This window comes from Corvus brachyrhynchos, unplaced genomic scaffold (assembly GCF_000691975.1).
Source record: "Corvus brachyrhynchos isolate BGI_N302 unplaced genomic scaffold, ASM69197v1 scaffold42, whole genome shotgun sequence".
NCBI classification, from domain to species: Eukaryota; Metazoa; Chordata; class Aves; order Passeriformes; family Corvidae; genus Corvus; species Corvus brachyrhynchos.
Window position 1 is genome coordinate 1,767,195 of NW_008237242.1, and position 55,960 is coordinate 1,823,154.

The 55,960-nt window shown below is 40.0% G+C and overlaps 1 long non-coding RNA gene across 1 annotated transcript; it reads right to left on the minus strand.

Annotated features, from left to right (window-relative positions):
• Positions 1 to 10,595: 10,595 nt before the first annotated feature.
• Positions 10,596 to 26,661, minus strand: LOC108445665. The gene is made up of 2 exons (XR_001860617.1): positions 25,915 to 26,661; positions 10,596 to 13,592 (listed from the first exon to the last, which is right to left on the minus strand). It is a non-coding gene; the product is annotated as an uncharacterized LOC108445665 (long non-coding RNA).
• Positions 26,662 to 55,960: the final 29,299 nt, after the last annotated feature.

Consider the following 55,960-nt stretch of genomic DNA (forward strand, 5'->3'; position numbering starts at 1 on the left):
ACATCCACATAGGCATCTAGTGAACAGGGGAAAAGGCTTACAGGAAGCAACCTGCTGATCACAGAGCACTTGTTCTAGCCAAAAGGAAATTCCTGTTGTTTCATTTGTTTTCTCAGTTTTGCTTTCCTACACAGCTCTGTAGCTGAGATTTTGTTGTCTTTTGACTTTTGTGTACTAACAGGCAGCAATTCCACCATGCCTTCTTCCAGACCCCTGGCCTAACAGGCAGTCTTCCCTCTCATGCCTGTAATTAGCAAAACTGATGCCAAGAAGACTCTGAATGTTTCAACCTGTAAGATGTAGAATATACATACTGTGTGAAGTCACATTTAGATGGAGTCTTTCCTGGCTTTGGAGCTGATGGCATTAACATAAATCTTTTTTTGTTACATGTTGCCCTACCTCCTCAACAGTTCTACTCAAGTGTCACTCAACTGGCATATGTGGCCCTGAAACTCTCTCTTGGATTTAAACACCAGGGAAATTTCTTTCTCTGTAGTCATAAGAGAAAAACAACCGTCATAAATGTACGGACAGGTTTTAAAGGCTTGATTGGGAAGTGGAAGGGCAGGGGTGCTCCAGACGCTCTTTTCCATGACCGCAGGGTGCTCTGGCCACCTCCTTAGGCTAGAGGGCACTGTCCACTCTGATTTTGAAGCATGGACATCCTCTAAAAACCAACAGGGAAGCTGTGGAGGCAGGAAGCGCAGAAGCGGGAGTGAAGGTGGTTGTGCAAACAGTAGTGCCTGGGTAGGGAGCGGGAAGTGCAAACTTCAGGTTCTTGCTCCAGGGCATGCTTTTTTTTCCATTGTATTTGGGTGCAGAAATCGTGCGTTTTTCACACAGAACAGTGAGGCTTTCTCAGACAGTTGGGAAGAAACTTTTATTTGCCTGTGTGACAGTCACACTATGATTCACGCTGTCCCTTATTACAGGCAGCGACCTTGACAACTGTCTTGTGCAATCCTACCACTTTCCCGGACTTCACTGGAACACAACCCTTTGTGTTGATCTATTTCAGAATGGTTTCCCTCCTCCCACTGGCAGAAGAGAAAGCCTGGACAGAAAGACTTGCTGAAATTCCCACTTTTTCAACAGTTTAACACAAGCTGTGCCATTAACATGTTTTCCTTTGGCGTCCAAGTGGTAAAAGCTTCTCCCTAGCCTCCCCACATCCAGAGGAGGCAGGAGTTTCAGTAGCCATGGGTATGTGCCAACCAAAGCTTCGTAGCAGTGAGAAAAGGTGACTCTCGGTAATTAAGGGCTGGTTATTCTGTTTCCAGCTGGGAGTACAGAGCAGCACTGTCCTGCAGTGATAGCAGAGCAAGTTTCTCTCCGTGCCCACAGCCCCAGAGAGGGGCTCTGGTATTAAGAGATAAGCTTATATGGTCCACAGATGACAGTGGTTGCATAAATCATTGCTTTTTTTGGCAAGAAGTGGTTGCCAGAGAGACTGCAGGCTGCTGTTACTGCACATGGATGTGAAGTCTCTTCTGGTAGTGCAACTGGCTCTGACTCCAGAAAGAGGGAGTGTACCAAGGGCTTCGGGGGGAATTTGTACCAGTTTGCCTGTGGGATGGGTTCTCACAGCTGGTAAGAAGTACACCAATAACTCTGCTTCCAAAGGGAGCTACTCAGCACAGTCTCAGATTGACCCAGAAACAAGCATTTCATTTTTAGAAGAGAAAATCGGGGGGCAGTTACCTTAAACACTAAAAAATGTTAGTTTTGCTAACTACCACAGCTCTGCAAATACTGCCTATTTCTCTCCTTGTTTTGCTTATATGGTGGTTTTTCCCTTTTTTGTTCTCCCTTCCCTTCTCCTTTGCTCTTTTGTTTAATTATTCTGAAGCTGGTTAAAGGCTACTCTAGGACTTTCTTATGAAGGACTATAGGCTGTGGCTCCAAGAGTCATAGAAATTTACAGGGAGCTACCCCTCATTGCATCCTGCAGCAGTCACTGACCAAATATGATGCTATTCTTACCTTTTGAGATAAACCACAAGCTGCAGAACCAACCCACTAAATAGCCTCCCAGAGATGCCTTAAATTTTCTCATCTAATTGCAGTGCTGTTCAGAGAAATAACTTTCCCAGGAAATTTCTGTACTGGAAACAAATGGGAAGCATGGCACTCTAAAGATTAGAGAGGAAGGGTTATCTTTGTGTTTAGCTAGTCATTTGCACCTTACAGCAGTTTGGAAAGATGAAGCTATGTAACTGTTAAATTTTATTAAGGGACATAAACCAGCTCCATATTTACTAGCATGTATGTTCAATATCAAATCTGTCCAGCAAAGTGAGCACAAATCCCTTGTCTTTGATGTATTCAGGAGCGTATCAGGCCTATGCAAACCTTTGCTGTCAGTTTTAGTGGGAAAAGAACTCTATACCATAAGACCTATACTGTCACAAAACAAAAGATGAATGGAGCAGAGAGGATAACTGTAGTGACATTATCTCTAGAAAGATTGTTACTTTACAACTATGACTCTTTCTTCCCCATAATTTTAGTCCTAAGTGCCAATTAATGATGTTTAAAGGCTGTGTATTAATGCTTGCTTTGGAAACAGATGTAATTAACATGTGATTTGTGATTTTGCAATTTTGCTTTTGAAATTAATGCAACACTGAATAATATTTGCAAGTTTCAAAATAGATCCATTTTGATCTTTCTTGAGGAAGGGTTTTATGCATGAAAACTTCTTTTTTTAGTCAAAAGGGAAACAACATTGGGCATCTTCTGAATAATCTTGATAAATTAGTAATAATTGCTGATCAATCTATATCCAAATTGAAATCAATAACCAAATTGCACATATCACTTCTATTACAAAACTTTTTTTTTTTCCCTGGCTGGTAAACTTTCTGTGTTCTTTCGATTTATTATTATAAAAGTATTCATTTTAATTTTACAAAACTCAGAGAGGCAACAAATACTCTACCAAGGGAGTATATTCTACAATGTTTTAGTTTTACAGTCTATGTTTTTTGTGACCTTCAAAATCTCCTACTTAGGTTTAATAAGTTCTGAAGAATGAACATATAGCATCTAAAATAATCCAAAATTATTTAGATCATGAAGAATCTGTGGCATTCTATGAAGAGAAGAGAATCTCCATTACACTATTTTTACATGACTCCTTCATCCAGCAAAATCCAAGGTCCTGATGGCTTATGAAAAGCAAAAGAAGTTATGCAGATCCAGACTCAGAGAAAACATGTAAAGCTGCCTTAGGCATCAGCAGTCTCTACCTCCCTGATGCTCTTTGGAGTGTGATCCTCTTGACATGATTTTGATGACAAGATCTTGGAATTTCTACAAAGTACATCTTTTGGCACTGATCTCTCAGGTTTTCAAAAGACATATAAAAGACAGCACTATTTGTTTCTCAGTGAAGTCACAGTACTGTCTTGGGGTGTTGGAACACCTTAAGACATTTACCCGTTTTCCCACTGCTTCAGAATAACAGAACTGAAACCAAAATTTGTCCAGGGAATGTGAGTCTATTGGTATTTTGTAAAAAAACCAGCAAAAATAATTTTCTCTACCCCAAAATTTTGTTAGGAGGACTTTTCTGATACATATTTTTGAAGGTCTGCATAGCCGACAAACAAATAAATGAGAAGGAAGAGAAAGTAGCATGGAAATAGGAGATGTCACTGTAGAAGCACTTGCCATGAGCAATGGGAAGTTAGATGAGAGCTCCTGTGAGTGCTGGCTGAAAGAAACAGGGACTTAGGAGCAGTGGAAGAGAATCCAGCTGTTAGAGGCTGATGTACTCAGGCTTACTGGGATCTTTGCAAGTAAACTAGGATGCATCACAAAAGGTCTTGACTCTGTCACTACCTTCTTCTCTGAATATAAATCATCTACAACAGCCTGCATTTTGCTACTTGCTCAAATGAAGTGGGGGACCCAAGCAGAAATATTATCTGTAAGGCTCATACAAAACTAATAGGAATGATAGGATACATGAATCATAGGAATATCCTAGATACAAAGTACAACTCCTGAACATTGAGCAGGTGCTCAATGTCACGTTTTGCTTTCATCCTGAATGGTTACTGCTACCAAAGAGCCGGCAACTGAACTGAAAACTTAAGTACAGTGTCCAGTCTTCACCTATGAATAAGTCTTGTATAAGCTGATTTGAAGAGATTTGGGGGGTTTTCTCTGCTTCATTCAAATGATTTAGAGATGTCAGCATATATGACATGAGAAGTAATTTTCACAGACAGTTTCTGTATTGGAAACTAATGGAAAGCATGGGGTTGTAGTGGTTAAGCTGCAAAGGTGGACGATTACTCACAGGACAATAGCCACAGATTTACAAATCCAATGATTACTGAATTCTGGTATGAAATATTGTTGTGCTTTTGTCACTGAGCTTAGCCAAATAGGCATAATCACTGTAAAGACAAGGAGATGAATTTCCAAAGTGATGGGCATTCACTGCTGATATTTGTTTCTGCAGTCACAAACCAACAGTTTTGAGTTGAGATCCCCCTTCTGAAATAATGTGAAAATACTTACATAGGAAAACCAAGAAAGAAGAAACAGAGAGGGAATAAAAGAGGGGCAAATACACCCAAATGCACCTGTCACCAACTTCTGAATACAACCATTTTCATATTAGAACAAGGAAAATGTATTTTAAAATAACTTTTAACAGTAATTAAATGTCCAGATTCTGTTACGGACACTGTCGAGATACTGAGGTACCTCTGGAAATTTCAGTGCAGAAAGAAATAATTTGTAAGAATGAAATGAGGTGCTTTGGCCAGCATTTTTTTTTTTTTTTCAGCAATAATCCTACTTTTTATGTCTTCTGCTTGTGATCTTTTAAGAAGATATTACCACTGACTTCTCCTGAGTGACGTAATTTGGTCATGATAGACTTGAGCACTCAGCATTCAGTGATCCCATATGAATTTCATTGGAGTTAAGTAAAGGAATTCACTGGTCATTTTCATAGATGAAGGCTTAGAATAAGATCGGAAGTTTTGAATCATTTTATATTTAGTGCCACAAACAGGTGCCAGCTTGAATGTCTGAAAAGCCATGTGGAGATATGCAAAAAAATGCCTTTTAAAGACACTCATATTATATATGAAGATTATCAGCAAGATTAAGATCAAAGGCCTATTAAATTATATTTATGCTATTTATTTCCTTTAAAAAATAGAAGTCTAGAGTGTATTTTGTAAAAGTCTATCAACTCTCATAGAAATTACAATAACATGACCTTGAACTTCTATGGGAGTGAAAAAACTTTTCTGAAGTCCTTGATCTAAAAATCGTGACCTCTTCAAAGTTCATTTGTTTGAGAGATGATGCCTGCAGTAACAGAGGGAACCTCCCGAGGAAGCTTAAGTATATTCAGAAGCTTCCGAATGATTCCAGTAAAAGTCCTTGTACAGAAAGTTCCAGCTCACTTCTTGTTTACTTGGTTAGCTGCTGTAGAGGAGTCACATAGGATTTCCCTAACAAATCACATGTTCTCATATTGCAGCATCCTTGAGCCAAATGCATAGAAAACCTTGGGTAACCTTTTCTTCTTCAATATACACAGGGAGAAATAATCTGTTTTCAACATTTTTGGCCCCTGCATTACATAGACAATGGCCAAGTAATGACCTATTTCAGCATATTTCCTCCTGCACTCTGAGCAGTATCTGTACAATTTTGTTAGTCTTATCCATAACAGACTGGAATTTATAAGTAAGAGGGTCATACACGTAGTTACATAACATGAATGTAGGTTTCCAGTTTTGAGTATTAGTTCGCAGGAAATTACTCTGTTCCAGATACTGTGAGCTATTTTCCTGTGCCTACAGAGAGGCAAACAGAACTGAGGCTGGAAGAGGCTTTGAGAGAGTTTTTGGAAAGTGTGGTTTCCAGTATCTGTTTCTTTCTTAGGCGCTTCAAAGTCACACATGGCCTCGCCCTTGAGCATTTGGCTTTCATAAATAATTCTCTGAGCACTGAGTGCAAGTGCCTTCAGTCAGCATTCTCATTGCAAAAGATGCCTAAAGATAGCCAACACAAAACAAGAACAACACAGATTTCTCCAGATTCTTACCAGAATGTATTAAGTTGAATACTTGTCACAGGAAGGGGAGATCTGAATTCTAACCCCTGCTCCAAGGACTGGGCCCTGAATCCACTCACTATTTCACATAAATTGCCCTTTAAGCAGGACCAGAACGCAGGGTTCCATTAGTCTGTGAAAGTGCTACAATTACTGCATTACTTCTGTCTTTTTCCTGCTTGATGAGACCTGAAGTCTTTCTGCAGAATGACTTGGCTTTCACAGAAGCAGTAAAAAAAGACACTGATTGCCTGTGTCACACACACTGTTTAAGGAATACCTGCCTTGTATATGCAGCTTCCTACCAAATGTGTAGAACACTTTAGGTCACTAGTTCCTTTACAGTCTACACAAAAGAGAGCTGCACTTACACTTCAATGTGCCCATGGCATTGAAAATATAATATGTATTCTGAATAATCATAATAAATATATAATTTCCAGTTTGCACTGTCTTGCTGACTTGTGCAGAAAAATTTATATAGGTTTTCCTGTAACATCTGTGAAAGATCTTCATTCCCCTTGTAAAGAGAAAGGATACACTCATGGCTCAGACAAATAGGAGAGAATGTGATAAGAATTTCTACTGATGTTTAGGGGCACCAGATTTTTCACTACACTGCTTGTTTCTTTTCACTGATGAAATCCTCACTAACTTGTGCTCATACCACATTTAAGACAGAACCCACTTAAACGCAATTTATTCTTTTTAGAAGACTATTATGACAGATTTTTTATTTTCTTCATTTCATGCAGAGCAACTCAGAAAATACTTTATGTTAATGGTGGCTTTCTCACCAGCCTTCATCCACAGAAGGCATTGAAACCATTGACACCACAACATTGATACTGGTAAAATATGTCTTTAAGAACAGCAACCATCCCCTCCAGGATTTCATGTTTTGTTTAAAGGCTTTGTTCAAATCTTTGTCATGGAAAAGCTCACTTTGAATCCAGTGGGCTTTGGATAAGCTCCTTGGGCTCTGAGGCCAGAAAACTTTCTTTGCTGCCATAGATTCATTAACTTGGACAAGTACCTGCAGAGAAGCCATGATACGTTCTCAGTAGGTGACAAAGGTTGCACAAAGAGGAATTTTAGTGATTCATTGATGATAACAGCCTAAATAAACAGTCTGTGGCCATACTAGGGCTCAGGGTTGTCTGGTGCAAGCTAGGCATCTAATTCTTATGAAATAAATAAAATATCTACTCCACCATACTGTATCTTGAAATACAACCAGAAGAAAAGCTCTAAACTATTAAAAAAAATGTGCTGGAAAATATTCCTTCTCTTGAAAGAATACTTTGCAGCCCAGGTCAATAGTTCAGACACTCATTCCCAAGGTGATCTGTGCAAGCTTTTCAGTAGTATACGTCCTTCCCATATTTGTACAGCACTGAAGAGTTAATGTCTTCAGTAACTGTTTCATTTTTGCAAAGCATAAGCTTTGCAGAAACACAGTATTTTGTTTAAAGGATGTATTTAGTTCCCCTAACCAACAGAAATTAAAGGTTTTGGAAATCATGTCAAGCTCGCTGTATAGACTGTGCACAAACTTTGTGGTTGCTTTTGTGTCCTCAGTGACTCACACAAAGTTGTTTTCTTATTCTTAAAATACAGGTTTAGCTTCAACTTCAGTTCAGCTTTTATAGTAACATTTGATGCACTCTGTCTTCAAATCTGGAAGGTATTTGTAAAATAATTTATTTTCTCTTTGTGCTTCTGACTCTTTCCAGAAGGCTCTAGTGTATCTTTTATTTCTGTTTTCAATTGTAGATAAAACTTAGCAGAAATCTGAGTTAAAAATAATTCTGTTATAAAAACACTTACAGGAGGGAAATATCCTTCTCTAGATTTCCAAGCCCAAAGGTGGCACTTTCTTCAATAGTTCAATGAAATAATACGGAATAAAGAGTTTGGCAATTAATAGTGATCAGCTGCATTTTAGTGGACCAGAATAGTTTATATGCTGTTTGAGATACATGGGAAAGCATCCCTAAGCATCCAAAATTTATTCATGCTCTTGAAGTTTAAAACTCCCTCTTTTTCCTGATTTTGGGCATGTGGCATGGTTGCATTAGGAAAACTGCTATGTAACTTCATGGCTCATATTGCTACTGAAGTACCATTTGGCACCAAGCATAATGTTTTAAATGCAAGAACCAGGAACATTATTATTCACTACTGTGTATTTCAGGGCAGCAGTAGGTGCATTTTTAAATACTCAGGCAAAAAGCTAGACTCTCCATAAAATAAGTGGGAAGGACTTTTCCTTCATAATGGCAATTAAATCTGGCTTGAAATCCACAGACTCCTTGGTAATTCTGGGCAGATGAGCTCCAGCACATAACAAATGAGCAGTGAGCTACATCTCAATTTTTGTTATTACTTTCAATCCTGTGTGTCGGGCCAGCTGACCAGTAGAGTGTACATGATAAGCACAGCTCACTTTTGCCTCAGAGGCACTGGGAACTGGACATTCCATGCACCATTTTGGATTTGGGGAATATGTTCAAACTTCTGTTTAAGGTGAAGTAGAACTGCTTTGTTTATTTTGAGACCTAGATGAGTAAACTAAGGAATGATGAAAATGGTGATACGGCTTAGGACCTGGGTTGCTCACCATTTGGCAGACCATCATCGCAATGTACTCATCTGTTACACACCTGTCTCCTATGGCATGTGGGTATGCCTGCAAGGCATAAATCTCTGATGGTGGTCCATTTCATTCCCACATTCTTGCTGCCTCTCCCCCCTTCACGGATTTAGAGAACATAATGACCCATGACTTCTCAGTTTGCCCCAAACTCCTTCTGCTAGGGCACATTTTTTCTGTAGCTGGTCATATGTATTAAGAACACAGTTTTAACTTAGTCTTTCCACTTTGCTTCCTTTGGATTGACCAGCCTCAAGCAATAGCGGAAAGAGCTTTACCCAGATGCTTCTTGATCTGCCTTGTGTCATCTTAACCACACACTTTGACCACTGAAGCTATGGGGATTAAATGACTATTCATGTTCTTTATTGACCCCCCGTTATTCCTAATTAATTTTCTTACCCACACATCCTTGAGCAGTATTTTATTTCTGAAGTGATTTCCTTAATTTGTCTTTTTAGTAAATGACCAAGTGTCACTTCTATGTAAAACAAGATGCATTAAAATTGTCTGGTATATTATAAATTCTGGTCTGACTTAAAAATAAAGTAACACGTGTTCCTAATACATTTACCTCCTCAGATTGGTACTAGTATCAGTATTCTCACTGACATCCTGATGGTCAATGATCTGAGGTACTTTAGCTACCAATGTTCTGGTATTTACAGTTATCAGGTGCTAGACAATCTTGTCTAAAATTTTCTTATCAGAGTTGGCTTTATCTTCATTTATCTTAAGTCAAATTTTTCTTTCTACTTCCTTGAGGTGTCCAATTACCCTTTGTATCTTATTTTCTTTCTTCTGCAAGCACCAAAATTACTAGTGACATCAGAGGACTACGGAAGATCACCTGATTTCTGTTCCTCCAGAGAATTTTATAGTTGTGCCATGACTCCCATGACATCTTAAGAAGACACAACAAAGCCAGTCTTTCTGTGTACTCCCACTCGTTTTTCCAGGAACCACATTTCTATTCATCTGTTTTCTTCTGTGTAAGGGAAAGGTACATACAATGTCACAAATGGGAACTTAAAATGAGCAGGAAGTTTTATGACACTTACACTGCTCATTATGCTGGAGAAAAACTATTTGCAGTCCAACAAAGTCAGTTTGAGTAGTCTTTAAGATATCTTATCCCACCATCCCACAAAGTCCTTTCCATCATCTCTCTGGTTACAACTATTCGGTTCTAAAATTCCCCACATTTTGTTATTTTTTCCTAATGAGAGCTTAAACTGCCTTTTAAATCTCTTTTTAACTTATCTTCCTCAAACAGCTCAGCTATCTTTAACACATCTATACTAAGAAAGTCACTAAAAATTCCCTCCCTCTCTCCCTCTGTCCATAACTGCATTCTTGCTATCACACACAGCTGATCTTGTCTCCATGTGTTATAGCTCTCATTAAATACTCTCACATTTCATGCATTTTCCTCTTGCTTAATTTGTTTTGCCAAATCCTGAAAACCCTGCATGGTCCTCTAGATGCTTGTTTGCCTTATCATGTTTATATCACACTTAGCATGAGAGCAGCTTGGGAGTTCTACACTCACTGTTACATGCCTGTCTCCAGTTACATTCCCATGGGCTCTTTCAATGTTTCTTTGTCCTTACACCTAGAATGCTCCTGAATCATCTTCTTTGGTCTGTCATGATATCTCCTGAAGCCTGTTTTTAATTGCTGCCTATTTCAGCCTGTCTTACAGATACGTCCAGAAAGTTGTGTTATATCTGTAACTTGTCTACTGATTTTTCTTACAATTTTTGTGCTATCACTCTTCTCCTTTGCTTCTTGAGACAAAATATGCAATCTGATTAGTAGGAACCACTTTGACCAATAAATGAATATGCTTGAGAACATTTTTATTTAGAACATTTTTGTGCTATTCAGCTGTATCCTTAACTGTGACAAAAACAATTAATAAACATTAGTTCCCTGTCTTCCACATCTACCTTTACTACTTTCATATTGGAGCCATACAGCAGTGTTTGGTACCACGCTTTGCAATATCCTTGAAGACTCTAATCACAATCAGGCAGAATTAATCTTGTAAGTTGTTAGGGATTTCTTTTCTGGGATCACATTTTTATATTCCCAATGTTTGGGATGCTCCACTAGCTTGAGGTACTGACAGTTTGCTTGTTTTTTCCTTCAAATATTATAAAAATGGAGAATATAATTTCAGAGAATTGATAATATATCAGTGGCAATATAGGGAGACATAATCCTACCCTCCTTTACTTTCTTCCTTCTTCTGACCATTGCTGCTAAAATAAATAGTGATGATCCTCCCTAAGAAGCAGAAGTAATCTTGGATACCTTTCCCTCCATTTGGCACCACTGTGAATGATATCTCGCTTAGAACCACCTGTGAATGATATCTCGCTCTTCATGGCACCACTCACCATGAAGTTTATTTAAATTACACTATCGATTGTATTGTCTGAGAAAACCAGCATGGATTTAAGAAACTTTATTAACAAGGCTATCACGTGCATGTCATTCTATATTTTCTCCACTATAGTTTGGAGTACTCCTGCCCCGGGTAACAATGTTCCTTGCATGCCTGGTTAGGATTTCTACAGCAAAGGATACTTCTTGCAGCTTAGAATGGAACAGTAAGTCTAAGCTTCTAAGGCACCTAATGAATGAAGGCCACACTCCACAGAATTTGAGTACCTCTGTCCTTGCTCCCCTTTGAAAATTACAGCCCAAACACAACACTAAATGCAGCTGTCAGAGATTTTGAGATGTCTTACAGCAAATACATTTTCATGCTCTTTCTGCCAGCACTTATGTCAGAATAAGAGGCATATTGTCTTTTACAGCAGTTATTATTCCAATATTCCTTTTTCATAATAAAATCAATTGAAACTGTTTAGGCAAGAGACTGTATGCTCTCAACATGTCATGTCTAGAAGTCTGTGGGAATTCCTGCAAAGCAAAAAATCACTATGTGGCCTGCTAAGTAAAAAGAGCATGAATGCCTTTCTCTGGATATCTGTCTGTATATCTGTGTCTGACTATGTGTATCTGCAGGGTGGTATTGCCACCGTAGATCTAATTTAACTAATGAAAGGAAACCATGACTTGGAATTTCTCCTCAGAATGCTTTTTATCTCAAATTCCATTGTTTGTATTCCTAGGGCATAGCCGTACTTTCCTGCAGTTGAGATTCCAGGATCACAGCTACAACAGAGTAGGAAGAGAAGCAGCACAAGATAAAATCAGTCTGCTTGTAAAGGATTGATTCGGCAAATTATTAAGCATTTTCTAACTCAAGTGGATATTTAGATTTTTTGTTGAACACAGATGGATTTGAGAATAAAGCATATCTCTATTCTGAAGTGCTCTGTTGAGTCATTATATAAAAACTAATAATGATTCAGTGCAATAGAGAAGACTTTACAAAGTCTGCTACAGAGCACTCTGCAGCCTGAACCAAGTTACAACCCCTAAATTGCACATGGAGAGCTTCTCTATGTGTTTGTCACCCAGGTATCAATTGCAGAAGATATTCAGGTGTCTCCTTGGCTCTGCTTCTTAACTGCCCAGCTGTGAAGAGTTCTGCAAGACTCCTACAGGTAAAAGCAAAGGGAAATGAGGTAAACAGGTGGGCATTGGCAAGAGGGGCAGCAGAAGGAACAGCAGCTGTCTCAAAAAGCCTTTACCTCAGAGGCCAGCATCCTGAAGTACCCAGGGAATATGCTCTGCTCACATTCTGTGCTTTAAAAGCTTTCAAATTTTAAAGGAGAGAAACAAGGGAAATTGAGGAAAATTTGGAAATGGATATGTACTTGGGATGCTTCCTATGCCATTTTAATAGGTGCATTTCTAATGGATTCTTATTGTAAATTATTATTATACAGTAATACAACCACAGGATATACTTGATTGCAAATCTGGTCTCTGTACTTTAAGAATCATTTCTATAGGACAACAGATGAGTAGAGGAAAAGAACAAGACACTGGCATGGAAATTAGGTCTGGGCACAGCTTTACATAATTCCACAGCTGTAAATCTTTGAGAACATCACTGATGGTGAATACTACTACAACGTTCACCATTCTGAATGAGTAACTTCTTCGTCACCTAGATAAAAGTAATAGGCTTTGGTTGAACACCCAGCATCTTTTGCATGTGGCAAACCAAGAACTGGAGGTCCAGCAGCCAAGAGAGAGCCAGGAGGACTGGAGCTTAGGAAAGAGTAAGAGTGTGTGTATTTACAGCACTGGTCACAGCCTCACTGTCCCTCACATTGGCACCATTTAGTGAGATGTGTTTCTATCACATGGTGGGGGAGTCTGTGTGTGTATACCTCCAATTTCTGTGAATCAGCATCTCAGCTGCATCCATTTGTGTCCAGATAAGCTGTTCTCATGAAAGAAAGAAAAAAAGTCTCCATTAATAACTTAATAGCCTGTTAATTAAAACACTCAGCCTGTGACCTGGGATCTCTTCTGGTTCAAATTTGAGAGCAGATCTTTCCTATGTCAAATGGGGCAATTGTCTTCCATTTCTCCTGTAGAAGTTACCTCACTCCATACAAACTTCTGAAATAGTCTTTGGGCAAGAAAAAGAGAACTGCTTCTGTGTCTTGATACTGAGGACACAATTGTGGAGTGCTGTGATTCCTATCCCTCCTCCCAGCAGGTACTTCAGCATTTTATGAGAAGCAGTATTGATTTCAGAGGGCAGTGACTGGAGACCTCAGCTGGGGCAGGGCAGGACCCAATGTAAAAATCTTTCTTCTTTAAATGCTTTGGATGTAGAACCAATTCTTCCATTTACAGGGACTTCTTCTTGCTATCTGATTTTTGAGTGAAGGTCGATAGAGAGGCCTATCGTGGAAATTTCAGAAATGTTAAAGGCAGGAAGTCAAACACAGTGATTTTAAGCAGATAAACAATTACATAGCAACTGATTCTAGAAGCTCCTAGTGGTAACATGGTACTGAAATCTGGGCCCTAAAATATAGGAACTTTATTGCTCTCATAACATTAGGTTCTGTAACTTTAGAGGCTGTGCTGAAACTTTTTTCTTTCCCCTCGTCAGTGAGATTCTGCACTGTCACAATAAGATAATCATTCGTATTTAGACTAAAAACTTACCTGGTGGAGATCCTTATCAAAGCCTCAGTGTGTTCCTAAATGCAATAAAATGATCAACAATGCTTAATGCCTAGTGTGGTAGTTCTGGGCAGGCAGTCTTGACATACTGGTTGCTGAAAGTTGATGGAATGGCAGCTTGCATGTGACTACACTGAAATTGTTTTCTCACATAAAATAAGTAACTAAGTAAGACATATGTAGTGCTTAAGCTGCAAATAGTCTTGTTACACATATATCTTGGTCCAAAGTTTGAAGATAAGATTTTTGAGTAGAACTGTTCTTGTTCCATTCCAAGAAAGCTCATCTGCTTTTTCAAGCCAAAAATGTGATGCTACTTTCCCCTACAATTCTTGCCCCATGTAGCATAGAAATTCTATGATAGCTAATGATGAAGGATTACAGTATAGCTAACTGTAATATAGCTTTTGGAACCATGTAAAAGTAATCATTAGGAACTTGTTGAGCCTTCTTTCCTCCGAAACCTATTATGCTAAATAGTGGGTACTGAAGTACTTTTGAAAGCCATCACTTCAGAATGGGTTATTTGATTAAAATGAACTCAGGAAACGGGTTCATTCACTGTCTAGGTTATATAAATAAGGATAAAGTCTTCATTTTCCTTAGGAGTTTTCACAAGCACTAAATAGGTAAAACAAAAATTATTAGCCTATCTATGCAAATCTTTATCAAGTCAAACATGCTATTGTTAACTACATTTAGCACTTAAAAAGGTAAACACGTAGATGTAGTTATGGTTCTCATCTTGCCTTACAACTGCTCTCAAGATTTATATTTACTGTGGGTATGCTCCTAATGCCTGTATTCACATCAACGACACTTACATGCTTTTAGTAACCTTGTTAAGAACTTCTAGTCACAAAAAAAACATACTTGTGATTCCTTGTGCTTTAGAAATATTCTGAATTAAGTGAATCTACCTTACTAAGCACCTTAGTATTCAAGCACCAAAAATATGTGTAGACATTTTCAGCTTTTAGTCTTCTTTACTGCATTGCCCATAAAGAAATCTTCTAAGGGAGACTGCTTTTTAAAGGCACAAAAGATAATGTAAACCCAAAATGTCATTTGAGAAGTTTAATTGCTTCAGAATAGTGCAATTACATGAACTGAACATAAGAAGAGCTACAGCTAATATTTGTATTATGCTTGACTCAAAAAAAATATTTACTGAAACGGATAGGGCAGGGTGCTGAATTTGATGAGTCTGGAATTAAGGACAGTAAACAGGATAAGCATTCACTCTGAAAGTCCATGCTTTATAGAGAATATCTCTGAAATAACTAAAGGAAAAGAGAAATAGCAAAACAAGGGAGATCGGCCAGTCTCCTTTGTAGGAGTAAACAGGATTAGGTATATATAATGAGATTATAAACTAATTCTGTTTGGCAACACCCACATAAATGAACAAACAAAGGGGAGGGAGATGGACTCTGCACTAACTGTTAATAGCAGCAATGTAGCAGCCATAAGAGTAAGGCTCTCCCCTCCCATGCCCCCTCGTCCCAACTGGAATACTATTCTAGTTGTAGGACTATAATTAAAACTGTAACCAAGCATGGTGTCTGATACCAAGAGTTTTTCTGTCCAGTAGTCAGTGTGTTCAAGCAAGACAACAGGACAAAAAGTGTTCCCATGCTGACCTTTTCCACAAGTCACTGTTCATTTGCTCCTTAATTCTCTGGAAGCATATCATTAAAGATAAAAAAGCCACCAAAACCAGGGTAAATGTGGTTTCTGTCTGTTGCCACAGAAACAGCTCCATAATTAGGAGATTATAACCCATCCTGGTAAAATATTCTCTTTATTAGTGATATTCTACCTGTATCAGAATCAAGCTTGTGATAACCTCTGGAAGAATATATAATCCCACTGTCATTCCTGTTACCAAAGTCTTATCTGATCTCTGTTTTTCCTTTTCCTGTACTGTCACTGGTGGACTCAGAGTTCATAATATTTCCTGTGCTATTTAAAGAACTTTTTGGGCTGGTGCATTATTTTAAGCCTGCCTCTGTATGCTTTAAAATAGCAACAGGAAGCATTTACCCTACACAAATCATAGTTACTCTACAATGCTCACTTCATACAGAGAAACCAGATTTGGCACACTATACATATATATATATTCATTTTCTGCCCACTCTTCAAATATACTTTCCCTATTAGGGAACTGCTTGGGAAGGTCTCTGACTTGGGAAGTGGCATGTGAATCATGCTGAAAAGATTGTATTGTAGAGGATGTGACTGAGAGAATGAGAACTGCAACTTCTGAGAGCAACTGGTGGTGAAAGAAGTGTGCTGTGCCAGGATTGTCGGGGTCCACCACTTGCAGAATTATTTCACCCATATAATCTGAGATCTTCCACTGTGTTTGTTCTGCTTCTGCTCAGGAAGAAAACTACTACATCCTCATATCAAAATGATTTATCCCTAGGTCATTTTCACATGATCTCTTTTTTCCTGTTCAGTCTAAACAAATAGAATGTCAATTTACTTGAAAGTTTTATGAAAGCTATTTTTTCCTATCAAGTAGGCAAAAATACGGCTTATTATTTATCTGATGAATTTGCATGGGAAAGGCTACGGAAAGGATCTAAGGTTCCTTGCAAAATCCAGCAGGTCTCCTTACTGCTATGTATCCTGGATCACAGGCTGCCACTTCTGAGAAAGAGGAGTTACCCAAAAGCACCTACAGCATTTCTTTCAAGGGTGACTGTAGGAGGATATAGACCAGGTATTTAACAAACACACGTGGTATGAACATACCACATTTGAAAGAAAATCTACTTAGCACTTATTCATTGCTGTAGTGAAATTACCCTTCTTTTTTTTTTTTTTTTTTTTTTTTTTTGGGTCTATGGTCTATGATATTTAAAATGACAAGCAAACAATAGGTCAGCTAAACCCAAACCTGGTTGTTGGCAGCTGGGTCCCAGAGATGGAAAGATGCCAAGGTAAGCTGATTGCCGAGTGTGAAAACAAGCATCAGGAACAATGAAACAATTTTTCTCAGCTATTCCTCTTGCGTAGGAGGCATGTGGCTCTACAGACCCCAAATCCTCCTGCAAATGTTAGTGCTGCCATGTGTGTTAATTCCTCAACAGCTTGCAAGGACAGTGGCATCCAAAGATAAGCTGGAAGTGATCTCTTCCCCACTAACATCCTCTTACATATGCAAGGACAGCTTTCTTCCCTTGAGTTTTGACAACCACAAATCCACAGATGACCGCCAGGCTAACATCTACAGAATATCAGAATGGCTAAGGTTGGAAGTGACCTCTAGAGGTCATCTGGTCCAACTTCCCACAAGCAGGTCAGCAGTTGCCTATGACCATGTAGAGTTACATGGACCATGTAGAGTTACATGGACCATGTAAACTATCAGAGTCTTCAAGGCTAGAAACTCCGCCCCCTCTCTAGGGAACCTGTTCCTGTGCTCAGTGAACCTTACAGTAAAAAATGAAAGTGTTTCCTGATGTCCAGAGGGAACCTCCTGTGCTTCAGTTTGTGCTGATTTCCTTTCATCCTGTTACGAGGCACCTCTGGAAAAAGCCTGGCTCCACCCTGTTTACAGATTCCCTACAGGTTTTATACACATTGATGTGATCCCTCCATGAGCCTTCCCTTCTCCATGCTGAACATTCCCAGCTCTATCAGCCTGTCCTAATAGGGGCAATGATCTTACACATTAATCATCTTAGTGGTCCTTCTCTGGACTCTCCAGTAGTTCTGCACAAGGCTCTTTATTTCCAGCAACAGCAAAGAGCACCCTATGGGGTCATTGAAATTCTGTTTTCTACCCCAAACATGCTGAAAGAGGTAGGGTTTATAGAATTCCCTCTTAATTAATTTCTGTAGTGGAAGGGAGGGTTAAAGTGTCTTCCTGATGCAGTGGTCTACTCTCCAGCACTGCAGACAGTAGTGCTTTCCACATGCAGCACCTGCCTCTCATGAAGCCGTGGCAGCTATGAGCAATGACTGCATTGTCCTTCCGGTGTTTTTCAAAACCTCCCAGAATAATCTTCTCCATAACCTTACCAGGCATTGAAGTGAGACTGACAGGCCTGTAGTTTCCATAGTCATCCTTCTTGCCCTTTCAAAAGCTGATTCTCTTGCCTTCCTTTCTGTTTAGGATTAATCCATTCCTGCCTCCTAGCAACCACTTGCCATTACAACTCGAGCCAAGACAGCCTCTAAACATCCGCTGTGTAAGTACCTAATGCAAGTGGAGTTAATGAACTGTTTGTAAGTACTGTTCTCTCTAGCTAGCACAGCCTCAGATCCGCACCACAAATGCCTCTGTCAGCACTCTCAGGATTGAGATCTTGAGATTTTTAGCAAACACAGCAACTGATAACTTGTGCTTGAGTAACTAGGGAAAAATATGCTCTTCCCTTGACATACCAAATCCAGATGGACTTGCTGAGGACCCTATGAATGCCATACAGGACTGCTAAGGTGCTAACAGAAATATGTTCATCCATTTAACCAGAGCACCTGCATTTGGTACTTACACATTCTAGACTCCTTCTATCATCAGGGGAGAGAGATACCTATGGAGAGCAATTTAAATCCAAATCTGAGTTGGTCTTTGGGGCTGTCTCTTTCTCCACTAAATCCACAGTGACTTAAAACAGCTGGACTTCTGACTTGGACATCTCAGCATCTGAAGCTAGGTAAGATGAATCTGGGCGTACCTCAGGAATCCCTGTTTTTCACCTATATCATTATCTCTGTGTATGAATAAGCAAAGGATGTATAACCAGGTTGGCATCATCTGACATTTCTTCTGAGTAATTTGAGGAACTGAACTGCCCTAAGCATCTCTAAGATGTACCTCATAGAATCATAGAACCACAGAACAGTTTGGGTTGGAAAGGACCTTAAAGGTCATATAGTTCCAAGCCCTCTGCCATGGGCAACAATTACGTCATGTTAAACTGTGACCAGTGTAGATGCTACTGAAAAATGAACATTTGCATTAAACCATTTATTTAACTCCTCCTGGGGGATGCCCTCTAACATTCTAGCCAGCTGTGTTTGCAGGAGGCAGGTATCTACTCTGCTTATTTTACTGATGAATAAATTAATTCACCTTGTAACAACTGTCTGCCAAATCAGTTCTTCACACTTTTTCTAGTAACAGAAACTTTAGCAGAAATATTGGTTTAAGAGATTCCTGCCTCTTGTCCCACTACATGGTCCAGAGCTCTTTTGATTATGCTAACACTACTGTCTGTGCGATGACATTATAATGTAGATCAATGAACAACTAATTTTAAAAAGAACCCTTCAAAATCTCTTACACTGAAGATTGTATTTAAGAAAGCACATACCACTGTAATAAATAATGAGGTCGCTGTGTGGAAAAATCTGTTACAATTTTCAGTTGGATTCAGATCAGGTTTACTCATTGGCTTTGGCAAGTGAACACTCAGGTCATGCAGAGAGCACTCCAAGTAACATATTATACAGTAAATTGAATGTGGAATACTCCAGAGAACTCAGACAGGAAAGGTGGGATTCATCTCACTTCATGTTACAACTCTGCAACATGTATCTCTGCTCATTTTCAGATAATGGAGAGAAACAGCCTTTTAAAAAGGTGATTTACAGATGATAAGATGAATTGTGCTCTGCTAAGTGCCTGTTTCTCACCACTGATTGTAAGGAAGTGTGGAGTCACTAGCTTAGTTGTGGAATCTGTATTAGAGACAGCTATGAATTCCTCCCTGCTTTTCCTGGCAGAGCCATGGCACAATCATCTGTGTGTGAGCATAGGCACACACAGGCACATGCCTACATACATACACACAATTAATTCCGAGGTAACATACATGTATGTATGTGTTAGTTCCCATGTATGAGCCCTTTCCCCTCTGGTTTGCTGCCAAAGATTTCTCTTTATAAAGTGACCTTGATATGTGCTACAAATTATGTGCATTCTTCAAAGCTGAGAAGAAAGGCAACAGATCAGGCTTCCTTCTCTTGCCCAAGTCCTCCAACTTCACACCTGCTAACCTGGAGGTTCAACTGCTAGCAACAGTGCTCTCCTTTCACTCAGTTACTGGCACCGGCTAAGCACAAAATCAAGACAGCAACAAGTGTTTTAATTAGCATAAAAGGCAGATAGTCCTTGGATATCCATGCTGCAGTAGTGAATTTAAGCACACCTCCTTGTGAGCTCTATTAAATGATGTAAGGATGTACAAGCTCCAAATGTTCCAAACTCCAGTGTTCTCCCTTTAACTGAGAAGAAATTTTAAGTTAAATAAGTTAGCTAATAACCATGTAGTAACTCAGAGCTTATTTGCTGTGGGTGCTGTGTTTGCTGCGTCTTCTCACACAAACATTCGTATCTCCTTCGCTATACTCTAGTAGTGAACTAGCTACCCTTTCCTACGCCTTGGGAGTTAATCTACCCATTTCAGTCCCATACATTTAAACAGGTTGTGGCAGTGCAGGTGGCTGCAACCACCCTGACCTCAGATAAAGCATTAGAACCCAGTCTTTGGTGGTCAGGGAGCAATGTCTAAAGACTGCGCGGTTAGGGCGAGATCCTATCACCCCTTGGTGCAGTTATTTGCATGTTCTATGTTGATTGGTTAATGTTTTCCCCTCTCTGTTTTATGTATGAAGTTGTAAGTTTCATTTCCCTTAGTTAACTATGTATTAGTTCTAGAGAGGTCTGTACTCCTCGACAGCCCATTGGTTACTTCCCTTGTTCCCTCCTATGTGTTGCTCCCATTGGTTCTCTCAGCTTCAGCCCCGCCTCCTTCCCTCTGTCCCATTGGCTGTATCCCTTATCCCCGCCTTTCCATCCCTCACTATAAAGTCCCTGGACCATTGGTTATTTTCAGCTCTTCGTCCCTAGTCCCTTCACATTAGTGAATCCTTTACGTGGAATCCACACGAGGAGTCCCCTCTCTCCTTATTCGCCTCCGTCTGTGCGCCTGACAACCAGACCAGGAGTAGCTCCCTGGAGTGAGGAACTCACTCACTCTGAACTCGTTTTGTGTGGAAGCCGCCGTGAACCAGAGGGTGCAGCCAGGCCTCTGGGCTTTTTCAGTGTTTTTCCTGGCTAGCGTGCAGTCCTCAACAGGTGAAGGTCCTAGGACTTAGCCTCCCTTGACACCTTGAGGCATCTCTTCAATCTGCATTATTCAGCCTAAACTTCACTCTGCTCTCAGGCTGGAGGCACTAAGTGTGTTGGACCTGCAAGACTAAATGGCATGAGAAAAATTTCCAATACAGTTTCATAAGCAGAAGTGAAGACTATTTTCAGGTTCTCCAGCATACAGAGATTTCTGGACCCACCTAGCTGCTTTCTATATGGATTCAGAAATACAAGGGATAAAATAAAATTTTGATCTCCTTCCTGCTTCTTTTCTGTTTGGCCTAAACCCAAGCTCTGCATACACAAAATACTGCTTGTCAGAGTGCTTTCCTGCCAGAATAATTTGCAAACTCAAATTATGTATCACAACACCCTTGCAAGGTGGAAAGGAAATTAAAAAGCTGACAACAAACCATCACTTGTTGGAGGAATCTTATGTAGGTCAGAGCTTACCTTTGGGTCTAGGGTTTTTAAGTAATGGGTCAAAGCAACACTGAGGGAGAGGACAGGATCTCCATACCCCCATCAGTGTGAATGGGAATGAAGGCTGCTTGGTACTTATGCAACCTTCATGTCACCCCTCAGTCTCAAAAAGCCAAACTCCTAAAGTATTTAAAGCAGCAGAATAGTGACTTGTAAGGTCTCGAAAGCATCTACATCTCCCATCTAAAATCCCACAAGTTCAACCTGACTCTTCAGACACTTCCATACTTTTTTAACATGGCCTTAAATAAGGCACATGAAATAGAAATCTCAGAGGTTGTGATTCTCCATGTCCTGAACAAACAGCTTGCCCCCAGAATTGTTTCTTATCCCTTCTACAGTATCCTATTGTCTCCCTGCAATGTCTGCAGACACTGTGGCACCATTTGGGCAATCTTTAGTGGTTGTCTTCTTTGCCAGTTCAGTGTTTGTAATTTTTATTTCTTCCTGGTTTTGAAGTGGCTTATCTGGCACAATGTTATTGCAATGTTATTATTTGCTGGCCCAATGAAAGTACGATTAAAGAAAAGAATATAAACAAGCTTTGGAAAAAGATGTAATTTGAATTCTTGCTGATAAATTTAATTCTTCTGTAGACTACCACTGAGTTTAGAATTAGAGATGGGCCTCAGTCAATTTTAACATCTGGACCTACAGCCACAGAATGAATTCACAATAGTTCTTGTCATTACAACAGAATAAATTACTCACTTATTTAACCCTAAACTTTCCAGAAGCTGGTACATTCACATGCCAGGGTGAACTGTGAAGTGTCAAGCAAGAGTCTGGAGCCCTGCTGCTCTGCAGTTATTATTGACTTTACCTCCTGGGAGGACCCTGGGTGATGATGCTTTCCAAAGTTACAGAGTATATCAGAGGGACAGTCAGAAATTGCCCACTGGTAAAAATGAAGTGTAAAACATCTTTTCTTCTACTACCACTGCCTCACCTGAAACTCAACTCTCTCTTTCAGTGAATGTTTGAAGCAGAAGGAAGAACTTCAAGCTCACTAAGCACAGTCTTCTGGGAACTATCAGATGTATTCATCATGAATTACTCTCAGCTGCCCTTCCTGGGAGGAGCAGGATGAAAGAACCTATAAGCTTTTTGTAATTGATTTGTGATATGTCAGGTTCACAGAGCATAAAATAAAATAAAGAGCCTTCTATTAGGCTGCAGTAACCCAGTCACTAGTGCAAGGAAAAGCAAACAAAGAGCTTCCCTTAGCTCAGACACTGTGGTATTCTCAGCCTGTGAACACTGACTGACTTGCTATTATGCACATATAGCCAAGCTCTGGCCTTCCCTACATTTGCCCTTTCAATAGCCACATCCTGACTAGCCCACAATGCACAAACCCAGCATGACCACCCAGGCTGGGAGTGTGAGAATGGCAGATGCAGGAGGGAGAGCAGCAGCTGTGGGCAGCATGGAGAAGCACCCACTTCAAATGGCATAAAGCGCTGGATAAAAGATGCAGACATGGAGAGAGCTGGAATCCTCCAGGTCAAGGGCATTCTCTCCCCACCAGCTTGGCTGGAAGCCACATTCCTACATTCCTGGCTCTGCCACAGAACAAGCCAGTGTTGTAAAGGGACAGGCCAAATGCTTTGTTGTGGGTAATGTATGTCAGGACAGCTTAAACAGACAGCCAAAGTTTTACAGTTCTTCTGCTGGCTGTATCCTGGGACCTGAACTTCACAAATGATTACTAGATTAAGTTATTCTGTAGCCTTTTTTGATACAACCCACTGAATTTAAAACTGTTTCTCTTACACTGGAAAGAATTCGCTTGGATTAAAATACATCCTTCCTTATTGAAAGGTTTATGACTTGATTTAAAAATGCCATGACACTGGAGCATCAGTGATTTTCTGCTGAGATTACTAAAGAGAGTTTTACCTTGCAAGGAGAACTCTGAGATTCACCATTACTTCACACAAAATATGACAGGAGACACAACTTTCATCAGCAATTTATATGCCACTAAAGCCTGTTTCTTTCATGTGCTGAAACAGCAGAACAGATAAGAAGTAGGAACAGACACAGTGTTCTGGTATTTACTATATTTTAGCCAACCATGCCTTAGGTGCATTAGTCATCCACCTGTTTTCCAAGGGGTGAGAGATACGGGAGTTTGATATTTAGGTATGGTGTTTTCGTGCACTGACATGATGGCTAAGACACACAGGCAAGGGAAGACCTGGGAGGGTGGGTGCATTCTTCACTATATTCTCTCACAAACTCCTTTCCTTCTTCCTTTATAAGGCCTAGGGAATACAGAGCTTGCCAGTGCCCCCAATACCATATAGGATCTTCCCTGGCTAGGTGTGTAGGGGGAGAGGAGAGATACATCAGACTGTCTAGATGAAACTTCATGATTACAACACAGAGACCCTGGAACCCAGAATATTTTATAATTTAAATTTTACTGCACTATTTCTTTTGGTATAGCGTCCTTAGTGTTTGCAGTCCAGGGGATAACTAGGTTGTCTTTACACCAGCAAACTAAGCAGATCCAGGAAACTTGTGTGATTCTTGATCAACTGCCTTCACTGTTCAACTGTTCAAGCAGTTGGGCAGTGGGGCATGGCTTCAGATGAAGCCAGGTAGGGGTCTCCCAGACAATTCCCAGGTATGCTTCCAGGAATCAGTCACAACTAGTGGTCTGGATACAGCCAACATGTGTTGTTGGAGGGCAAAACTGCTAACTGCATAGATATAGCCGTTCTGCACCAGTTAAACTCAGTGGCAAAAATGCTTTTTGTTTCCTAATATATGAAATTGCTAGTATACATTTAGCCTGAAAAGCCTGGCCTTGTCATGCTGAAGACACTGACAGAAATGGAGCATTAGAAGGTTTAGCTTTCAGATGCTTTTTTTCCTTCCCCCCATTCCTCCTTCTCTCTCTCTCTCCCTGCAAAATCTGTTTGTACAGTCATGCAGTGGTCTGAAATGTGTTAAAATCTGTGTGTTATTTGGGTCCTGATAAGAAAAAGGAGGTAGGTTTAAGTCTAGGGGGCTGGGGGGGGGACATAGCGAGAACTGCTGATCGTGGAAATACTGAGAGAGCAGAAGTGACAAACAGCAATAATAAGAATGGACATTTTTGTGTGTGAGCAGTACAACTGCAGTTTCTTTTTAGAAAAATATCCACCACAGGCTCATTTACTATGAGCCAGGGAATTGCACGTCTTTAATAATTCTTTTTTTTTTCTCCCGAAGTGGACAATGCAGGACAACTCCAAACTTTTTTTTTCCCAACCAGTTTCCCTTCACTTTTTCAGTCTGAGGTGACTGGATCAAAACTTTTGAAGAAAGTTTGTTTTCTGAAACAAGATCTGAACCAAAGGCCATTCAAAATAATTTTCTTTATGGAAACTGTTCTATTTCTGTTAAATTTGATAACAGCTTGTTTTTACAAAATAAGACATTGATGCCAAATTGAAGCTGGCAATATCATTTAAAGATGTGTCACTCTGGATATAAACAGGAAATGGTAGAGTGCTGATCCAATGATTAATGAATGTTTCCATGTCTATATAGCAGCCAATTTTCCCTTTTCTTGGAGATTAGTCCATTACACAAGCTACAGAAGGGCCAGAACTTTGGTCCCATGTATTGAAGTATACAAAAAATACTTCTGTACAAATGCTGTCATGATTTTCTCCCTTTGAAATCAATTACAGGCATCTTCACTGACTCCAGTGGGAGTGAGAAGCAAGCCAATGTCTGAAAGGTTCTTCGCTCACACCTCTTTTTCAGGACCAAAGCAGTTTTCTTCTGCAGGAATTCTCAGCCTTCCCTCAGTTCATTCACAGACACCACTCCTTAATAGTCTGACTACACTTTAGTGAGAAACCCCTCACTTTCCTCTCCGTTAAGCACCCTAATATTTCTTACTGACTGGAGGGAAAAGAGGGAATTTGACTGAGTAGTTCTGAAGCTATTGTATGGATCTAGACAGACACCCACAGTAATCTTTTTAGGCTGCCCATAATCTAAATACACATTAGAAGGGAGCCTAACAACAGAGCCCTCTAGTTGCCTGATCTAATTGTCTGACCAAAGAGTACCAATTTAGGATAACAATAGCAAAGGGCAGAACTTGTTAACTAGTACATGCTGTCCCCAGACCAACAAACCAGCGAAAAGAGAAGAATAAAGGAGTATGTATTATTGCCATCTTCTCTATTCTTTTTGTAAGGACAGAAACCTCAGGCACCCAAGGGAGCCAAGACCTTCAGGACAGCTGCTTGACTTGGCACTTTAACTTGCAAGTCAAGCATATCAGCATTTATTTGGTGGAATTTCTGAGAAGTAGAAACTGCACTGACCAGAGCCTTTGTAGGCAAACTGAAAAGAAACATCAGGTGGAAAAAGAACAACATGCTAGTGTTTTTCTAGTGAACTCATAGACAAGTTGAGACTTACCCTTGAGAGCCAGCCAGGTACTCCTATGTTTCTGCAAGGTGTCAAGAGATCTCTGCTTATGCTGGAAGCAGTAGGAGGGAGTAAGGCTTCACAGGAGACAGCATTACAAGTCAGCATTTGGTTTCCTTTTGTCTGTTCTCATTGGAGATGTTTTTCTTCAGTTTTATCAAGCCCAAGACTGCCTTATTTCTGCTTTTGCCATGTTCTGGATATCCAAGCTCTCAAGAAGCCCTTGTATGAGGAGGAGAAATCTCTATATAAATATTCACCTACAACACAAAAACTGTCTGAGGTAATAACTTGGCAGAAAAACTCTCTTATGTAAGAGGAGTTGCCCCAGCCTCAAATGTCTCTACCACATAGCTTTCAGGAATGAAGGGTGTTTAATAACTTACTGTGTAATCTTTAACTATGTGATTGTTCATATCTGAAACGGGTTGTCATAGGAGGAAAAAAAAAGAGAAATGGCATGCTTAACCCTCTTTATTAATGCTAGGTAGGCAGGGAAAAGCTGTGTGTAATATATAGCTTTATTCTGTAGTAATACATGCATTACACATATATTATGTATTTATTCTGTGTATGTACGTAGCAACTAAAAACTCCCATTAAGGACCTGACCTGAAGCTTGATGAAGTCCATGGAGCTGCTATTGACCTAAACGACTTTGGATAACTGCTAGTCCCAAGTACTTAAATTTAGAAGTCTCCAGTAATGACCATAACATAATGACTTAATTAAGGCTTTAAACTGAAGTGAGACTTGGGCACTCTGAAAGTCTGGCTTATTTCTTGAGGCTCAAACCATTTCTCTTCTGGTTCTAACCAAAAAACTGCCTCATCTATTTGAAAAACAATCCAAGGCCCTTGTTGTTCTTAGCTATGACAATGACTTTCATTCGCAACCAAGTAAATAAACTGAACTCTGTGTTTATCCTTTCTATTTTCCCTGTTCTGCTTGAGTGTGTGGGAATGTGTGTATTTTCATTTCTTTATTTATTCTGTGATCACTTTTTGCTTGCTGAAGCCACAGCTTTCAGAGTCATACCTGAGTGTTCCCAATATAGTCAGACACTATTCAGGGAACAGACAGCTTTTATTCTCCCTGTTCAAGGAGGTTGGCTATGTTGTCGTGTATCTGTATCACAATTTCTTTTTCAAGTACAGGCAGTTATTTGCTCCACTACATTCCAGTAGACAGCTGTCAGTTTAATTGTCTCCTTCTCATTTAAGCAACTTGTGCCATCCTACCAGCATAAGTATCACAGATGTAGGCAAGAATAAATCTCTAGGACTCTGGCTAAAAGAATGGGGCTGCATTACTGGCACACATAGAGTTATATATTTGGAGGGAAAAAAGAATAGGTATTAATCTGTGCAAAATAGCAGTATATTCAACCTAAGAGTTAGGATGCACTGGTTTTAGCCCCATATGAGCTAATAGGAATACAGAATTATACTGTATTGGAGCATTTTGTTCATTACCAATCACTAAAATATTCTGCAATAAAGTCTATGCAGTATTTTATGTAGAAATGAGATTGAAATCATGTCTTTGAAATGTAGCATAGATAGTTTGAGTTCTTCTGTAATTGGAACAGAGTAATTTGGAAAAACAACAGTGGTAACAGTGCTTTGGCTAGACCTTGCAGGGTACAGTGAGGACTGGCTGTTCCTTGAAGGAAGGGGAGCCAGGAGTTGAGCATAAGACAAGACTGTCTGGGGAAAGCTCAGATCCCACACTGGCCAAGGAAGATGAACAGCATGGGCTCAGAGATGGTAGCCAAAGTCAGCAAAGGATCCAGATTATTGGGTGAATTCATGGTAATATGGCAGGTCTGAGGTCAAGCCACAAAGTAAATCCAGAGATCAGGAGCAGGATAAGATTTGATGAGGGCAGGACACAGCTCAGCAAAAATGGAGCAGGTCCAGAATAATGAGACAGGTCTGAGAACAAGCGAGGGAGTCAGTCTGCAGAAAAGGATCAATGGGATCCACTGCTAGGCTGGGCTGTGGCTGAGGTAGAGATCAGTATTCCCACAACTGGGACTAAATTCCAACAGGGACTAAATCCCTGACATGAGCTTAAAAGAGGCACCTAGCTGCAAGGGTAGAGTGTTGTAGAGACCCCAGGGGAGGCTGGCCAGTGCAATTAAGGGCTGTGGGTACACCATGGGGACTGACAAGATCCTGTCTCAGTAGCCACAGTCCTGAGGATTAACTGAGTAATTCAGTCTGTAACTACTGATCCTGCATGTATGAGGAGTCAGTTCCTCCTAAATTCATCATCTGCTAGTATAATTTTTTAATATAAACCACATATAATATTTTAAATCTTTGCATTATGAGTTTATTTATATAATGAATGTATAGCATATTTTAAAGATGTGATTTGATTTTTCCTTAACTATTTTTGTACTGCAGTTTGACTCACTCCTGCCTTCTGCTCAGACTTCATTCACTCTCATGCTGACATTATTGAAAAAAAAATAATTTTCAGTAGCAAAAGAAAACATTTTTTCTCCATGGCCTTATAACCATACTACTGTTTTTGGTGGATTGAGTTATCTGATGTATTACTGTTCACAGTCAATCAACCATCTATCACACAAGAATTCTCTTCAACCAGTGAATATTTGGATGCAAGCTTCAGCCAAAAACTGTTTCAGAAATGGAGATGTCTGGTCAGACCTACTGCATGCTCTGTTTTTTACTGCATGCTCTAAAGAAGGGGTTTATGATGGTATTCAGCCATGACTGAAATAATGAAACAGACTCTCCATGACAGGAGCACCACAAGTAACACTGCAGCAGGGAGAGAGAAGAAAATGAGGACTCAGAATAATAATCAAAAATAAAAGGCTGTTTTATCTGTCTCTAAATTTCAAAGAATTTGAGAACAGGTCTTGTGTGAGTACAGCTTTGTCATATTTGGTCCTGTGTTCTTTCTAGCATGTCTGGTTTGAGTCTCCAAATCAACAACCCAATATTTCACAGTAGCATTTACAGTCAGCACTCTCATTTCAGGCTCTCATTCAGAGTTAAAACACAATCAAGAGTTCAAGAAGGCAGGGTCTTTCTTTGGAATTGTTACAAAGATTCCGTGTTTATTAACATACAGTTCATGTCAAGATGCTTCCAGTTATACCAAGCACTATCTCTTTTGTTTATGCATTTGTATGACACAGGCACAGGGTGTATGGCATTGCTCCACAAGACCCTGTCCCTTGCCAGTATACATGTAGGCTGAAGGTTAAAGGAATGGGAGAACTTGCAGATTTATTACTGTAATCTTTTTTTCACAAGATAAATTTTGAGCTTTAGGAGCTACTATATTCTTCTACATCCAGCTGCAGCTGCTACACCACTCAGAAGGAGCACAGTAGAAGGGATATAAAACATTTCATTTCCATTTATACCACACACAGCTGCAGAAAGATAAGCCAAACAGTGTAAGTGCACCTTAGCTGGATATAGTCAAGCATTTTCTCTGCTGAATAGGACCATAATTTTCACTGGTTTGTTTCAACTCTGGAAGTTTGTGGCATTGTGTATGACATGGAGATCATTAGTTCAGCAGCCTTCTCTTGTTAATATATCCCTGAAGTACAACAATATCCTGATTTCTTGTTAAGGAATGATTCAGAAGTCTTGTTTGTCCTGGCAGTGCTTTGCATGCAAGTTAAAACTTAGCTATCCATCTCCTCACATTCCTTCACATCTCAGAAGATTCTGTATCTGTAAAGAACAATAGCCTGTCAGCTGCTACAGTCTGACACTCTTTTCTGGAGAAATCAGACTTGAACCCATCAGCAGAATGCTTTTTCCCATAGCCCTGCCTTTTATTTCTATACTTACTTATTCTGGTGGCTACTTTTCCAGTATGCCTTTCCTTATTAAGAACCATTAATCATGCTTTGTCCATCCCAACATTAGGAGGACTGTTTCACCTATGTATACCTCAGTTTCTCCTCAGTGTAAGACTAACAAGGAATTGTGTTAGTGGTGCATAGACAGACAGATACATTGTCAGGTAACACATATACTCTGCATAGAGGTTAAAAAACCCCAAACAACAGTAAAGAGAGAAAATACTCATGATATTTTGCGTTTCTATGAAACAAGGGAAGGGGGGGAAAGTAAGGTTTGTCCTGTGTATGGTGCTGAGAAAAGCACGACTGTTCTATACCCCGGAGTGGAAGACTACAAAGGCAGTAACAATGGACTCTAAAGTGCAGCCACAACAATGAAGCTTAAATCTTAAGGAAAAATTTCTTCTAAGAAAAACTGTGAAGATACAGCATGGCTAGGTTACAGAATTCAAGGGTGAAATCATGTTTTGATGATTTAAAAATAAGCTATGAAAATTTCTGTTAGGAATGGCAAATGCTCTGTTTTAAGGACGAAGGTTATACTAACCCAGGAAAAAGAGAAGGTTGAAACAGCCTCTAAGGGTCTTTTTGCAAGATTATTTTCAGGTTCTTTCTCTGTCAGCAGAGGTGATACACAACCTGGAAAAACGGGTTTATTAAAGGAGATTAAAAGAAGTTGACCTTCAAAATTTGTGAAAGAGATTAGAAACTCCACAGGGTCATTGTCTTAGGATGTACCACAAAGAGGAGAGTTCTCATTTACCTAAGTCACAATTTAATATATCAGGGGTCTGGGCAAGTGTTTGTTGTGGGAAGTTGTTATTAGAAAGAATTAAAATATGATATGTAAGCAACAGTCATTAGAGTGCTGATGGCACATCCCCACAGTAGCACTTGGGGTGGCCTTTAACATTATTGCTTATGAAAATCTGTCCTCAGCTAATTGTCTAGGTCCCCTCTAGAGTCAGTGGGAGAGACAGATGGCTCTTGAGGTGATAGAGCCCATCATTCTTAGAAATGTCAGCCTTCAATACCTGTTTCTCTGTTAACTGCAGAGTGAACCTCCACAACCACTGAACACTAAAGCTGGAATGATGTAAAACAAATTTCACCTGTAAGGTCTTTATATTGATGTGTTTTCTGAAAAATAAGGTATAGCTCAACTGCAAGGAGGAATTTATACTTCTCCTTAACTGTATGAATCAAAATTAATTCCCCATGGTCTGCATATATCAGAGCTCCATACATCAGTTAGTCATCTGCAAAACACCAGATTTTACTAAAGTAATTTAGTCCCATCCACATCTGGCTTCTATTAATAAAAAAAAAAAAAAAAAAAAGAAATTACAGAGGCCAATTAGATCTCATCGTTTTTACAAATCAGAATTAATGCACAGCGATAATAAAGATCAGATTTTTCAAATTCATGAGGCTGATATAGATAACACATTCTTTGAAAGACTTGTTATTTATATTACCTACTAGTACAGTTAATAAAGTTGAGAAGGGATGCGGGATGTTGTAATTTGAAGGAAGAACTTTGTGTGGCTAAATATGAGCAAAAGCTAAATTTTAGGACTATACAATATCCATAGTCAAAAAAATCCAACCCAACCAAAACAAACCTAAATCTTGAAATCATCTCATGAGGAGGTTTTCTCATTAAACAAATCATCCAAAGGGAAGAGTTGTGTAATGATTCTGACTTACAAACACATGAAAACTGACCAAAGTTTTCCATGCTGTGGAGAAATGCTCTGTGATAGTGAACTTCGGCACCTTTGTTTGCCGCTTTCTGTACTGATGAATTACATAAGACTGTAGCTATAGCCAGTGCCTGTAAGCTACTGACTGTAAGCTGTCAGTGAATTCTCTCACCACTGCTCACAGTCCTGTCTCACAAATGCACCAGCTAATGACTTATTGGCTGAGTCTGAAGAGATGTTACCTCAGAAAGAATCGAGGAGGTATTCAGCTGGTGTATCACCAAGTTGATAGGCCAGAATGTGTTTGTTTAAAAGTACAATTGGAAAGATCTTACACACAGCTCGGCCTTTCGTAGAAGCTGGATGGAAAAGATGTTACACATTTTATTTTGTTCTAGAGACAGATGTGCTGGACTAATGATTAAAACCCATCTGGAGTTTAAAGCTACCTGACACTACCCCTTTCTAAAAATCCTACTCCAACACTGTATGTATGTCCTAAGCAATGCCTCCAAAGTAGCAAACACTGTTGGCTCTAGGATTGTCTACTGATTTCCTGACCCTGAAGATACAGGTATCTGGATAGGGACAGCAGTGTAGTGGAGACTGTGGGCATATGGCCAGAGCAGAGGAAGCTTCCCAGTGTTTCCAAGCCAGCTAGACTCAACTGACATTTCCAGAGCCAGGCCACAACACAGCCTTTCATCTTCCCTATGAGCTATTTTGTTCAGAAAGCAGTTTCCTTGCTGCACTGTTTGAGGCCAGCCATAGGACAGAAGTGTCAGAATGTTCTGTCTGTAGGGGTGGACAGGCTCCTTCATGACCTGCCTACCTGCCCAGCCCAGCACACTGAGAGCAACTGGAAAGAGCAAGGCATATGTGCTATGCCCCTGCCAGAAGTTCAAGAGAGGTTCACACAGTGTAATGCAGAAACAGAACTGATTTTATGTGATTCATTCCTTTATTTCCTTCATGGTGAGGCAAAGCCTTACTAGAATGTAGACTGATTCCCTTCCAGGAACCAGTGTTTCTTAAGACTTGCTGATGAGAGCAAGTTTTTGTTGCTTTGGAAGAAATCAGTAAAAAAGATGACAAGGTGACCCAAAACTTATCTCAGTATTACATGTGGCTTTATTTTCCATGGAAGACCTGTTTTACTCAAAGATTCAGAAATTTTAAAAAATGTTCTTTCTGGTACTTCTCTTTCTCTTTCTCTTTCTCTTTCTCTTTCTCTTTCTCTTTCTCTTTCTCCTTTCCTTTCCTTTCCTTTCCTTTCCTTTCCTTTCCTTTCCTTTCCTTTCCTTTCCTTTCCTTTCCTTTCTCTTTCTCTTTCTCTTTTTCCTTTCCTTTCCTTTCCTTTCCTTTCTCTTTCTCTTTCTCTTTTTCCTTTCCTTTCCTTTCCTTTCCTTTCCTTTCCTTTCCTTTCCTTTCCTTTCCTTTCCTTTCCTTTCCTTTCCTTTCCTTTCCTTTCCTTTCCTTTCCTTTCCTTTCCTTTCCTTTCCTTTCCTTTCCTTTCCTTTCCTTTCCTTTCCTTTCCTTTCCTTTCCTTTCCTTTCCTTTCCTTTCCTTTCCTTTCCTTTCCTTTCCTTTCCTTTCCTTTCCTTTCCTTTCCTTTCCTTTCCTTTCCTTTTTTCCCTTTTCCTTTCCTTTCTTTTCCTTTCTTTTTTTTTTCTTAAATTGTGATTTCTCAAGAGAGCTGTACTGTAGACAGAAACCAGCTAGCAAAGGGCAGAGACAGCAATCAGGAATGATTACACCATACAAAAATGTCAGTGGCATAACATCATTTAACTGTGATGCCACAAATTATAGATGAATGTAGAGGCAGAAAAAAATCAAAAGCAGAAAACACACTGTACCCTTTATATTCAAATCCCCTGAATTTTTCCAAGTTCCTCAGACCAGCTCCAGGCATTTACAGAAACTAGCTTTTTCCACTCATCCCCTGAGAAATGGGTCTAGAGTAGAAAAGCTGACTGGAGAACTCATGATTAAACAAATGGTCATCCTGAAAGTTCAGATAGGACATATTTACTGACATCCAAAGAGCAGATTCCTAGACCAAATGTCCTGATGTAAAGAGGCTGGAAGCTGTGTGTAAGAACAGAATGTTTCAAAGGACATAGAGAACACTGGGGTTCAAAGGGCCGAAACAACATGACCTCTAAAATTCTGCTCCAACCAAAAAGAACCTCATATGCAAAGACCTGGAGGAGGAAAAGGGAGACATGGAAGCTTGCTCTCAGTGTTTTATTACCTGTCTTTTTTTAGTGATGGACTATCAACATGTGCTTGAACTGAGACCCACCTGAGTGCCAAGGACAGTACCAGAAAGACGGGGTGTCCTGCTCCTGCATGCACTTACTAAGGCCTAGGAAGACCCTGGAGACTCTTGAGGGTCTCTGCCTTTGCTCCATAGCAAGTTTATGTAATACAGGGCAAAAGTGTTTTGAATTAATGAGAAGAGACATCCAAAGACAACTTGCCTAGTTTGTTGTACATGATGGACAGCGTTTCTGTTCTGAGAAAAAAAATCATTAAGGTTTCATCATTTGATGTTCATTCACCTAAGAAGGAGAACTAGACAGACATAGTTTTCTTTTAAAAGTAATCCAAACCAGCCAACAACCAAACTGAAACACTAGTGAATCCATTTCAGCTGCTCACTTTGCTTTAACTCTCCTGGTAGATTTGTTTTATGTTATTTCTGTGAGCAAAGCAAGAACATGCCTGACTACCTCCCAGCCTGTGACGGGGTGCTGAGGTGGGAGCCTGAAGTGCACTTCCATAGTCAGAGTCAAGCAAGACAAGCAAATACTTTCTTGGGCTTCCCCCATTTCAGTTTAGGATTGTGTCTGGTTTCATCCTAGACTATGGCAGAAGTTTTGCTGGTTCAGATAAATGGCAATCTTTGTCTTTAAACCTTGCTACTGCCCATCCAAACCAGTTTACTACTGCTTAAGGGAGACAAGAGCCAATTGTTTTTAAACATTTTCCCAGGACCCTGCACTGGCATGTTGCAAAGCATTTCTGTTAAAGGAATAGATGATTCCTCACAATACTATTAAAGGCTAGTACTGCAATCTTTTGTGTACAGACAGGGGAGAGTGAGGTGTATCAGAAACAGCATCTCTAGGGCCTACACACTGGGTACTAGGAAAGGCTTAGAAATCTTTTTCTGAGGGTGGTCAGGTACTACTGCTGCAAGTACCTTCTATATAGCCTCTCATGTGAGCAATGGCAGAAACAGATATGTTGCCCCCTTCAGCTTCTCCATGTCTTACTGAAACCACTGAGTAAAAAGTCATGTACTTGCCAGAAAACTCTTCAAACTCAAGGGCTTAAAGCTCTCAGGTAAAGGACAAATCTTGGACAATTCTGGTCCCTGGCAGATATTTGCCTGTTTGTCTGAACTGTTTTGTGATGGAAACAATTTTGAAAATGCAAGTCTGGAATTCCCCAGAAAATTGAGAAAGCAGTTCCCACTCAACTGCAGAGTACACAGAACGACTACTAAAATACTTTGCAATCCCTCACATTCTTCATAAAAAGCGCATACATGATGTGCCCCTCAACAACAGGTAAGGGACATAAAATGAAAAGATACTTGGCCTACACAGCCAGACACTACAGGGACATAACTTCATAGAAAAGCTACTAAAATTTTTAGGGCAATGCATGTCTCTTCATTCTGTCATGCTCTTCTTTCACTCCAGTGTTTTGTCAACTGAGTCTTTTTTTCCTGTTGAATAACCTTATTGAAAATAAAATGCATCAAATCTAGGTGCAGCCTTGTCTCCAGCTAAAAAACTCCTTTGAGGTTGTCGCAGAATCATATCTTATTAAGAAATGCATGAATGATCAAGACCAAAAAAACTTGGCCAGCTCAACAAGCCCTGCCAAACAAGGGTGATGCCACCAGCCAGGAAACATGTAGCGGCCCATCAGGTTGCTATGGTAATGGTTAGATTTTTTTTTTTTAGCTCCCATGCTTTTGTTCAAAACCACCACTCAAAGTGCATGACACTGTGAATCTCTCTAGTGATATATTACCTTGCCTCAATCACCAAATCCTTCAGTTCTTCCTAAGACGTTCAGAGATGATTGTAACTGGGCCCTTTCGTCGAGAGTGGGGTGTGCGCTAGATAAATGGCCTAATTCTCACTTGTGCCAAAGTGCTTATGCTGATACAGCCCCTAATGTAAGTGTGATGATAAAGCTCCTTACAACGGTACAACACTGTTCTCTTCTAATACAGAAATGAGCTTTACTGATATAGCTGCATTCACACCACAGCCTGTTTAAAGGTGGACATTTTACTGGCAGAGAGATGCTGGTTAAGAGTGTGGGGAAAAAACTACAGACACCTCTCTGACAACTGTGCTGGCAGACACTCCAAAGGAGTCCCTAGATAGACAAAACAAGTTTCTGCAGCATAACTGCAGCTGTCTGTGTATGCTTTGCCTGCATGAGAAGCAAGGTAGTTTGAATCAGCTCCCTTTCACTGAGGTTGACCCAAGGTCTAAAGCCATGGTCATACCAGCCTAAAAGTTAGTAAAGTCATTAAATTCCAGGAACTGGTAAGGGCAGTAACAGCAAAACAACTCATTTGCCAGTGTACATATCTTTTCCCTGAGGAAGGAAGTGCACCACTGTAACTACTATAAATAAGGCCTGAAGAGCCTGGTTTATATCTATTAGACTATAACAGGAAAGCTAAAATTGTCCAGAACTTGGGCTAATCTGAGGCCACTTTCTGAGTAAAGATGACTGCATTAAGAGATGCAGTAAGAGATGCTTCAGCACAACGTATCAAAATGTTGTTAAGCAGATCAGTAAATGTACTAAGCCATGGGGATTTATTAGGTGGTAGAAATAACAATGTTGTATGAGAGAATAAAATATCAGACTTGGGCAATGTCAGGGAAGCTGTACTCAAACAGCAAAGGGCATTCTGAAGAATGGCAAAATTGGATATCTCATTTGTGACTCAGAAGCTAGGTAGGCTGCAAAATCTTCCCTACTGCCTAATCTACAAGACTCTGCCATGTACAATTTTCCTCCCATTGTTTTAAGGGACTAAAATTAGTGCAGAGAGTGACTGTAGAAAACATGTATGGAAATAACAAAACTTGGCTGAGCATGGCTTTTTGCTTTTCTTTTTTTTTTTTTTTTTTTTTTTTTTAATCTTGTGTGTTTTGCTTTCAGCAAAACAAAAATTAGGAACTGTTTACTTTCGATCTTGACCATCCCACTAGAAACTATGTACATCTGCAGCATTCTCTAGGTTATCCTCTAGGGACAACTTTTTCACACCAAAGTTAGGCAAATGAGATCTCCAGTATGAAACAGTCAAAAACTTTATGGTGGTGTTTCATTTAGTATTTCACTGATGTTTTTTTATTGCTAGAAGTTGAGCGAGTAAAGGTGGCAAGCTCTCAGCACAAGGTTATGTCTTCCATCCAGATCTCCCCTGTGCTCTTACTGCATGCTTTCCACAGCACGTCCCAAATACATCACTTCCCTTCTTCCCAACTCTTTGCCTTCACTGCCACAAGTCTAAAATGTCTCTTTCTCCTAGCAGCACTCACCACTACTTCTATAATATCCCTAGAGGGCCATGAGTGCACCAACAGGCCTTAATTAGCCAGAATGACGCTTCATCCACTTCCTAATAAATATCTTCTTCCTTTCCATTCCACCTTGTCAGTTTCTAGGTATGGGAGTCCAAGAATGGCTTTCAATACACTTGTTATTGAGAACTCCCCTACAGTTCACAAGAAAGCATCTGGATGATGCTCTTAGTGATATGATTTAGTTTTATGTTGTTCTGTGAGGATCAGGGAGTTGGACACAGTGATCCTTAAAGGTCCCTTCCAACCTGAGATCTTCTATGACTGTGAAATACAGGAACCTAGGAGGTATGCACTACCTTACAAAAAACACATAGGCTAAAAGGCTTTGTGTAGAGTCTCTTGTCAGTGCTGGTAAGTGTGGATTGGGAAAAGAGGAAATTAGTCATTGCACAATCAATCAAAAGGTGCCAGACAAGTTTTCAGGGCAAATACAAGTCAGTATGACTGATCTGTGCACACAAACCAGTGGAGACACAGAGCAGTTTGTGCAGTGTTTCACTGCCCACAGCCCAAGCTCCCAAAGGCAAGCTTCACTTGGGAAGAGGTGTTTGACGAAGGACACAGGGGCTGACCTTGTTTCAACACATATTTCTGTGAAACTATCTGCAGCAGAGGAAAAACATGCAGGACAGAAGCCCAGGAGGAGAATGCAAAGTCAACATGTGGTTTAATTGGAGGGTGGAGTGCGTGAGTTATGAAGTCCCAGTATACTGAAGTCTGCACTTAACTGCTCAACAAACACAGCAGTGGAGTGCTTTTGAATGCTCTTTTGCCAGTAAGTGTGACAACCAGGATGCCATAGCTCAGAAGGGAGACTGAATATATATTCTTTTCCTTATATGTAGCTGATAGCTGTCTTGCAAATTACAAGAAATGTGGCTCTTTCCTTTAAAAGCAAAAATGAAAATGGGCTTTTTGTCAGCAGAGATATACTAGAACTCCCATTAATCTCACTTTCTTGTCACTAAAAAGCAGAGTTTAAACATCCTGCAACCTCTACTGATAGCTAATAACTTGGCTCTCTCAGAGCTAAGAGTAAAAAAAGTAGAATTCTTACTGGAAAAATCAATGTGGCTCTTCCTCTTAACTGTATCTTCTGTGTAGCACATATATTGAATGCAAAGGTTTGTACACTATTTTGACAGCACTCCACAAAGTAAAAAGCAGTACTGCAGCATCTACTGCTGGGCGAGTAGAGGAGATTCTATTTCTTGTGTACTGCAGCTTCCTAGAGCATCTCCACTGCTACTTATGTGCCCGCTCAGTTGTTGAAACTTAGACATTTACACTATTTGCAAAACTGATCCAGTTAATGCCACGAAGATATTTTACCTTTTCTTTTATACCCCTGTTATACCTTCTTACAACTTCTGTATTCTTAGTGCTTTTGCCTACATTCTTGGATTCGTTTGTTAAGCTGAGAGACTAAACATTCTAGAAGCTCCGTAGGTAGGGGTTAGTGTGCCCCAGACCCCAAGGTCCTCTCCAGAACACATTCTGTAAACTAAGAACCAGCCAGGGGAAGGTTCCTTGGGGAGGGGGACTCATTCAAGCCTCTCTTTGGGGAATTTTTGATAAATATGCTAATTAGTAAGACCTATAATGTTATACCAGATCTTTTGGGGGTGGGCATTGTGGTGTGCATTTTTGGTGCATTCCACCTGGATGTAGTGCACCTAAGGATCCTTAAAATAAATACCAAGGTAAAATCCCTTTTCCCCCTCAAACCATGTTTGACTCTTGATTTTAAGACCAGGAAAAGGCATCACAGTGACATAAAAATCCTCCAGTTCCACTCTTAAACTGTTCCTAATTACTTTTGCATTTACTTTCTCTAACCCAGAATCATGTCAGTTAACCTGAAAAATGTACATGTGTTCCAAGTACATAGGAAGACAAACTATACCAGTAATTATTTATAATTCACATGGGATGTTTAGCTTTGCAACAGTAACACCGCACTCTTAATACACACATAATTTAAAAAATAGTTGTATCAAAGGATAATGATAGTGATAGATAAGAACAAATGTAAACGCTGGCAACTACTTCCATAAAAATCAAGTGATCGAAGGTTCATAGGAAACAACCTCATCATCAAAGTGACGGGAAGGTAGACTGATCAAAGCAAAATCATTACAGCCTGGGAAATCTGACCTTTTTATTAATTATGCTTCAAGCTTTACTGCCAATTAAGTAAAGGCAGTTTTTTGATAGTGTCATGCATGATTTCTAATGTGTGCCATGACTCATGGAGTAAACATTGATTTATAACTCTGCCTTCAATTTTGCTAGCCCTTCACATAAAAAGAGGTCTGACAATCACCAGTAGGACAATGTCTTTCAATTAGGAATGGCCCAAAAAAAGGGCTGTATGCCCAGAACATCAAATCCACCAATCTGTGTTTGTGGTGGCTTTTCATTGCTGTCAGATGGGAACAGAATGCATTTGCTGAACAGTACTAATAACTGTTCAAAGACAGAACTGACTGCTGTATGCACCTACACATATTTAGCATGCTCTCTCCTAGGTATCAATCATACAATCACATAATTACAGAATGGCTTTGATTGGAAGAAATCTTAGAGATGATCTAGTTGCAACCCCCCCTGCTGTGGGCAGGGACACCTTCCACTAGACCAGTTTGCTCAAAGCTCTATCCAACCTAGCCTTGAACACTTCCAGGGATGGGGCATCCACAACATCTCTGCGCAGCCTGTTCCAGTGCCTCATCACTCTCAGTGAAGAATTTCTTCCTAATCATTAACATAAACCTGGCTTCTCTCAGCATACGGCCATTTCACCTTGTCCTATCACTACATGTCCTTCTAAGAAGTCCCTCTCCAACTTTCTTGTAGGCTCCCTTCAGGTACTGGAAGGTGCTATAAGGCCTCCCCAGAGCTTTGTCTTCTCCAGGCTGAACAACACCAGTTCTCTCAGCCTGTCCTCAAGGAGAGGTGCTCCAGCCCTCTGATCATATTATTGGCTTCCTCTGGACCAACTACAACAGGTCCACCCTCTTTTGGTGTTGGGGACCCCAGAGCTGGATGCAGTGCTGCAGGTGGGTCTCACCAGAGCAGAGCAGAGGAGCAGAATCCTCTCCCACAGCTGCTGCCCACAGTTCTCTGGATGCCCAGTGTGCAGTTGGCTTTCTGGGCTGTGAGTGCACAGGGCCAGCTCATGTCAGACTTCTTACCCCCAAAGTCCTTCTTGGCAAGGTTTTTCCCAGTCCATTCCCCATGCAACATATTTCTCTTTGGGATTGCCCTGATCCAGGTGCAGAACCTGGCAGTGTTGGACTTCAGGTGGTTTGCACCAGGCCATGTCACATGGTTTAGAGCAGCCCATGTCTCAAGTCTGTCTAGGTCTAAGCCTTGAACTGAAGGCAGCTACAAAGAACCAAATAATCAGAAATAAAGTTTGTGGCATTTATATAAAAACATTCACATCCCTGGCCCAGACCCCATTCAGCCTCTCCATGCTACACAATCCACCCTTTCCATAAGATGATCCACTGCTTCACTGCTGCCTGGTCCATACCTAGGCATGCAGTTTCCCATTGCACAGTCACTGGTCACAGGGTCTTTCTGAAGAAGCAACATCTGCACCTGTTCTGCACTTGACCTGGATTTAAGAAGTGCTCATGGAACAGTGCTTAATCCTTTTAACCTCCCAGCTGTCATATATGCAGCTTGAGAGGATTGTTTATTTAGAGTCATACTCTGGAAATCACACTCTAGCACACGCTGCCAAAGCAGATCCCAGCAGCTCAGTGGGAACCATGGAACTGGACCGGGCCAGCTGGTTCTTTTTTACCAGAAGATACATTGGGGCTGTTCAGATTGTCACAGAATAATTCCATATCTGCAATGTATTCCATAAAGATGAGGGAACCAAAATTGTTTTCCCTTACTTTTATGCTGCTGCAGTACCTTGCGTATCCTCTTTCCAGTATACACTGAACAGTTCTACGTGACTCCTCTATTGCTTGGTTTACGTAAAAAAAAAAATACAAATGCCTCATTACCTCACCCTCCCTCTATAACTGGGTTTTGAAGTTTCTTCCCTTTGCCAGACGTGCCTAAAAATCAAAGTCATGTTGGTGCAAGTTAGATTTCAAAAACATGCCTTATTATCAGACATCTCTTTCATGCAGACAACTGTATGCTTTAATGTAAATGTCAATGGGAAACTCAACCTAATGCATAGTTCACTTGTTTTGTGTACTTTTCACTTTATTTATCTATACAAGTTCATATTTCCCTTTGTATGTTTAAGAAATAGATATTTCCTTTTATCTCTGCCTGCACATAAGTTATACATACACTTGTATAACTGATTTCTTTTGTAAAAGCAATTCCTTCCCCATCAAATTCAATGATTTTCACTTTAAAAATGAGGAAAAAAAATTGAAAACAAGCTTTACAATATTTGGAAATAAATGGTCCTTTCATTATGTAAAAGCATTAGGGCGTCTCCAAGGTATTCCAAATAAAATAATTTATAGTAAATGAGATTATTATTGCTGGGAAAAGAACCACTTAATGTCAGTTTTCTGTGGGAAAAACCAAAACAGACTAATCCAATAGGGGTGCTCACAAACATACAGCAAATGTTTAAAAGCTTCAAAGATCCAAAACAACAAGGGAAAAACACATGCTGAGGAAGTAATTTGGAACAGGATATTTCTGTTCATCCATATCACAGGATGGTAGCCTTACTGTCTTGAAAATAAGAATAGGAAGCCTATTTTATCATTGAGTTCTTCCAGTTTATACCAACTTGTCCAAAGTAGTTCTATCAGCATAATTGTGGAGTAATGCAGTGTTGAGCCAAGCCTGGATACAGGGACCTGAAATAGAAATTGTTGAGCATTGCGAAGATGTGAATTGCTGTCTGAAAATCTCATAAACAGACCTCTGTGGCTGCTATGAGCAAAGCAGTCATGTCAGAATAAATTTGGCTCAATGTATTGCTATAGCAATCAGCTAGTAATGGCTCACCATCCAAAGATAGCACTACAACAAAATTAGTAACTCAGCTATACAGCCACATAGCTGAACTGTTAAAAATCCAAAATGAACCTTGAAAATGACAAATACATGCATAATAGTCCCTAGATATAGACATCAAGGAATGCATCAGAAGCTGATCTTTATTCCTTGCCATTTTTACTTTTCAAGTATGACAGTCTTCTTCTTCCACGGAAGTCCTCCATGCCCTGCCAGATGTGCCAGGTGCAATTTTTCAGTCAAATAGAATAATGGCATTTGGAATTGCAAGATCAGTAGTGCAAAACAGTCTGTCACATGGACTTTGAGGAGCAGTCCCTATCCATTACGAAGTACATTCCACCTGAACTCAGTCTCATCTCATATTCGTGCTCCCACATGCTCTGTTCTGGCTATCCCAAGAGGGTTCATTAAGCACTGGGGGGGTTCAGGCTATTTATTTCAAAAAACTACAGATCTGTTACCAAGTTTTGCATATCTGATATTCATGCTTACTTGCCACTGTTCCTCTGTCTCACCTATCGAAACACTGCAAGGAAACTTTTCTGGTTTTGATTTTCCACATGACTGTTAATGCATAAAAACTGATTAAAGCAAAACCACATGGAAGTGAAGAAATTCTGAATGGCCACTACTGGGTCTCTTTTACCAGTTTATATGGTGTAAAGATCAATTCTAATGTTAGCATTAGCATGTAAAATGACTCCTAGCATAACTGCTTGCAGTTTGAAGAAATTTTTGTGCTTTGCCTGCAATGCAGGTGTGGGCTAATTAATCCACATGAGAATGCCATCTTGAAGACAACAAAGCTTAAGAGACAGAGAGATTAAAGCTAAAATGCAATGCAAACATTTGTTGACCAGCTAAATGGCCTCACTGACCTCAGGAATGTGTTTGAAAGCTTCTTAGGTGCCTAACAGCTGAGTATCATTTGCACTTGCAGCCAAGTTTCTAAAGACATTTAAAGAGCTCACTAGATTCTAATTATGAAGTAGGTAGGAATTAGATGACACAGATTAAAAACCTGGCACTAAGAAATTCATGGAAGACCCCACTGTCAGGACTGTGAGTATACCAATAGATCTTACAAGATCGTCTTGGACCTCCACCCTTTGCCCACATCCAGGAACTCCCTGTAGGCTGAGATCCGGGCCTTTCATTCCCTGGCTGAGCTAGGTTGTTAGCACACCTGCCTTCAGCCCTGCCTCCTAAATGACTCTTGGGGCTATCCCATAGCCCAGTTTAGTCTTTTCCCTCATCCCATCTCCTGCTACTCCTGGCGAGACTCTCTGAATGGTTCCTGGACTTCTTCATCTCTTCCTCAGGTGAGGAGCTGTTGATGGAACATTCTGCCCAGCCTGTTGTGGTTGGTTTGTCTTGGTTTTTCTTACCTTTTACAGTGGTATGCTCTTGATACTCCTTGAAACAAAAGACAGAGCCAGATTTTATGAATTCTTCTCCTACTAGAATGAGTGTATATAAGATCAAACACAAAACTAGTGGTTTTTTAATAAATGCTTGCACGTTTCTCTTCAATGCATTTGGTCAGAATGCAATCTCAACATCTGCATTGTAAAAACAAAGAAATTTCCTGAAGTTCTCCTGTACACAATGAAACTTATGAGAAGCCAGAACTTGTCCAGAATGGCATATAACCTTATGTAAATAGTTAAATGAACAAGGGAGGTGTCACTGATAAAAGGAAGAGCTTTGTCTTGAAGACCTGTGATTTGGCTTCCCCATGTGTTTTTTTCAATTGAAAAGATCTGATAAAAGCTTTGGAAACATGCAGGCCATTAATATATAATGAGAAAATACTCTGTTGATTATGTAGTTGAGAAGAAAATCGAGATAGTAGGTAAAAAGCAGGGAGGAGAAGAGCACTTAGAGAAAAACAAGATGCAAAACATGGTCAGAAAAAAGTGAAGGCAGTAAGTAAATTAATAGAACCTTCCACAAATGAACAAAGTCAGGATCCAATTTGGCAGATGGTGATGGTGGTGGAGATCAATGCCATATGTCAACACTTTCTGCCCTACCCATGACAGCATGCAGAGCAATTCCCTTGAAATTCAATTATGGAGGAAAACCACATGATTAAGAAACATAGACATTTGCAGTGACTGCAAAATATGCAAATTGTTCTGCAATTTTTAATAACATAAAAGGTAAAAAACTTACAGAGAAAAATTTATAGAGGGAAATAAGTTCAAACACATTAGAAGTACATTTTCAGCTGAAGGCATGAGGGAATTCAGCTGTAGAACTCTTATTAAGTTTAATTGTTGCCACAGTGTAAAGTCCCTGTGCCTCAAGTTGCTAATTATTCTATGAAATATGGCTATATGCTTCTGTAGGTGCATTGAGGAAGAGAGTGAAAACAGCGATTTCACCCTATTATAGGCTCTGAACATCTAAAATCTTTTTTCTTGAGCATATAGTTATTATCAGTCAGCTTTGACCTGCACGTTAGCATATGCCTTTTGCAGTAGAGGAAGAAAAATTTGTATGTTGTTAACCACTCTCAACCAGGAAATGAACCAATTCCTTTCATTTTTTTTACTCAAGGGATTAGTTTTGCCTCTTCTCATCATGCTCATGAATTTTATTAATGTTCTCACCATGCATATTCCACATGTGGAATAAGAGCTGAGCTGAATGCTTCAAATTAGGCCCCAAATTTGTCTAGCTAAGTTCGGTATGTTGACATCTCTGCTATGACAACCTAGGGGGTGAGTGATTTACTGGCACCAAAATGGACAAATGGAAAATGGAAATGGAAACACCAATGAAAAAAAAGGAACCCTCCCAAGTAAGCATTCCATTTCTTTGTCCACAACAAATGATGAAGTGTTGGAAAGCACTGACAGGGCTGTGGATTTAGAGAAAGAGGCATCTGAAGCGATTATGTATTTATATATATTTAGCACCTTTGAGATTTCTTGGTTTTTTAGATTACATATCTATATTTATCCTGGCTGTCTTCTATCTTTTGTAGGAATGAAGTGGCCACTGGGAAGATAAATGAAAAGTGTGAATATTTGTTATAAATATGTATGATATGCAGTGCCTTCAGCAACCATATCTTCTCCTTTTAAATGCTTATATTTCTTGTTTCTTCTCCCTGATTGAATATTTCTTGTTAAAGAGATGAGAAATCAACTTTTATGAGATAAGTTGTACTGCAAAATGCATTAATTCAATGACAGATTATATGGTTACAGGAATTTATGTCTGCTGAGAGGTAACTTCCCATTTTCAGAAAAAGCATACTCAGATTTTTGAAAACAAGGAACTCATAGGACTAATGTGTATTTAACCACATGTAGCTTGTTTTAGCCAGTAGGAAGAATCTGGAAAAGATGGAGTTAAAATCAGTGTGTCAAACTGAGTTGTCCGAAAATGGTGCTTAGCACAGCTTGGCAGAGTTTGGTTGAATCAGGATTATGATGAGAGACAATCTGGAAGACCAATGTCCTTTTGAGGAGAAATTTATGGCCACTGTAACTCTGATTAAGGAAAAGTTACTTATATCTCTTGTCTATCAGCCTCTGAAGACTACATTACATATGTTGTGTGACTCAGGCCCTATTCCTGAGTACCATGCTACAGAAGTTTAATGGAAATAGAAGTTTAAATGAAGTAGTCTGCAAGAAAGTAGTATAGAAGACAACTCACACAGAGAAGAGTGAGTAAAATTTTACTGGTAGTACATTCTGTGGAGCAAGGTACATGTCCTGTTCAGAACAGCTGAAATTTACAGCTCTTTCCAGTGTTCTCTGAGTGTGTCAGAGCATGGGTCTAGTGGAGACCTCAGGATGACTCTGTGAAGGCTTCATTAATTTGAGTTTGGCTAAGCTTTAACATTTTTGGGATGTTAATGATAAACTTTGGGAATAAACTTATTTTAAAGTAGAGAAGGTCATACTGGGATGGAAGAGATACAACAAGATTTAGAAGTATCCTAATTATCTTGGTGTTGGATTCACACTTCCTCTTACTCCATCAGTGTGGTGGTTTCTGACATACAACCAGTTCCATGCAGCTACTCAAGTTCATAAAAAACTCACTCTTCTTACCATCTCTGAGTTCTGTTTGGGGTGTGCTTACTGATTTTCTCATCAGCTTCCCAGTCTCTCTGGATTCATTCATTCTGCTAAGTGACACAAGGGCAGGGACTGTTCCCATACCCTGTGCCAAATGGCAGGGTTCACACTACACAGAGCTGGCTCTGGGTCTCCTTCGTGTTCCATGTGGTGATTATGCAGCTCTATTTTTTTTTTTTTTTTTCAGTGTAAGTTGTCTAAAACTAGAAGAAGGACTGTGTTCAAGAGTAGGGATTCAACATATGAATGCCTATTGGGAATAGCCTGGGAATAGCCTGGCACGTGCTATTGCCTGCACCATGCTCAGTATTTCAGAGGGAGCTAGCTGACACCGGCTAAAACTGTACCAGACTGTGCTAGCACCTAAGCTCCTCTCCTAAGTCAGTCTCTTTTAGAAACAGAAACATGGCTTTAGTGACTCATTTCTGCCTGTTCCACCCCATATTGTGGAAAGAGCTCTTTGCCCATCTTTCTGTCCTGCTCCTGTCAAGCACATTCAGGTGCTCTCCAAGAAAAGAGGGCATTGAATGACCCTTTTTTGGCCATCGAAAGCAGACATCCTTTCTGTTACTTGACCTGCATCTCCCAGAGGAATGCACAGAAAGTTACAGTAAATTGCAACCTTTACAGGCTGAAGAAAAGACTGAAAAATAGTGCCCTACTGCGTCTGTCAGTGGCTGTCAGGCACTGTCCAGATACAGCCACAGGCTCAGGAAGGCATTAGGCTGCCAAAGACCAATAGCTAGGACAGTGTACCCGGCAGTAGGTCACGCTTTTCAAGCCCTTGCTAGGCATCTGTTACTGCTCCCTGTCAGAGACAGGATACTGGGCAAGAGGTTTTGTCACAACTTAACAGGCTTGTCAGCATGACAGTTCACATGAAGCAATCAGAGTAATGATTTGACCTTCAAGAGAGAAGGAGGAAGGGGAAAACATATTCTTCATCTTGTCTATCATGTTCGGTTTGAGTAGAAGAAGTGCTCTGTCTTGGGAGACCTTGGCCCGTAATTTCACCTAATCAATATCAAATTTGAGTGTAGTCATATTATTAGGCATGTTATAAGGATTTTCATGTGTTTATAAACACTGGCCTCTTAGGAAGAAAACAGCTTCTAAATACATGAATGCTGTAATCTTAAGCCTCTGTTACAATATTATTTCTAGCTGTTTTGCATACAGATGACTCAGTTTTAGAAAATCATACCACTCTCAAAGACAATCCCTACCCAAAAGCAAAACACATGAAAGAGATCACCTGTCATAATTTTTCATTTGTGTGCACTCATGCAATGATTCTATGATATTTACTTGGCACTGGGGCGCAGCAAATTGTGCATAAAAGGTCTTTCAGCATTTAATAATACATGCATTTATTTTTAGGCAGAGATAAGTCACCTTTTTTCCACCTGATATGTTTTAAAAAATTGTCACTCAAAAAAAAAAAGACATGAAATCCACCCAAAGTGACAGGTTATTATCAATTTATTATAATTTTGCCAGTACAGGCATGAGACAATCTATACCAGAACAAGCTGAGGTTTTTTTATTCTTCCTAGGTAGTTGTAGCTTTTTAGCTGCATTACATTAGACTGTAGGTATCACAAGTAAAACCTGTGGCTGACACGGCCCATGAAGCTCATACTTAATATGGGAATTTAGCCCAATGTACCATTTACTTTTGAAAAAGTCAGAGACTGGTCTTATTGAGAACTCTCTGAAAGAAGAAAGGAAGGACTCAATGTTTAGGAAAATCAGCTGTTCACCACAAGGCATTTGTAGACCTTGCAGGTGACTTTCTCTTTGCTATTCACAGATGGAGGCATGCTAGGACTCATGATGGGGAGTATTTCCTTGAAAGATAGGGGTCCACACATGGCACAGGGGAGTCTGGCTGCAGCTCTTCAGTGTATCTCTGGCAAGGCTCTTTTATTTCAAAAGACATGCTATGAGGTACAGAAAAATTGTCCCTTTTTGCCTTGGCTACAGCACTTTAGAATGATTACTACCCTGCTCAGGGCCACAGGTGCTGAGTGCTTAGATTAGAGGAGCAAAAAAATCAGACCAACCAGCTGCATCTTGTACCTGTCGGAGGAGAGAGACCATTGTGCTAAGCTCATTTCTGTGAGAATCTGCTTTATAAAACACATGTGTATTTCTGTGATTGGGGAACAGACAACAGAATGTGTCTGTGATGAGACTGGATAGCTGAGCGCATCAGAATACATTCTGCAGAATACACCAAAAATGGAAGAAAATGTGGCTTGCTTTTAAAAATTATTTTGGAAGCTCACTCTCAAGGTCTTCTGTATTTTTTAGAAGGTGGTCATGCACCAAAGGCATCTTAAAATATTCTTGTTCTTTTTAAGACTCTAGTAGCAAATGTCACTGTCCTTTTGATTTACATTTTCTCTTTCTCTCCTCTCTCTGAGTTACACTGTCATAGAGGTTCTTCATGTTTTAGAACTACCAGCTGCAAAAAAGGTGAAAGGAGTTTCTCTTAACCTTTAACTTTTCACTAAAATTCTTAACAGGGCTTGTGATTAGGGAGGAATAAAAAGCAAAGGCTATAACCACAAATAGTTTAGGCAGGTATTTGCCAGATATCATGCCTATCTATCTCCAACACCTCCAGTTTCCTTGCTCATGTCCCCAGATTATATTAACCAGAGGTTTCCAAGTGTGCCAGCTCTTTACTTCCCTAAGAAGGTATGCAGGAGAGAGCCAACTGATAACACAGTACATGCCACTTCTCAGCCCAGAACAAGAACAACATTTATAAATACTTTGTTATTAATAACATCGGGTTACCTGACTGTTATAAGAAATGCAAAGGTACCATGTTCAAACTTTACTTTTCATCAGAGCAGATATAAACTTCAAGTTAAAGTTATCAGCATTTCTAAGAACCAGAAATCAATTGATTTATTGTTGTCCTTTCTCTATGAAATAAAGATCTTAAATGATACTGACCATAAGCAAGAGAGCTGGCAATATAAAGTAGTTTCATTTATGTTATTACATACCTTCTTTTTCTTTTGCCAAAAGTTTATCATTAAGGAGCATTGCTACAACATTCTTGTTTGTTCCTAGTTTTGGCAAAATACCACCTCCATTCCTGAGAGTAAATTAAGGAGAAAACAGATTGTATCAGATCTAAAAATTCATTTCAAAACCCTCAAGATTTAGACTAAGTATTGCAATAGGATAAGGGACAATCTGAGAATATTAGACCTTGTGTTGCTTGTATGAAAATCTGTCCAGGTTTGACCAAATCACAAACTAATAGAAATACCATTTATAGGAAAATATAGGAACACTTGAGCTAAGTCTGAACACAATGCAGTGCCATGCAAACATGGTTATTTGGGTCCCAGTTCAGTGTCTCTGAGAGGCACTGCATTGTATTTGCACCTTATTGCTGCCTAAATTTCTGTGCAATCAGTAAAGCAAGCAAGCACCATCTGGTTGTATGCATTCGAGCACTTCCCCTAATTGGAGCTGGCAGACAGCCTTAGTCTTAAGCAGAAAGTCACACCATTAATTTAAAAAGTTTCATAAACGTGAATCATCAGATCAGAAGGGAAGTAGACTGTGCAGGAAAAGACTGCAGTGAGCAGCTAGGAGACCAATTTCTTTGTACTAAAACACTAACAAGTAGTGATAAGCAAGCTGTCCGTTCTGTACTCTTGTTATGTTACTTTGCTATAGAATTAGACAGCTCCTTGCTTCCCTGATTGCTCTGCTCCCTGTGAATCTCTACACATTTGGGCCAGCTGGGCTTAGACCAGCCCTGATTACTGTAGTTGTATGTTTGTTTATCATATACAGTCTTGAGAATCAGGAAAAACCTTACAGACTGCAGTTAGTGATATTGTATGATGAGCAGTTGTCAATGCTTTACAAGGTTTCTTCTTCTTCTCTGCTTTGAGTCTGTTGGCAATGAATGCTAGCAAAACAAACTCAAGAGGTGCAAACACAAGGAAGGAAACAAAACAATGAGCTGCTTTTATCACGAGTGATAAAATTGCAAAACTCTACCATATTCTCCTCAAATATGGGATGCTGAAAAAAGGTTGAAAGAGAAAAAAGCCTCATTGTTCTGTGCAAAATGTTCAGTGCAGTTCTCTAAAATCAAGCAGCCCTAGAGATTAGGAGAGGCCCTTCATAAATAACTACTACAATACACAGACTTTGTGTATTTTCAGTATGCAGAGATACCGCAAAATTTACTCAAATTACTGCCAGAATAAAGCACGAGTTCGTCTAGGTCATCTCCCTGCCCATCTACAGTATCCATGTCACTTGGTGATATTTGTCTAATTCATTTTTAGTTTAATTGATGAGGATTCAACACTATCTTAGGAAACTTAAGACAGAGACAGATTACCTAATGCTTCTACCACATTATCTCTGTTGTTGTAACTCATACCCACTACTTCCTGTCTTCTCTGTAACATTGTATTGCTTTCCTTTTTTCCTGCAAATTTGAAGCTGTGCCATGCCTTCCCACAGTCTTTTTTCCTCCAGACTAAACAACTGCTGTTTCTTCCATCTTTCCAAACAGGTCATGTTTCAAACCTTTTGACCTGTAACTTTACTGCAGTACTAATCACTCAGGGACATTATTCCCTGAAATGATGCAACTTGGATATACCAAGGTTAGACAGGCTGCCCAGTGCAGGCAACAAATCATTAGGTTAAAACCATGCTCCTGTGTTGCTGATTCCTCGTCCTCAGCCTGCCAGTTTGTTTGTTTTAATCATCTGTTGGATGTCATCATAAACTTCTTAATCCTCTTCCCAATATATCGGAGCAGCACATAGCACCGCCAAGCCACACACACCTCCTACTGGGAATTCCCATGGTCCTTTATATAGACATCTAATAGCATCCAGAGTTATAGCTGAAGCCCTTTTGCAGGCTTGACAGGTGCCTGACCTCATATACTGTTTGTGCAAAATTGCTCAGCAGCACTCAGGTGGAAAGCCTGATCAAAGGACCTGGGTTTTTTAATAATTTCTCCCTGGCATCTTTCCAGCTCTCCTGGAGAAGAGTTGAATCTCCCTGTTGTGGTCTGACATGTTCAATGGCTTTTCCTGAAATCCTTGTTGTTTTCCATACTAGCACACTGAAATTTTCATTATGGATAGAGATCAGAGCTGACCACTGCTAGGAGTGCTAGGTAGTTCTAGCTATGCATGCAATGAGTTCCAAAGGGTTGAAGAGGGGTAAGAGAAACACACAGATTTATGAGGATGAAACACAGGTAGTGCTGCATTATAATCAAAGTAATGGGTTTGGTGAGGATGCCGAGTTTAGCATTTTGGCTGCTCTAAAGGAACAAATTGGTAGAAACTACGTGCACAAAGTAGAACCAGAATGCAGACACGTGGGGGCTTTAATTTCAAACACCACCTTCTGATTATTTTAGGCTGTCTGTATATACAGAAAATGGGAAAGCTACTTCCTACTGCAGTGGTGGATGACTTTGAAATCGCTGTAAGAGTAGGTGGATAGAAAGTATTTTCATCTCTGTTGCACAAGTGAGATCTTACTTGTGCACTTCCACGGTCCAGTACATATTTGCTGTACAAAGCCTAATAAAACTGCTCCAAGACAGTCAGTTTCTTTTCCTTACCACTCAGTTGCACTGGAACTTTTTCTAGAGGGAAGCCAGACCAAAGGAAATAAAACATGTTTTTAAACATTAAAACAGTATTTGCTTTCAGTGCCTGGAACAATTCTTTCCCAGGAGACCTTCCCACAAGATCTGTTCTCTCTTAGAACACTCACTTACTCATTACTTTCACTTGTGTTGTCTTGGAATTTCTAAGCAAATTATTACTTTAAGGTTTTCAGAAAATTATTTTTCTAAAGGTGATGTTACTTGAACCCTGTGACTCAGTCTGCTGTTAGTTCAGATGCAGAACAAACTTGTATAAAATCCTAGTTGTCCTAAAAGCAAATGAAGATGTTCCTATAGGGTGGCTACACCACATTAAAAATACTAACTGTATTTTGTGAGGTTTTTGCACAGCAGAAAATACCCATGGTTTTATGGGTGGTTCTGAATTTCTCCTAAAAGAGCAATAACCTACATGTCTGAATTTTCCCAGAACAAAGAAGATGTATTGCAAAGCTCTAGATGTCTTGCAGGCAAAGCTTGTCCTAGCTTTCCTATGTTACAGCTTTGACAATCTTGCTTGAGAACAATTCTGTATGTTTGGGACACCTGAAGCTTCATCCTTCCCTTTGGAGGGAGGAATGTTCTAATCAAACTGAAGCAATTTTGAAGAACTGTTTCATTCTCTGAAACTTTTGAAGCTGTCTGAAGATGTTTAAGGGCAAGACAGGATTTGCTGGGAGTTGCTGGTGTTCTAAGCATGCTCTGATTCTCTTGGTTATGGCCAAAAGTGCTAAATTTAATGTTCAAGTGGGGACAAGGCAGTGATGCTGAAGGACATTCCATTTGGGAGAAAAAGCAGGAGTCAGAAATAGATCAGGAATCAAGTAGAGTTGAAAACTAGTGCTGGAAACTGCTGTAATGCACATATTTACTTCTAAAATAATAGATAATGAACTAATACCAATAATAATAACACATGGAAATATTTCAGGGTTAACTTTTATTTTCACCATGTAGCTTGATGCTGTCTTACTTCTCAAAGTCTATAAGAAAAGGATCTTTGAGTGTCTGAGAATCAACCCTTTTATCTTTACCTCCTGTGTAGAAAAAAGCAAGAAATATGGTTTATGGAGAACATGAGGACAAGGAAGTGAAACCTGTGTTAGTAGCTGACAGGCGTTGGAGGAGCCATGAAATGCGTTCTCTCGGCAGGAGTTGTCAGAAGCCTTCAGCTGCCCCTAGGAATTTCCTGGCATACAGAGAAGCCTGTAGGGATAAAAGCTATGTAGTTGCCTACATACCATGTAGGAGGACGTGGTTCTAATTATACCTCTTCCAAAATCTGTATTCAGGCTAGCATTCCTAGTATTAGCTGGTCTGTGTTTTCCCTCCTATCCTCTGCCAGGATGTAAAGCAAAATTCGAGAGAAGACAAAACAGTCTCTGTCCTGTGTGTCTGCCTGGAGTGAGGCATTATGAGCTCCAACCTTTTCTAAAAAGAAGAAACTCCTTTAAATAAGACCATCTTGCATCCAACAAGGAGGAGCTTTGATTCCTCAGAGTGACCAATTTCCTGGCAAATGTTAGTTAATGTTAATGTTAATGCCAGAGTAGTAAGAAAAAGGAGGAGGAACCTGTGCTTATCATCTGTAGTTCAGTATGCTGCAACAATACTTGGAGAACTTCTGTTTATCTACAGCCAAAAAGTGCTCCAAGAGATAAGTATCATTATTTGATGTTTCTTCCAACCTCTTCCACTTTTCAAAGGCAGTATGTAGAGGCTTGCATTAGTTGTGCTCTAACATGGGATCAGGGCTGTCATCCTAGAATGGAGTGCTCAGAAGTACTTAAGATTTTTCTAATTATACTTCAGATGTTTGAAAGATGGAAGTGGTATTTATCTCTAAACTTTGCATTATGAAACTACCGTTTGGCAAATTAAAAGCCCTCCTTCTCTCATCAAACATTTAGAGAGAAATTCAGGCGGTGTAAGGAGTAGCATTAATGTTAGTCATGGAAGTGAAAAATGGATTCTCGAAAGTCTGGAAAATAGAGACACAGAACTGGTGTTTAGCCCAGCAAGTAAAATCATAAGCTGAAATCTTAGGATTTTTTGAAGGTAAACTGCATGGCAAGCTATTGGTGTTCAATTTAGATCATAGAATCATAGAAACAGAGAATCATAGAATGGCCTGAGTTGGAAGGAACCTTAAAGATGAACTTTTTTCAACATTTCTGGCATGGAGAGGGAACCTTCCACTAGGCTAGATTATTCAGAGACCCATCCAGCCTGGTCTTGAGCACCTCAAGGGTTGTGAAGTCCACAGCTTCTCTTGGCAATCTGTTGCAGTTCCTCACCATGCTCACATTACAGAATTTCTTCCTAATACCTAATGTAAACCTCCCCTCCTTCAGTTTAAAACCATTGCTCCTTGTCCTGTCACTACACTCTCTTGCAAAAAGACCCTCTCCAGCTCTCTTGTGACCCCTTTGGTAGGCGTGGTTTGGTACTGGAAGGTGCTGTAAGGTCTCATGTGAGCCTTCGCTTCCCCAGGATGAACAACCCCAATGGTCTCAGCCTTTCCTCACAGGAGAGGTGCTCCAGCCCCCTGATCATCTTTGTGGCCTCCTCTGGACTTGCCAGAGCAAGTCCATGGCCTTCTTTATGCTGTAGACCCCAGAACTGGATGCAGTGCTCCAGGTGGGTCCCACCAGAGCGGAGTAGAGGGAGAGAATCACCTGCCTCAACCTGCAGGCTACACTGCTCTGGATACAACTCAGGATACAATTGGCTTTCTGGTCTGCAAGTTGCACATGGCTGAGTCGTATTGAGGTTTTTGTCCACAAACACCTCCTGATCTTTCTCCCCAGGACTAATGTCAATCCATTCTCCACCCAGACTGTACTTCTGTTTGGGATTGTGACAACTCAGGTGCAGGACCTGGCACTTGGCTGTGCTGAACTTTGTACAGACCCACCTCTTGAGACTGTCCAGGTCCCTTTGGATGGAATCCCTTCCCTCCAGTGTAGTGACCACACCACAGAGCTCAGTGTCATCAGTGAACTTGCTGAGGGTGCATCCCATTGTCCATGTCACTGGCAAAGAGGTTAAATAGTGTCCCAACACTGATCCTGAGGGACACCAGCGGTCTCCACTTAGATATTGAGCTGTTGACTGCAAGTCTTTGAGTGTTACTATCTAGCCAATTTTTTAACCACCAAGTGGTTAAAAATCCATCAAATCCATGTCTTTAGAGTTTAGAGACAGAGATGTTGTGCCAGTGTCAAATGCTTTGCACAAATCCAGGTAGAGGAATGTCTGTTACCCTGCCCTTGTCCACCACTGCTGCAAACCCATCATAGAAGGTAACCAAATTTGTCGGGCACAGTTTGCCCTTACTGAAGCCATGCGGGTTGTCAACAATCATCTCTTTCTTTTCCATGTACCTTAGCACAGTTTTCAGGAGAATCTCCTCCATGATCTTACCAAGCACTGAGATGAGACTGACTGGCCTGTAGTTCCCTGGGTGTTCCTTGTTTCCCTTTTTGAAAATAGCTCATTATCCTATCAGTGGGTGTTTGACTAGACTGCCATGACTTCTCAAATGTGATGGTTGATGGCTTAGAAACTTCCTCAGGACTCAAGGAAGTAATCATGGATTGTGTACCTTTATGTTCCTTAGATGTTCATGAACCCAGTCATGTCCTACAGCAGGCAGTTCTTCATTCTCCCAATACTTGCTTGGGGATGGCAGTCATGATTTTGAATATGTGGTTTTCTTCCAGGCAGAATATCACAAGTATGGACTCCATTTCTAGAAACATTATGTGAGAAGACAGAAAGCATTTCTGAGACATCATCCCAAAAGCAAAGGCACAGTTCAACACAGAACAACTTTTTTTTATCTTCAGTGATTGATATAGCCAGGCTGGTACAGCACTCTGCAGTTCTGTTCAGGAAAAGTCAGATCTCAGAAATAATTCACATGGCTATTCCTTCAATGTGGAACAGAACTGTGGAACTACTGAAAGCTTAAAAAAAAACCAAGTGTGTGTTAAGTAGTAACTCAATCCATAAAATATCCTGCT